Source organism: Manihot esculenta, chromosome 1 (assembly GCF_001659605.2).
Source record: "Manihot esculenta cultivar AM560-2 chromosome 1, M.esculenta_v8, whole genome shotgun sequence".
NCBI classification, from domain to species: Eukaryota; Viridiplantae; Streptophyta; class Magnoliopsida; order Malpighiales; family Euphorbiaceae; genus Manihot; species Manihot esculenta.
Genome location: NC_035161.2, coordinates 2301318 through 2373406, shown reverse-complemented (window position 1 = coordinate 2373406; position 72089 = coordinate 2301318). Strand labels below are relative to the sequence as shown.

General features: G+C 33.7%; 5 protein-coding genes and 1 pseudogene across 6 annotated transcripts in view; 3 read left to right on the top strand and 3 right to left on the bottom strand.

Moving 5' to 3' along the window:
• LOC110626072 overlaps positions 1 to 1321 on the top strand; it is a 3145-nt gene extending 1824 nt beyond the window's left edge. Inside the window, exon 2 of the mRNA XM_021771814.2 lies at positions 453 to 1321. The gene's annotated coding sequence lies outside the window, so the exon portion shown is untranslated. The remainder of the gene's footprint in view (positions 1 to 452) is intronic.
• On the top strand, positions 46 to 1201 carry LOC110624002. The gene is made up of 2 exons (XM_043950267.1): positions 46 to 65; positions 520 to 1201. Exons 1-2 carry the CDS (start codon positions 46 to 48, stop codon positions 1199 to 1201), a joined length of 702 nt encoding a protein of 233 aa, XP_043806202.1.
• A 4719-nt stretch (positions 1322 to 6040) lies between the features above and the next one.
• LOC122723421 lies at positions 6041 to 7354 on the bottom strand. Its single transcript, XM_043955544.1, has one exon. The coding sequence runs from the start codon at positions 7022 to 7024 to the stop codon at positions 6365 to 6367; it is 660 nt and encodes a 219-aa protein (XP_043811479.1). The 5' UTR covers positions 7025 to 7354; the 3' UTR covers positions 6041 to 6364.
• A 22086-nt stretch (positions 7355 to 29440) lies between these two features.
• Positions 29441 to 60207, top strand: LOC110623995 (proteasome activator subunit 4). Its single transcript, XM_043951747.1, has 35 exons — positions 29441 to 29739; positions 29920 to 30022; positions 30106 to 30221; positions 30411 to 30533; positions 32018 to 32119; positions 32208 to 32373; positions 34317 to 34433; positions 34531 to 34598; positions 34697 to 34798; positions 34879 to 35095; positions 35300 to 35530; positions 35619 to 35746; positions 35871 to 35988; positions 36076 to 36294; positions 36376 to 36531; positions 36652 to 36728; positions 36842 to 37050; positions 37452 to 37668; positions 37756 to 37835; positions 37940 to 38057; positions 38152 to 38322; positions 38623 to 38791; positions 38869 to 38912; positions 39018 to 39060; positions 39133 to 39278; positions 39523 to 39617; positions 39729 to 40624; positions 40853 to 41134; positions 41232 to 41327; positions 41694 to 41872; positions 42246 to 42327; positions 42557 to 42681; positions 42993 to 43085; positions 59619 to 59772; positions 59855 to 60207. Exons 1-35 carry the CDS (start codon positions 29579 to 29581, stop codon positions 59894 to 59896), a joined length of 5445 nt encoding a protein of 1814 aa, XP_043807682.1. The 5' UTR covers positions 29441 to 29578; the 3' UTR covers positions 59897 to 60207.
• Positions 60080 to 60721, bottom strand: LOC110623987 (annotated as a pseudogene).
• Positions 60722 to 62205: 1484 nt separating this feature from the next.
• Positions 62206 to 71721, bottom strand: LOC110624202 (probable amino acid permease 7). 2 transcript variants are annotated; one of them, XM_043954648.1, is made up of 8 exons: positions 71567 to 71721; positions 70799 to 71035; positions 69374 to 69467; positions 68797 to 68958; positions 68274 to 68326; positions 63100 to 63233; positions 62785 to 63012; positions 62206 to 62642 (listed from the first exon to the last, which is right to left on the bottom strand). In XM_043954648.1, the coding sequence occupies exons 1-8, from the start codon at positions 71646 to 71648 to the stop codon at positions 62241 to 62243; spliced, it is 1392 nt and encodes a 463-aa protein (XP_043810583.1). In that variant the 5' UTR covers positions 71649 to 71721; the 3' UTR covers positions 62206 to 62240. The 2 variants fall into 2 exon arrangements, with proteins under 2 accessions (XP_043810583.1, XP_043810585.1); XM_043954650.1 differs by lacking the exon at positions 70799 to 71035 and having other exon boundaries at positions 71567 to 71703.
• Positions 71722 to 72089: the final 368 nt, after the last annotated feature.

The window sequence follows — 72089 nt, the reverse complement described above, 5'->3', positions numbered from 1 at the left end:
ATTTCCTAACCTTTTTCTTAAGATGATAAAATGTTATGCGATAGGATGAAACTTGTGAATGCTAGGTATAAACCAGAAAATCAATGAAGATGCATTGACTGCAAAATCTTATTAAATACTCCACAGGTAAAAAATTTAACCTTATTTAAATATACATTAAAAAGGGAAACAAACATTTAAATATCTGAACATGGAAAAACTTAGAGGAATAGTTATTTGATAAGGATAATCCTTGGTATTCATTTATCTGCTATAAGAGTGTATGTTGATTTTAGATTGGATGGGTGTATACACCTAATGCGTACATGAATTTTCCATATACCTATAAGGGTTGAATACATACATATCAATGTTTTTGTGCCATTAACTTCTATTACATGGTAGCAAAGATATACAAAGGCCTGTTCAATTGTTGCTCGACCTTACTCTTGCCTTCTGTCCCCAATTTTTAGGTGCAAGTTAGACGGCAAAGTTGGATCCTTGTGTTGAAATCTTGCAGAAACATTTGTTGAATGATAGGAAGAATAAGGATTTGGTAACCGTTTTAATTAGATGCTACCGCATTGTTACCCGCAAAAACCCTCAGGCAAGATTGTTATCCAGCATAGCACACCTTGAGAGTTGCGGGATAGTTGGATCTCAGCTCTCATTTTTGTTAATTAATAAGCCTCGGCTTTTAGCGTGCCAAGAATCCGTATTTAGAAACATTGTTTCTCAAACTTTGAGTATGGGATTCTCAGCCAAATCGAGGATTTTGGTTTATGGTTTAATTGCTGTTTTTGGCTCAGGTGACAAGACAGTTGAGAGAAAATATGGACTTTTTGGGAGTTTTGGTTATTCAGAGTATGAATGCAGAGAAATATTTAGAAAGGCTCCATATTTGCTAACAAGGTCTGAGGAGAAGTTGAAGTTGGGAATAAGTGTCTTTCTGAACTCAGTGAAGTTTAAGGAGGCCTTAGTCTGTAGTGCTTCAATTTTGATTCAGAGTATGGAAAAAAGAGTGGTTCCTGGTTTCAGAGTTTGGGATATTTTGAAATCAAAGAAATTATATAAGGAACCAAGCTTTCGTAAAATGTTGTTTATGACAGAGGTGATGTTTGTAGATAAGTTTATCTCAAGCTTTCCAGATGAGGCTGAGGAATTATTGTTAGCTTACAAAGGTCATACTCTGGTTTCATCTTCCAAAGAGAAAAATTCTTGATGCGAGTTAGCTCTCAAAGGACCCTTTTTGTATTGGCTGCCTCCTTCAACACCCTAGAAAGTAACTTGGCTTGGGTCAGTCAATCATATTTTAATTCAAATGTCTTTTTCTTTTCTTTTCTTTTCTTTTCTCTTGTATTAGTTTCAGCAATCTCATTCCAGTTTAGGGTTCAATTATATGCATATTATCATTTATACTCAATTATTTGCATATGTTAAATATTAAAAGTTAAATAAAAAGGGCAAAATAAAACTACAACTATTACAAGGGATTAGGGTCCATGAACATCAAGTAAGGAATCTTGGAGTTTCTTTGTGGAGCGTTGTCCACTTTTGCTTCTTATACTCCTAGGGGAAACCTTTTTTGGGTTTTTAATGGGCGGCTTTAATTTCATTAGTTATTAAAAAGTGACTAAACTAAAAATTATATTTCCTAAATATTTAAAAATTATAACCAAATAAAATAAATAAAAAAATAGATTAGGTAAATAAATAAATATAAACAAACTAGGAACACCTAATTTTTCATGTATTTGAACTTCTTCTATCATTTTAGTTTAGGTAGTCCTCAATTTTTTTCCTATTTTTTTCTATCCAAAAGTCTAAATTAGGCAGCTTTCATATATAATGTAATTGGGGTGTGCAGTTCTAGAATGGTTCTTTTTAGAAATCGGCTGGATTTTTTAAATTTTTTCAAACTAAAATTGAAATTGAAATTTGGTATGGTTCATATATTTTCAGATTTGATTCAATTTTAGTATCTATTCTTATTTTGATTTTAATTCTCGTTTTTATAATAAAATTTAAATTTCATCGAAATAATTAAATACTTTAATATATTACTATGTACTATTTATATTGAATTAACAAATTTTATATTCTAATTTCAAAATAATATTAAATATTTAAATATCATATAATATTTACATTTAAAATATATCAAAATACTAAATAATCAAACATAATATAGTCTTATTTTTACAATTTTCAAACTCTTAAAGTGGTGAAAAAAAAGTTAAAAAAAAATCTTAATAGAATTTTCAAAAATTGTTGCAATTTTTTTAAAAAAATAAAGTTCAATTAAATAAGTTTTTATCATTTCTCTAATTTATTGTAAATTTGTTTAGTTTCGTTTGTCTTTTATACTAAAATTACGTAATTTAGTTGAAAATAATATAATTTTTTTTAAAAATAGTTACAGTTAATTTAACTTAATTTATTTCTAGTTTTATCAAATTATATTTTATTAATATATATAATAATAATAATAATAATAATAACAATTACAAGTATTGATGTGGCCGAAACTAAGCTGATCTGTGATTGGTTAATTTGCAAGAAAGAAAAAAATATAAGTTGATTTGCGCTTATAACAGTCATTACGATGGTCAAATCAGTAAACTGGAGAAATGAAATAGTATAATAAATTATTTAGAATTCAAGTATAGTTATGTAAGAATGCAACCTTGATATCTATGTTTATCAGCTTTTATACTGCTATTTTTATGAGTTTTTATACTGTAAGAAGATGAAGTTGTTTATCAAATCTCTAGAAAATTCGATTGGTGCTAGCTAATGGATAAGAGTTTCCACGATTATAAGTGTAATGGGGATCTACTAGATTGTGTATGCCAATGGTAGCTTTCCGTGAAACCTTGTCCTGCTCAGGATAAGGCGAGTTTTGATAAAGAATCGAGTGCAATGGTGTTTGCGATTATAGGTATAATAGAGATCTACTGGATTGTGTCTGCCAATGGTAGCTTTCCGTAAAACTTTGTCCTACTCAGGATAAAGCGAGCTTTGATGAAGAACCGAGTGCAATAGTATTTGGGTCTTCCTTTTCATCGGTGGGACTGCGTATTAGCTTATCAGACTATTATCATATGGTCTAGTCTTATGGCGTCAGCTCATAGCTTACTTTGTGCGCTTGTTATGTCGCATCAGAGGTGCTCTGCTAGTCTTCGATTGTTCAGATTCGAAGGTTAAAGTTGTTTTCACGATATTGGGTACGTGGCATGTCTGGATTGACTTTTTGTGCTCGCGTCCACATCGCCTACTCCTAATTATAACTGATGATTACCTTATTTCTCGAACCACATTCAAAACCTGCCGTCAAAATTATCATATAAAAATCTTTCTTTTTCTCTAATCTCTACTTTTTCTCACAATTGATCTCTGCACTTTAGCAAAGACTCGACTACTCATCTTCATTCCTACACTTCTTTACTCAAGGCAATTCATGCTTTCATAAAAAAGAATAGGATTTTTCTTCTTCTTCTTCCTCTAGTGGAAGTCCATCCTCAAGCTCCTTCTCCCGTCATCCTACTGAGGACGGTCCATGATAACGAAAGTGTCTTGGTAAACAACATTCCTTCTATGTTGATCGAGAAGGATGTAGAGCACCTTTATGATCACTATCAAATCTCTCGAGAGATTTTTCGAGTTTATGCTCTCACTGCACATGTTTAGATGGATGATCGAATTTATGCGGAGGACACGATCATCATCCATAAAGAGCAACTGAAAGCAGATCTTCGATTTTCAATGGATCCATTTTAGATTGAAATCCTTCATTTCCACAAGCTGACAGTCGCCCAAATGCATCCCAACAGTTGTAGGATTTTGGTGGATTTTGGTGGATTTTCGCTTTCTCTACTTTAACAACAAAATCAAGTTGAGTATTACAATGTTCTCCCAACTGTACTAGCTAGGAACCCAAAAGAACGAAGAGTTCTGGTTTTTCTGCTAAAAAAAACGTCAAACTCTTTTTGACCAGATGCCCTCTTCTCTCAAACGTTGGAAAAATAAAATTTTCATCCTACATCATAAGGTATTCGGAGGTTTTGGATGGCTCCAAACTGACTGGAACGTATACATGAGCTTCGAAAGAATATGGTTCAGCCACAACGGGACAAAGAGGAGTCTTTGGACTTCCTCTAGAGGATGGCCTCGATACAGAGGATCGATATTACTATAGCGGTGAGGAATGCCATTATTTCTTAGCGAAGCCACATTCAAGCTGACTAGACTCGGGCTCCTCACTCACCCAGCCTTCCGAACATTTGAGAAAGCACGTCTCATGCTAACAAGCAGGGCATTTTTCTTTCTAACTTCTTTATTTTTGAATTATCTTATTTACTCACCTTTTGTGTTGTGCATGTGTAGTCGAATCAAGAAACAAATTAATTGAGGCAGCACGTGTTACTCATAAGAGGAAAGCGGCTGCTGGAGCGACCGGTCTACTTTCCAAAGGAGCTCGTCGTACCGAGGAGATTATCATGCTTCATCTTCCTCCATCCCCTCTTGCAATTGAAGAATTAGCTCCTACTCAGCCTGAGTTTTCTACAAGGGGCGCTTCTGCAGCAGTCTCTGTCACTGTCGAGCCAGCATCTGAAAATGCTAGGGTTAAATCTTCGTGGCCTTGGAGTATCCAACACCTGGTGCTGGCGATGACTCGAACGATCTTTCTTCTCGAGGAATCCTGCATATCAATCCTCATAGCCAAAAATGCTTTGAGGCCCAAGAACAGTCATTGTTTAAACGAGGTCGAGATGGATGACCTCTACGACAACATAATACACTCCGCCATAGAGACTGTCCTTTGTGCATACATAGCCAAAAAGCGTAACTAGGTTTTGAGGCAAGAGTTCGAGGCTCAGGAGATGGACTAAAGTTTCCTGCAAGAGAAGTGTTCGAGGCTAAAGGCTCGGGTTGACAAAAATATAATGAATAATGAAATTCTCTAATTGTTTTAACGGATTTTTAATTTTGTCTTTTCCGATCCTTAATAGCACAATTTTTTTTAAGATACTAATACCACAAAAATCCCATGTTTTAGACGAATTTCGAATTGGTTGAGGTTGCGTGATTGGGCAATAGATGGACTTGAACTCTTGTGTTAATTCTGAGAATAAGGAATTTTTACAAAGTTTGGTCAGTTTATTATTGATTTAAAACACGTTATGTCAGTAGAATTAACTCCTAAATTGAATTCAGAAATGAGGGATGGGTAGTGTCGGTTTGGTGAAATGGGGAACGGTGGTCACTAGTGAAAGCAAAAATGGGTTTCAGCAGTGAACGTGGGTTTTTGGGTGAAAACGTGTGATTCGGCGGTGGATAGGAGCGCATGGAACGGGAGTTGAGAAAATGGGTCTCGGAGCTGAGGTAATTGTCGCGGGAGGAAGTGGGTTTTTGGGTGAGGGACAAAACGGCAGAAGGTTGGGCGTTTTGGAACTGGTTTTCCTATAAAATTTCAGATTGCTCCCCTCAATAGTAAAACTAAGGGTATAAAAAGGGTTTTAAAACTCTAAATTAAATGGCTACAAATTAAAGAAATAAAAGAAGGGTGATGCTAACTACAATCTACTATAAATTAAAGGCTAAGGTTGAAAAATACTAAAATAAAAATTAAAAATTAAAATTTGAAATTAATTTTTATCTTCTTCACTTTTCTCTTTTCTTAATTAATAATTAAAGTTAAAATCAAAATATTAATTTAATTAAATACTAATCATATCTCAATCACATAAATACTTTTATATAATTTCAAATATATTCAATTCATCCTCACTTGTTATTAATGGACTAAATAACATATAAAATGAATCATAATGTAAAAGTCATATATAATATTATTTATTGATTTTAAATTAAAAAATCACTTATATAACCAATGCATGCAAATTATTTTTTATATAAATTTTTTAAGGCTCAATTTCAATGCACTTATTCATAAAATAATATACATTTATGTAATATATTTCAACCTATGAGATTAATTGATTTGTTCGAATGGAAATATTATAATATATATTCATAGATTTTTTTTTTAATTCTGAAATTTAATTAAATTAATACTAAAAATTAATAATGGACTTAATAAAATTATATTTAAATGTTTAAAATACACTTAAAATAGTATCCAACTTTACGAGTCCTATGTATTGTCTTCCAAAAAGAAAAATTCTTGATAGGAGTTAGATCTCATAGGACCCTTCTTTTATTGGCTGCCGAACAATGAAATTTCAGACCCCAAGATTCAGCATTTCCAACAGTTTCTCCCGAGAAATGGCATGAACGAGAAGCTTCATTACTTTCACTTGATCAAAGTAAATCCGTTGCCTTTTGTATGATCTGAGTCTCATAAGCATCTCTCTGATTTGAATCAACAGACAATGAATTTTGAAGCAGGAAAGATCAATCCTGAGAGACAAACAATACAGATATTAACCAGATACTGTGAACACCAAGTGAGTGGTTTCCATTTGATCTCAACACTGGAGCTCTTCATTTTCTTCCCTCTCTGTGGCTCCTTCGACAAATCAAAACTCGCCCCTTTCATTCTCAGCTCTTGAACACACCTCGCCAGGGCTCTATTGTCGTCCCTTTCCCTCTGCAACTGCCTCCACACTTTCCAGTACCTAACAACTTTAACTTGAACCAAAAACACAAAAACAAGAGAAGCTGACAGAGACACAAAGGAGGGTATCCACCATTTTCTGCAACTATGCTCTCTGCTGTTAATGGAAGATGTAAACAGTATGGTTAAGAAGATCCCATGGAAGAATAGAAGGAAACAACAAAGCTCGAAGATTTCGCGCTTGATTGCTTCCATTCTAGACTCTTTTGCTCCAGTTCGGCGGCAGAAAAGATCTTCTTCTCTTTGCCACAGCTTGAGAAGCAGGAGATGGCCTGGACTATGGGAGATTTCTGCCAGTGGGTGGTTCTGAATAGCTGTGACTGTGTTCATGACACACAAAAGTTTCTGTTGCTGTTCTTCATTTACGGAGATCTCTAGGATATGAGCATCCTTCAATTCAGCCATTGTCGAACCAAAATTAAACAGAGGTTTAGCAAAAATGTGCAAGCAAACGAGAATGTGATGTTGATTATGAAAAAAAAAAAAAAAAGAGTTCAAAACGTTGGATGATAGAAACAGATATCGGTGACAGAGACTAACAGATATTTAAATTGCCGAAAAACGCCTGGGATTCTCAACGGTTACATTTCGTCGCCTCCAACGGTCAGATCTCATAAAATTTTTATGGGCTTACTTTAGGCCCAAAATAATTTCTTACGGGTATTTCTGAAGCCTTTCTTATGGGCTTCTTGGTATTCAAATTATATTGTATTGCCAAATTTCAGCCTTATTGATTCTATTTTTTTTCCCATTCTCAATTATTAGCCAATTTTTCTCCCAATCAATTATGCCAATTTTGGGGTAAATTTCAGCAAGGTACATGAACTTTGGGCTATTATCGATAACGTACACTAAATATTTATAACATAAAAATATATGAAGATTAATATGTATGAAAAAGTTTAAAATTTTAATGATCATACAGGGATTTATCAGGTACACAGAGTTCACAGTGGGCTTGCTACGGGTCTCCGCGGCCTTAAGCAGATTTGAATCCTAATGCCGATAGCGGTCCGATCCCCGAGCTGTTACAGATTGCTATTATATCCTCTGATAAAAGTACATGTAATCTATAACACTGGGTTAAAACTGATAAGTTCATGTACTTTTAGTAAAATTTAACCTCAAAATAGAGATGTAAAGGGATTTTATAATAGTTTTCACTGATTTTATATTCTCGAAATCTCAAATGCGAGGGAAAAAATTAAATATTTATGTTTATTCAGACCAATATTTTGGATTTTATTATAATTATAGCCTAACCAAATTTCAATTTCATGCACCTATCATGTCAGGTTTGCCAACATCATTGTCTTCTCAATCCTATTCTCAGGGCGCAATATGGCCCTTTTGCAAATCCCATCTAATAAAAATTGTAGGCAATAATGAATGCATTTATCTGACTAGTTGAACAAAATTGGAAATAAAAAATTTTCAAAATAGATATTCTCTTCATATGCATGGTTGAGAAATAGTTTTAACAAAATTATTTAGATTTCGTCAAAAATTTTAATTAATATTATTAAGATAAATATAAATAGGCTTTTATTAAACTGTCAAAAATTAAAAAATGTCACAAATAATTAAGAAAAATACTATTTATAATGATAAAAAAATTTAATGTGATAAATATAAAAAAATTAAAAAATAATTAAAATAAAAAATTGAGTTCTAAACAATGAAATTTGAATCTTAAACTTTATAAGAGATTTGTTGCTCTCGTCATATTTTTTAAAGTCATCCATACTGAAATTCATTTTTCAAAAAATTATTGTGGACTTCCAACGAATGTTATTAGAAATCAAACCCAATTTAAATCTTTTATGAAATCTAAAACTAATTGCTCAATATCAATGCAAATTGTTAATTTTTTAAATGTTTCATAAATATCTCTCAAATTATTTTTCATTTATTTATTAAGTAAAATTATACGTAAAAGTATCGGAATATAAAAAAATTATAAAACAAAAGTTACTAGTATTTTATGTGGTATTTTTAACCTTTTATTTTTACTTAACACTACCTTATATCAATTATCCTAGATAAATAAACAAAAATAACTTGAGGAATTTTTATATATTATGTTTTAAAATAGGGATTTTGATAATAAATTAAAAAAAATATCACGTGGTTTTATTTATTTTTTACACTGTAATTTATAATTTATTTTAAGTTTTTTAATTGAATTTTGTATCAAAATAGTACATTAGAAATTGAGGATATTTACTAATCACACAATACTTTAAATTATTATTTTAATAAAAAAATTAATAAAATTATAAAATATATTTTTTTAATTTTTCATAAATTAAAAATTAAAATTAAAATGTAACGACCAATAAAATTTAGGAATGATGAGTAAAAATTACCTTAGAGAGTTGAGACTTTTAGAAGGGGTAATTGAAAATATTGTAATGAATGCTTGATTGTGCTGCCCCTGCTAATGAAATTTTCGGCCATATAACTGGGAGCGATGCAGCTGCAGAGATGATTCATGGCATGGAATAGATTGTTGTGGTGGTGGAGCAAGATTTAGAAAAGCAATTGAGCTTCATTTAGTGGTTAGGAAGTAGAGGAAGAAGAGAAAAAGGAGAAGAGAATGGTGTGGTGTTGAGATATTCTCACTACTCTTGATTCTATAAAAGTTTGGTTTGCTTTAACTTATTAGATCTACAAACCTCAAATTGAAGGTTTTTTTTCTCCAAGATAAAAAATAAAAAAAAAGTAATATATAAATTAAAATTTGAATTTGATTTGTGTTGGAAAAGATTGTGAAAGGAAAACAAAAAGAGGGTTATCTTTATTCTATTTCCACCTTGACCATCTTGAGATGGAGGAGGCATCAATTGATCCAAGATTCCCTTTGGACACTATAACTATTCACAATTTTATGTAAAGCACTAAGTCTCTCTATCTACATCCAACACCAACTTATTGAAAGTATTATAAACAAATAAATAAGCAATGTAAAGAGGATATTTTAGCTACTTTAAGATCTTCTAAATTACCTTTTTCATTTATTGCAGTATAACTTCAGCATTGACAAAGCAAATCAAGAATTGATTCTCAATTTTTATTAGAAAAAATTTTATACAATGGCTGCAATAAATTACTCACAAAACAAAAAAAAATCATCAAAACATTTTAACAAACACTTAACATGCATAATGTATATAAAATCATTGAAACATTTTAACAAACACTCAACATGCATAATGTATACAAAGTAAATATTATATCGAGACACTCATTCAATCATAAATTTAAAGTAAAAATTTTAAAAAATCACAAATATTTTTTTAAATTTCTTTTTATATTATAAAAAGAAAATAATATTTTATATATTTAAATATTTTTCATAAACTCAATCCTATTTTGAATAATTATTAATCCTTGTAGATGTTAAACAGTTTTTTCAATTAATTTCTAAAAATAATTAATGGAGACATATATTCTTGATTCCTCAACAGCTTGGTCGGATCTTTACTTTATGATGATGTCTTTAGAACAATTACTATTTGTTGAAAAGGATATAAAATTTCATGCCCACTTTCCTTCTCCTCCCTGCAGACGACTCACGTCTCATCGTTCATTTCATGTGGCAAATTTCTCCTCAGAACAAAATTATTATGGGTTCTCAGTATTTTAAGTTTGGTAAACTTTACGGCTCGGCCTTTAAATCTAGTGCCGCATTATTTTAAATTTTAATTTGTAATATAAAATTTTTTAAATTTTAATATAAATAACATAAATTTTGTGTGATTTATTATAATTGATTTTTATGTTATAATTTCTATAACTTAAATATTTTAAAAATTAAAATTTATTGAAATAAAAGAAATTTTGTGTAAATTTATATTTATATTATAATATTGTTTTATTGGATAATAGAGTTAAAATTTTAAAATTAATCACAATATTAATAAATTACAATGCGCTTTTTAAAATTTTATTTGATTAATAAAATAATCCTTTAAAATAAATATTTTTATTTAAATATTTATGTCATTATTATCAAATTCAATAAGGTTTCCTTTAATTAAAGAATTGAGGAAATTAATTTTTAAATCAAATTTCACATATCTTATATTTTTATTAACAAATATTAGAATGAAAAAATAATATTTTTTTAATTTAATTTTAACAATATTTTTTTAGTTCTTTAGTTTCAAAGTTTTAATACTCTTATTTTAGTATGTTCTAATAAAACAAATTAAACATGTCAACTCTAATTTAAAGTTAATTTACATAATTCTTTAATTATTGAAAAAGGATAAATAATATAATTAATAAAAAGTATGGCTAATAGACTTGGTTAAAATAAAATATTTATTTCAAATGAATTTTTATTATTTAAATAAAATTTTAAAGATTATATTATAATTTACTATTAATTTTTTAAATTTAATTTTTTCTATTATTTAAAAGTAGATTAATAAGAAAGTTTTGGGTATAATTTGCCGGACTATAAAATTTAGAGGTTTTAACTCTTGTAACACGGACAATTTGAAAATAAAATACAAGTTCTCATCTTTGACTATATGGACCTAATAAAACAATGGATAAATAAAGGAACTCTTTGACTATATGGACTCCATTACGCTAATAAAACAATGGATAAAGAAAGGAACTCAATTTTTAATGGAATTGATGCGGTTGAAATGAGACTGTTTTGTGATAGGTCAATTTGTAAAAAAAAAAGAAAGTGTGAGGTGGTTGACATCTACGATAGCTACTCTAGTCACTCTAGCGCTCAAATCAGTAAATTAAACAAAATAGCGAGTGTAATGAGATACTTTGAATTTAAGAGTAGTTGTATAAAAATTGTGTATTTTAATTTTTGTATCCATATGCTTTTATATTGTAAAAAGATGAGGTTAAGTATCATATCTCTTGGACATCCAATTAATACCGACTAATGAATACAGGATCTCGCAATTGTAAGTGTAATGAGAATCTATTGGAGTACATTCTCTAACGGTAATTTCCCATGAAATCTCGTCCTATAGTTGAGAGGACAAGTTTTGACAAAGAGCTGAGACTTACAGTGTTCGAATTTTCTTTTCCATCAGTAGAACCGAGTATCATCTAATCAGATTCTTATCATATGGCACTGTCTTTAAGTACCAACTTATAGCCTACTTTTAGCGATTGTTGTGCTATTCAGTGTTTATTAATAGAAATAAATCTAACTACATCAATGTCTCTCTCAGTTAGCACGGATGGAATGTCATTCACTAGAAGGGTATCATTATCATGAACTGCCTTTAACAAAACTATGGGAGGTGGAGCATGGATGGGACCACTGGAGGAAGAGTTGGAGGTTGAACTACCACTAGAAGAAGAAGAAGAAGACGAAGAAAACCTATTTATTTCTAAAGTATGGAAAAACACAAAAGCAGGAGTTACATTCAAAAAATGCAGGAGTTAGAGACCGAGAGTATGAGTCTTTTCAGAGCATAAGGAAGCAATTGCGAGCAAAAGTGGTGATCGTAGGAGAAATGGAGATTTTATACTGTTGTTTCGATGACTGATTTAAATGCGGCTTGAGAAGTAAGGCAAAGCGTCATTTATGACCAGTATAGCCGAAGAGATGTGGGTATGAAAAATCAATTTGGGCATGCCATGATAGGATCCTGAATTATATTATTCTACTTAGGGTGAGAGTAAAATCTCAGAGTTTGATTCAAATTCAACTTCCCCTTTCATTCAATGACCCAACAACTTCTATACACATGTGGATAAAGTCAGTTATTTACCACTCACGCATTCAGCCACTAACTACAAAGATAATTGCAATAGAAAATAGAAGTAGAAGTTAATTGCAGTACAAAATATCCAGATTTCACATCTTGTATGTGTATGTGTCCACCAAGTACCCACTTCTGCATATGCCCACTTCTGCCTATTTCTAACTCACGATACCACGTAGTCATGGTATTTTGGGTGCATGGTAGGCTGCCGTAAAGACCATCAAACCTCATCATTTCCTTCCTCTGGGGCTAGAACCTTGTCCTCAAGGTTAAGGAATTGGTCATGAATGACAACAGCCTTTTCCCACATGGTGTTCTCCGCAGGTAAATGTCTCAATTTAGTTAATTTTTCTTCAAAGAATTTGGAGCCATGCTTGACCCAACGAGTATTCAAAATTGATTCTGGTTCCATCATAATAAACCCATCATCCTCCAAGGGTGGCAATTCTATACTGTTAAAAGCAGTTTCACCGACTTGCTTTTTTAGTAGCAAGATATGGAAGACATGATAAATCTTTGAATTCTCTAAAAGCAATAACTTGTAGGCCACCATCCCAATCCTCTCTATTACCTAGTATGGTCCATAATACCAACTGGCGAGTTTCTGATGTGCATGCTTGAAAAGTGAGTGTTGCCGGTATGGATGGAGTTTGAGGAAGACCTAGTCTCCTACTTGAAACTCAATGTCACATCGGTGTGCATCTGCCATTTGCTTCATTCGGTTGTTGGCATTCCGGAGATTGAGTTTAAGTTGTTGTAAGATGGCATCACAGGTGGCAAGTTGCTTGTCAACTTCACACGCAGGACTACTAACCACAACATAGTGAGGAATGACTAAAGGAGGTCTTTTGTATAATGCCTGAAAAGGTGTCATACCCGTGGATGCGTGGTATGTGGTGTTATACTAAAATTTAGCCCATGATGGAAATGGAAGCCATATTGTTGGCTGCTGGTGCACAAAGCATCGTAAGTACTATTTAATACATCTGTTAACAACTTCAGTCTGGCCGTCAGTCTATGGGTGATACGAAGAGCTCATCTTGAGTTGTGTTCTGAGATGTAGAAAGATAATATTTTGTTGTTGTATTTCACAATATAGATTACAATCTATTTATACATGAGAGACAGTATCTAAATAGGAAGGAAAATCAAGTCTATGATTATACAATCCTAAGATTAAATAATTGATCCATCTATCAATATTTACTTCCTATATTAACATATTTACTCCCTATAACTTATAACACTCCCCCCTCAAGTTGGAGTATAAATGTTAATCATGCCCAACTTGTTACATATATAATCAATTTCAGCCATAAGAACAACCAACCCAAAACAATAAAAATAAACAAAAGATCAGAAGAACAGAACCCGTGAACAGTAACTCGTGAACAGTAGCCGATGAACAATAGCCGTGAATAGTTCCCGATGAACAGTGCCCTATGTCTCCAAATGTTACCTTTTATGGGTAACCCAAATGCATAGAACCCTAAGTCTTTAAATGTTACCTTTATGAGTAATACCGATGAACAGAACCCTAAGTCTCCAAATGTTACTCTTTATGGATAACCCAAATGAACAGAGTTCTAAGTCTCCAAATATTACCCTTTATGGGTAACCCCGATGAATAGAGTCCTAAGTCTCTAAATGTTACCCTTTATGGATGACCCAAATGAATAGAGTCCCAAGTCTCCAAATGTTACCCTTTATGGGTAACTCCGATGAACATAGCCCTAAGTCTCCAAATGTTACTCTTTATGGGTAATCCCGATGAACAGAGTCCTAAGTCTCCAAATATTATCTTTTATGGGTAACCCAAAAGAACAGAGCCCTAAATCTCCTAATGTTACCCTGAATAACCCAAATGAATAGAGTTTTAAATCTCCAAATGTTACCTTTTTATGGGTAATCCTGATGAATAGAGTCCTAAGTTTCTAAATGTTACCCTTTATGGGTAACCCAATGAATAGAGCCCTAAGTCTTCAAATGTTACCCTTTTATGGGTAACCCAAAATCACGTTTTACCTGTCTCAGCCGCTACTGAAAATGTTGGGATGATTTTAATAACATGGATCTTACTGTCAAAAACCATTTCAACTAAAATTCTATACTCCTTTACCTTCAAACAAATTAAAGGAAGATAACTCAACACCCAAACGGCAAACAAATCACAGATCTAACATGCGGGTTGCAAGACAACTAAACGCCTCCACTCAACATCCAAACGGCAAACGAACCACAGATCTGATAAGCGGGTTGTAAGGCAACTTCGGCGTCCTCTCCCTACGATGAGAGATAAATATTACCCTAGATGGATAACATAAAAAAACATGAGTCCTAAGTCTCCAAAAATTTTAAAACTTGACGAGAGAAAAAAAATAAATCTCTACGAGAATGGTTCTGATACCATGTAGAAAGATAATATTTTGTTGTTGTATTTCACAATAGAGATTACAATTTATTTATACATGAGAGACGGTATCTAAATAGGAAGGAAAATCAAGTCTATGATTATACAATCCTAAGATTAAATAATTAATTCATCTATCAATATTTAATTCCTATATTAACATATTTACTCCCTATAACTTATAACAATTTTAAAGAATGCCTTCCAGAAGTGGCTAATGAATATGGGATCCCTGTCACTTATAATAGTTTGGGGCAGTCTGTGGAGCTTAATAACGCCATCAATGAATTTTTGGGCGACCATTTTGGCAGTGAAGGGATGGGAGAGTGCTATGAAATGGACATACTTGCTTAATCTGTCAACAACAATCAGAATAGTTATTTTGCCACCTGATGAGGGAAGCCCTTCAATGAAATCCATTGTAATATCATCCCAAACTTGACAAGAAATTGGTACCTGTAAGGTCAGACATTCACTAGTTTTGATCCTTCTTTCAGGTTGATGTTGTGTTTAATTTCTCATGTTGGTGGCAGTTGTTTTGGATCTTTGAACAGTTCTGCAAATTCACCGATTATCTTCTGCATGTCAGGGTGCAATTCCTCTAATGGTTCCCTTCGGTTAGGCTGCCAACAAATAGCCATGAAGGATGGATGAGCCTTAAACTCTTATACTAGAGACTTGAGAGCAACAACTTGAATTGGTTATGAGCCAATGCTTGATAGTTTCTGATGTTGTCCCTTCCACTGGAATTCCATGGTTAAATTTTTCCAATCGCACATTACTAGTCCTAGTTTTTCTAACTAATGAATTTCTAATACCAAATCCAGTCCCATTAATGGTAAAGTGAAAAGAGTGATGGAGAATAGAATACCTTGTGCACAGATTGGCACATTGTCAAATTTTCTTTGTTGGAGACACAGATTAGGAATTGTCATCGTTGTGGATGACGGTGAATGTTGTATCCATAGCCGACTGGTCTTCTTCTGATGGTTCAATTGCTCATCTTTCATTTTGGCTAATCCGATAGCCTCTTTAAGAGATTTGGGTTTGGACATCCTGATGCCATCTACGATTTCTGTAACGGTCAGCATTACACTCGGTCTCGCTAAATTTTGTGACGTTCTCGTCGCAACTGAATACATTACAATTGCTAACCAGGACCGGACCCTTGGGTATTGTGGTTCGCTAGTACCTCGGGTGGCTCCACCTCGTCTCTCACGGGTAGCCCTTTCCTCGCAGGCTCACTAGCTCCGCACAATTTTTCTGACCTAGGGTGGCTCTGATACCAATTGAAACAGCCGGGCCCGAACTGGCCCAAATAACTTTTAGACCCACTTTCCACTTGGTCCAAAATGGTTAACCCAAGTTATTTAGTAGTTTCGTGCTAGCTATTATATACAAATTCAATTTCTCATTCTCTGCCGATGTGTGACAGATTTGCGCCGCAAATCTAGCGCTGCTAGCTTGGCGGATTTGCGGCGCAAATCTGTCACACATCGGCAGAGAATGAGAAATTGAATTTGTATATAATAGCTAGCACGAAACTACTAAATAACTTGGGTTAACCATTTTGGACCAAGTGGAAAGTGGGTCTAAAAGTTATTTGGGCCAGTTCGGGCCCGGCTGTTTCAATTTCGCTTTCAATCTGCCCATAAATGTCCCCACCAAAGCCTTCTGAGGCCATCCCTGGACCTTGTTGCCCAACCTCTCAAATTCTTTTTGGTAGTCACGGAGTGATCCCGTTTGTCTGATTTTTGACAATGTTTCATCGAAATCCTCATAATCATTAGGATCGAAACGAGCCCATAATTCCTCAACAAAATTTGCCCATGTCACTCCAACCTCTTCTTCAGCAAAGGTCCTCCGTAACCATTGCCACCACGTATTTGCCTCTCCTTCCAGGTGATAAGAGGCCAATGACATCTTCTGCAACTCTTGGGTTCCTTGATAATCAAAGAACTGCTCTACTCGGGTAAGCCATTCACTCAAGTCATCCCCAGAGTAGCGTAGAAACTCAAGTTTCGCTAATCGAGATGAGAATAGCATATGTCCCCCTTCAGTCCCTTTTCGAGTAACTTCTTTTGTGCTTCGTGGATGTATCCCAGTAAGTGTACTTCCTTCACTGGAAGACAGTTGTTGCTTATTGAGAAGCATTTCTGCAGTCTTGGTGATGGTGAGTTCAAGTTGTCGTAGCTTTTCAGTCAAGCCTTGTTCAAGCTTGTTGAAATTTTTCTGGAGTCCACCCAAGGCAGCCTCCATGTTCTCAATCCTCTCTTTATTGGTGGCTATTGCGACTTTGATACCAATTGATAGGATCCTGAATTATATTATTCTACTTAGGGTGAGAATAAAACCTCAGAGTTTGATTCAAATTCAACTTCCCCTTTCATTCGATGACCCAACAACTTATATATACATGTGGATAAAGTCAGTTATCTACCACTCATGCACTTAGCCACTAACTACTAGGATAATTGCAATAGAAAACAAAAATAGAAATTAATTGCAGTATAGAACATCCACATTTCACGTCTTGCATGTGTATGTGTCCACTAAGTACCCACTTCTGCATATGCCCACGTTACGCCTGTTCCTAATTCACGATACCATGTAGTCTTGGTATTGTAGGCTGCTGTAAAGACCGTCAAAACTCATCATGCCACGTGTCCAAAGCCATGGAGAATAGATGTAATCTTTGAATATGAAGAGTTGAAGACCGGTGGGAGACTTCTGATATGATACAATATGCATCCAAAGTATGTCATGCGTTGTCACCATACAATGGAGTCACATGGCAATGCTCTAATAACTCATGACACTCGATCATACAAGTCTCACCCATAAGAAAGGAGACCCAATCATCATGATGGTCAACATTCGAAACGGTAGAAGACTCACCCTCTTGTATTTGGTCAAACCTCTCATGACATCTAAATTACCGTTAAAGGATATTATACAGCAAATCCCCATTACATCTAAAATCGCAAGATCTCTTATCCACTAGCCGGTACTAGTCAGATTTCCAGAAAAATCACTAACTAACCCTATCTTTTTACAGTATAAAAGCAAAATATCTTTAGAGTTCAATGTACGCATTCTTACACACTCTTCTTTTTAATCTCGAGTAATTTATTTACGCTCGCTATCTTTGATAATTTATTGACTTAAGCGTCGGAGTGGCTGTCCAAAAGCGCCAATTACCTCATTTTCTCTCCTTTGCAGGGTGACAGATTATTTTCAACTCCTTTTTAGTCACATTAGTAATTTTATAATATTTTTAATAAATTAAATTTTAATTAATAAAAAAATATTTTTTAATTTTTTATTAAAAAAGATTTAAATCGAATAGTTTAAAAAAAATTATTTTTCAAGTTTTTTTATACTTTATCATCTTGATTTTTTTAAGAGATTTTTATTCCAGTGAGTTTTCTATTCATTTTCGGTGAAGAAGCATGAAAGAGAGAGTTCATTATAAATTATCTAAATGAAAAATATTTTTTTATTTATGTGATAAATAAATATTTTTATTATTATTTTAAATCATATAAATTAAACTATATTTATATTTCATGAAAAATTTATTAAAATTTTAATTGAATTATTATTTTATATAAATACTTAAATATTAATAATTTTTTTAAATAAAATTAAAATTTAGTGACTATAAAGTATTAGCCATTAAATTTCAATCATCATACTTAAAAATTACCCTGAATTTATGTGAGCGGTGACATCATAGCCGAAAAAGTGGATTGGGAATTTGAATGGCCAAGTAGACACCACGTGTAAAGCTTACAAGTGAACAACCAATTTCCATAATATTTCCTCTTTTAACATCTTTTAATTCAGGCGTTGACACCACTTTTCGTTCTATTTTGTTTTTCGTGTGTTAATAGCATTTTCAAACTTTAGAGTGTGATTCTTTTTTTAAAAAAAATCATCAAATTTTATTTTAATTAGAAAATATTTTTAAATTTATTAATTTTCAAAATATTTTATTTTTTTTAAAAAATAATTTTGTTATAAAATATTTTTGATGAAATAAACGAATACTTGGATTTCATTTATTTTGCATAAAATTATTTTTTTATAAAAAAATATGTTTAATGAAATAATTTACTTTCTGCTATTTAATAATATTAAATATAAGCAATAATATAAATTTATATATAAAAAATATGATTGTTCTATAAGATTTTTAAAATAAAGAAAATAATTTAATTTTTTAATTAATAAAATATTTTTTATTGATCAATTTTTAAAATACTCTAAATATTAGAAAATAGAGGAAAGTATTTTTTTTATAAAATAAATGAAATCTTAGGCTATTTATTTCATGAGAGATATTTTCTGGAAGATATTTTTTTATATTTTAATATTTGTATTATTTTTAAAATTAAGTAATAGAAAATATTTTTATTAAAAAAATACTTTTTAAGAAAAAACTAATTAAAAGTATTTTTAAAATTTTGAAAGTTTGATTAATTTATTAAACTTTCTATAAATGAGTTTTATTAACAATTGTAACTAGATAATAAAAATATTTTTTAGAAAAAAATTCGTTTATAAAAACATTTTCCATCTATGAATTATTCTCTGCAGAACAAACTTGCAAGGAATAACAGTCACTGTCTGTCTCCTTCATATTCTCTTTTTCAAAGATCCAAATTGTACAGAGATCATCCCATTTTCTTCTGCGCTTTCTTTCTCCATTACCATCCAAATTCAAGAAACAATATTCAAATATCAAATTCAAGAAACAAATTCAAATGATCAGATGCACGATTGGGAGTTCGTTGGTGGTGAAGAGAAGCAATTGGTTGAATTTAGCAAATGATTCATGGTTATCCTCTACCTATTGAATAAAAAAACAAATGACATGAAACACTAGCAGCTGATACTAAAAGTTTGAAAACAATATACATAACCAGATAGAAGCTAGTCGGATTCTCACTTGTATTGGTTATCCTCATTACCTTTAATTTTGTTCTTAAATTCTTCTTTTATTTATTTTTGGTTCGTATTTATTAGATCTAGAAACTATGTTTAAATACATTATCATGGAATTAAATAATTCTAATGTTCTTTCTACTTCTCTACAATCACAATATTCATTATGGTTGGTAGTATGGTAATCGCTAATAAATCTTCCTTGTTCAATTATATTTCTTTTAAATGTTTCTACTTCTCTTTTATTTGTCAGATCTATCAAACTTAAATTTTCTAATGCTGATTTTATAAATCTCATTGTTTTAATAATTGGTGTAATAGGGTAGTCTTTCATACACAAAATATTGAATAATATATTCATGTTCCATTTCAATTATATAGAATATAATGACATACATGTTGATCAAACACAATTTAATTTATATTAAGATTATAATAATTTGTACATCCATTACAATTACATTCATCTAGATCTATTGTATAAAAATCCTTACAATCATAACAGTAATACAAAATATAAAATTTGTTACAAATAGTACAATAAAATATTCCTATTTCAATTTCCATGGTTTTCTGATGTGCCAGATCAGTGTGAACTGCAAGCACAGAGCATACTTATGTTGGTCAAGGTTCCTGCAATGTTATCCTGGATTTCCCAGAAATAACTCAGAGTGATGATCGGAGAGAGAAAGAGAAAGAGGTGCCGTCAACACGGACTTATACAGTAGCAGTTGGTAAAATATAATTGTATTAAAAACCAAATACAATGTACTACCTTTTGTACTATTTATACAATCACTGGTACTACTGCTACTACCGAGTTGTCATAAACTTCGGTATCCTTACATGAGAAAGATAAACTGGAATACATTTGAAAAGAGAGAAATTTTCTTGCTTGAGATTTTTCGGTGTGTCTTCAAATGGTCTGGACTCTTCCTTTTATAGACGTCGGACGCCAAATTTTATTAAATGGAATTCAGCGGTCATCTTCTGGTAAGTGCTATGTGGGCTCCACCATTTAGTTTTGTCGGCCACCTTTGTCTGCCATTTTGTCAGTTAAGTGCTCTGTGGGTCCCAATGTTTTTTGTCTTTGTCTGCCACTTATCCGGATGACGTCATTGCTTTCGTCATTGTTTTTGTTGTCTTCTGGGTGACGTCATTGCTTGCGTCATTGTTTTTGTTGTCTTAGATTTCTGCCTGGGTGAAAAAATCATCATTGTCGTTGTCCAGGCTAATTGGTGATGGGGATGCTGCTGAACTTCTCACTTCATTTAGTTCATTGATTAATTGGTCATATTCTTCCTCTGACGTACATGCAGCCATTTGAGACATAATTTGTTGTTTTCTGGCTAAGAAAGTTTCTTGTCTGGTGATGATAGAAATACTGGGTTTTCTACAGAATTGTGGGTGGTCTTGAAAGAATTGTTCAATGGCTTTAGTATCACAGCCATGTAAATTAGTTTTGTTCCACCATTTTGTTTTGAATTTTCGGACCAGAGTGGGTACCTGAAAAATGCCTATGGTTTGGTCTTTTATCTGATATTCTATCATGAGTATCCATGGGATATGAAAATGGTGACTATATATTAGCCAAGAGGGGGCTATGGTAACAGTTTCTGGTAACTGTTGTCTTTCAAAGAATTGTTCTTTTGCTATAACGATTTGGTTTGGGACATTGGTTTCACAAAGACCAAATTTGTTCCACCATTGGTAGAACCAATAAGGTAAAGGATAAGAAAAATTGTCATCAAAAAAGAAAAAGAATGACACAGATAATTGTTCATTTTGCTTGAAAAAAGTTCTTTCCCAAGCATCTGATAATCATAATAATTATACTTGATATTCTGTTTCATTTGTCCAATGGTCATAATCATTTCTCTCATTTTGTGAGGTTCAAGACCCCAATCTGTCAGAGTCCATATTTTCAGAATTCTGACTTTACAATACCTTAATTTGTTGGGATTTTGTGGATCATAGTTATTATGCATAACTATAGAACAGGTATTGATGAGAATTGTTTCATAAAATTGTTGGGATTTCTGGAAATTGTCTGGTATGTAGTAATGATTTCTTGGAAAAATCGTACTACATAATTGGTAAATATTCAAATTGGGATTTTGAGCCCAATATTCTGGTTCAATGGTCAAGATGTATTCATCTATGGATTTATAACTGTATTCTGGTTGAGCTGGTTCTTGGATAAGTAAAGGATTGGAAGATGATGGGCCAATGGTAGTTGGGCCAGTAACAGCTTGTTTAAAGGTAGATGGAGGGATTGGTGTTGATTGTAATGGGCTGAATCTATTTGTGGAAGCAAAATTGGGCCTTAAATTTGTTGAAATCAAGGCACTGGATATTGGGTTCATTGGTCGGGTGATTATGGAAGAGGTACTGGTATAAATTGGTCTAGGACTATGTTGCCCTGATGGTAATAGGCTTATATTACATGGTTTGATTATTGGTGATCTTAAAGAAATTTTCTTTTCAACTTCTTTTCCTTTGTCTGTCATCTTCCCTGCAAGAATTCTCTTGTTAGAAAATCAGCAATAGAATTATCAGTCCCTTTTATATGCTCAATAGAAAATTCAAATATGGATAAAAATGCTTGCCATCGTGCAAAAATATGTTTAGCAGCTAAATTTTTTACATCTTTAGTTAAAACATCTTTGGCTGCTTTGCAGTCAACTCTAATAATAAATTTTTGGTTTAAAAGATCACTTTGGAATTTTGTTACACATAAAACAATTGATAAGATTTCCTTTTTTATAGTAGAATAGTTTTCTTGGGTAGAATTCCAAACTCCTGAATGGTATCTAATAATATAATCTTTATTATTAATATTTTGTTTTAATATTCCACCATAACCTTGGTCTGATGCATCTGTTTCAACAATTTTAGAAATCTGTGGATTACAAATATTGAGACACGGTAAAGTCTTTACATGTTTTTTGATTTCTTGTATTAATTTTGTATGTTCGTCTGTCCATGGTTTAGGATTCTTTTTTAGTCTATTATATAGAGGTTTACATAAAATTCTTAAATTTGGTAAAAAATCAGCAATATAATTTAGCGAGCCTAAAAACCTTTGTAATTGGTTCTTATCTTTAATTACATCTGGAAATTTATCAGCAAATTCTATGCTTCGTTGAATTGGTATTATAGTATTTTGATGAATTTCATGACCTAAAAACCTTATTTTGGTTTGAAACAATTTCATTTTTGGTTTGGATAATACTAACCCATTTCTTTTTACTGCTTTGTAAAAAATATTTAAATGTTTTATATGTTGATCTATATGTTGGCTAAAGATTAAAACATCATCAATATAAGTAATTATGAATTCATAAGGGTTGAAGATATCATTCATTATTTTTTGAAATTCGCTTGGTGCATTTTTAAGTCCAAAGGGCATGATATTCCATTCATATTGTCCGAATGGTACTGTGAAGGCTGTTTTGTATTTGTCTTGTTCAGCTATTTGAATTTGCCAAAATCCTGACTTCATATCAAATTTAGAAAATATTTGTGCTTTGTATAGTCTATTTAATAAATCTTGCTTATTTGGTATAGGGTATCTAATCCATTGTAAAGCTTTATTTAATGGTTTATAATTTATAACTAGCCTAGGAGCTCCTCTTTCTAATTCAGCATTTTTGTTTACGTAAAAAGCAGCACACGACCATGGTGACTTGCTTGGTCTAATTAATTTTTTTGTTAATAAGTCTTGTATTTCTTTTTTACAGAATTCTAACATTTATTGGTTCATTTGTATGGGTCTAGCTTTTGTTGGAATATTTTGTTCTCTAAAATCTGGTTCATATGGAAGGGTGACAATATGTTGTTTTATATCCCAAAAGGCTGTTGGTAAATCTGAACATAAATCTTTTTCAAATTTTTCCTGAATTTCTTGTATGTGTTGTTGTATACTTGGTTTTTCTAATTGTTCTTCTATTTTTATAGAATACAAATCTTTCTTTAAAAATTTTATTTGGTTTTCGAGATTATTAATTTTGCTTACATTTGTTTGTTGAAATAAATTGACATCATGGTAATTTATTGGTGTTATGAATTGAAATATAATATCCTGTCCTAATACATTGGTTTCTAATCCTAATTGTGTGACTTTAAAAGGATATAACATTTGTAAAAATGGATTTCCTAATATAATTTGTGTATTAAGATTTTTTATTAACATAAAAGTAGTTTTAAAACAAATTCCATTATTACATATATGTGCACTGGGTATTTTGTAATCTATTTTTACCTTTGTAGAATTTGCTGCTGATAGAGTCTGTTTTGTTTTATGAAAATATTTACTAGGTATGATACCTTGGTCTATACAATTCATATCTGCACCTGAGTCTAACATTGCTATGGTTTCTAGTGTAAAATCTTTTATTACCAAATTTATTTTTACATACCATTTCTGGTATCTTATTCTTGTAATGTCATTAAATTTTAATGCTGTTTCTCCTTCACTTTCTGACGTTATTTCTGTTGGTTTCTGTTCTATGTTTAATTTATCTTTTCCTGAGCTTTGTCCTATTTCTATATTTTGCGTTAATTTTTGATTTTGTTCTAAATAATCACATCTTAATTTTAATTGTCTTACTTCTACTTTTAATTGTCTTATTTCAGATTGTAAATCCATAGAGGAAATTGTTGTTACTGATTTTTTATTTTTAAATAATTGTTCAATATCTTCAAATTTGGTTGGTGGTACAGTGTCTTGTTTTATTTCTTCATTCATTAATTTTGTTAATTTTTTAAACATTTTTCGTTTAATATTTGAATCTTGTACTTGTTCTATTTGTTCTAATACTTGTTTGTAGTCTGTTAAAACATTTATTTTATTGTTGCAATTACAAAGTTCTCCTTGACAATAATGGTTACTTTCTGAACTACTTATTGTGTCTATTGAAGTGTCACTATTATAATCATCATCTAATTCTGAGGAGGATAATTTACTTTGGTCAATTTTTTCTAGTAATTGTTCTATATTATCTAGTTTTAATTCTAAGCCTAATTCATGTATTTTTCTTCGTGCAGGACACTCTTTTGCATAATGTCCTTTTTGATTACATAAATAACAAGTTATATTAGTTTTGTCATTAGATCTTTTAAAATTGTTTTTCTTATAATTATTTCTTTTAAAAGGTCGTCTTGTAAAAGGTTTTTTAGTTATCTGTCGATTATATGTATTTGACTTTCTAGGGTACTTATATTGTTTATATTGTTTATACATTTTATTTTTAAAAGGTTTATATCTTTTATGCTTTTGTTTCTTCATGGTTCCAAATCCAAATTGTTCACACCAATTTCCTAATTCTTTTCGAGATTGTCTATTTTCCATTTTTAATTTTTGTTGTAGTTTCATATCTCTACATAGTCTAATGCCTGTTAAATTTACACAGGTTATTAGGTCGCCATATGTTAAATCATCATAAGAAATGTGTCCAAATTTTTGTTCAATTGTTTCTTTTACTTTGGTTGCAAATAATCTAGGTAGTCCTGTAAGAAATTTTTCTTTCCAATGGTATGCGTTTGGATCAGCTAATGCATAAACTCGTTTTAAAAAATTGTCTTTATACCATCTAAAATTTTCTAACTTCCTACATTTAAGATTTTGTAAGATTTCACTATTTCTTTCAGTATATAGATCTAAATCTCCTATAAAATGAGATATAAGATTGTAGACTAAATAAGCTAGTACAAAAGCTTGTGGTTGTCCTGTTGTTGGGTCAATTACGGGTTCTCCAGTAGTACTATCTATTCTTCTGGCATTTAATATGTTTGTTTTTATTTCATTGCTTAATAATTTATCCCACCATGTTCTTAACTCTCCTGTAAATCCTAGTATGATATTTTCAGCGGCATCCTTTTCCGTAATGCCAACTCTTTGTTTATAAATATTACCGACTATAACCATTTCTTTGGTTATTTGTATTATTTCTATTTCTGATAGATCATCTATATTCCATTCATAAATACTTTTTGCATTATAATGTTTTTGTTTTCTATCTAATATTTTTAAATCATCTGGTCTTTTATCATAATTTCTTCCTATAGTATTTACAGGGATATTGTCTTCTTGGTCAGAGTCTGAATCTTCCAAGGGATTATCTATCATGTCATCTTCTGATGAAGAAGTTTCATTATATTCGGTTAAAATTGTTATTTTATTTTTATCTTTACTAGTACTCTCACTTGATATCTTACTTTGTGTAGGTTCTTTGATTTTAATGCCTCCTATAGGGTTTTGGGCAGTATTTTGTTCACTTATAATTTTTTGTAAGAATTTTGACATATCTTGTAATTCTGTTTTTGGACTTATTGTTACTATTTTTATGGGGTTTTGTGATGGAGGTATCATTTTTGTGAAAGGTTTCTTAATGGGTTTTATAGCTGGATCTATTAGATCATAAGATTTTGGATTACTAAGGCGTTGGGATACATATGTTGTGTTTGGTTTTGGTATCAAAGGAGATGGTGCCTGTGGTATTTCTATATGTTCTATATTTGTAATTTCTTCATGATTTCTATCTATTTTTTCTTCTATCCTGTCTAATTGTTGGCCTATGATATGTAATGATACATTGGTCCAATTGTTTTGTAGGCTGATTTCTCTTAAGGGGAGTTGTTCAATATTATCAGTTTTTACAATTGGTTGCATTCCATGGGATATTTGGTTTTTTTTAAAAAATACTCTGTCTAATGGTGGTCTTTCACATTCATGAGCTAGATCACTAACTCCTCCTTCATTATTTACTTTGTGCCATTTATGTATTTTCTTTTCTAATACGTTTATGCTCTGTGCTTGCAGTTCACACTGATCTGGCACATCAGAAAACCATGGAAATTGAAATAGGAATATTTTATTGTACTATTTGTAACAAATTTTATATTTTGTATTACTGTTATGATTGTAAGGATTTTTATACAATAGATCTAGATGAATGTAATTGTAATGGATGTACAAATTATTATAATCTTAATATAAATTAAATTGTGTTTGATCAACATGTATGTCATTATATTCTATATAAAATATTAAAAAATCTATTACTCAGTCTTCCACCAACTTTAAATATTAAGGATTTTATTATTTAAATAAAATTTATTAATAAATTCATTAATTTTATAAAAATTACATTAATTAATTTTTTAAAAAATAAAATAATAAAAAATTAATTAATAGGTTTTTTAATACCTAAAAATGTAAACATATGTTTGAAAATAAAAAATTAACTAGTAATTATCACTAAACCTTAAAAACTAGAGAGTAATTCTCCTAAGATAAAAGGTTTTGGATAATATTATAAATGTTGAGTTGACCTATATTGACTTTAATTTACCAACATTCATGGGTTCATGGTTATTTTGGACAAGAAAATTATAAATAAATTATTTCACTCTTGACTTAGTGGCATATTTTAATTTTTTTTTTCATTTAAAAATAGAAAGATAAATGTAATAATTATGACATAATTTAAAGACCAGAACTTAATTTATTTAAAAATTTAATTTGATAAATAAAAAAATCTAAAATTTTTCAATTTAATTGAAATTTTTAAAGTTCAAATTTTCAATTTTTATTATAATTGTATTTAATTTTAAAATTTGAATTCAGAAAGGTATTAGTGTCTTATGTGGGAGTGGATAATATTACTAATAAAAAATAAAATAAAATAAAATAAAATAAAATAAAATAAAAGAAAATAAAATAAAAGGTTTTGGATAATATTATAAATGTTGAGTTGACCTATATTGACTTTAATTTACCAACATTCATGGGTTCATGGTTATTTTGGACAAGAAAATTATAAATAAATTATTTCACTCTTGACTTAGTGGCATATTTTAATTTTTTTTTTCATTTAAAAATAGAAAGATAAATGTAATAATTATGACATAATTTAAAGACCAGAACTTAATTTATTTAAAAATTTAATTTGATAAATAAAAAAATCTAAAATTTTTCAATTTAATTGAAATTTTTAAAGTTCAAATTTTCAATTTTTATTATAATTGTATTTAATTTTAAAATTTGAATTCAGAAAGGTATTAGTGTCTTATGTGGGAGTGGATAATATTACTAATAAAAAATAAAATAAAATAAAATAAAATAAAATAAAATAAAATAAAATAAAATAAAAGGTTTTGGATAATATTATAAATGTTGAGTTGACCTATATTGACTTTAATTTACCAACATTCATGGGTTCATGGTTATTTTGGACAAGAAAATTATAAATAAATTATTTCACTCTTGACTTAGTGGCATATTTTAATTTTTTTTTCATTTAAAAATAGAAAGATAAATGTAATAATTATGACATAATTTAAAGACCATAACTTAATTTATTTAAAAATTTAATTTGATAAATAAAAAAATCTAAAATTTTTCATTATTTTATGATTTAATTGAAATTTTTAAAGTTCAAATTTTCAATTTTTATTATAATTGTATTTAATTTTAAAATTTGAATTCAGAAAGGTATTGAATTGAGAAAAGTATTTCTCACTAACGTGACAAGGACATAGTGACTTATTTTATTATTATTTTATTTAACTTATAGAATATATATTTATATATAAAAATCTAAAATTTTTAAATATTTTGCAATTTAATTTCATATTTAAAAATTTAAAAATTAGTATAATTCAATTTAAAATTTTTAAATTTATCTCGATTATTATTCTTATTTTTATCTAATCAATTACAAGATAATATCATAACTCATTCTTATTTTTTAATTATGAATCACTTAATTTATTTAAATTTTAACTATGCATGCTCTTGATGAAGAAGTGTTTGTATTTGTATTTGTGTCCGATAAAATTTACAATACTAATAACACAACTGCAAATAAAGACGTTATAATTTTTATTTTTAATAATATTAAAATGATTTTTTATAATAAAAATAATAAAAATTATAGCAAAAATCATGATAAATATTTTTAAAAGAAAATAAAAGTAAATATGATACTTATTATAATTTCTTTTGAAATTATTAATATATAGGAAGAGCCAAAGTTATGATTTTTGATATCATATTATAAAAGTGATAAAGAAAAATATTGAAAATTTTTAAAATTTAAGGATAGATGAATATAAATTTAAAGATTTTAAATTAAATTGTCAACTTTTAAAAATTTAAATTAAATTAAAAATTTTAAATTTTTTATGTAAATAAACATTACAATAGTCGAATAAATCCATTTCAAAAAAATAGTCGAATAAAAAAAGCAATGTGAACGTATCATGTACGTAAAACACACTTACTTTAATTCAAAAATTTGAAATTAGAAATAATTATAGAAATGTAGTAAATTTAGACAATTATACAAGCGTGTAAATATTTAGATTAAATTAGAAAATAATAAAATTAAATTTTTTAATCAACGGTCCAAAAATTTAATATCAGTTTAACTTCGAACTAAGACAAACATTGATTCTAGTATAAATTATTACAATAAAAAAAACATTTTAATAAAAAAGTAATATAAGAACAATAATATATATATATATTTAAAAAAAACCCACTGCAAACCATCAGTTCATGATTGCTGATATGATTGAAAATTGCAACAGGAAAAAAAGAAAAAGAAAAAGAAAAGTTAAAAAAAAAAAACAGCAGCGCCGGTAGCCAGTCAACCCCTTCCAAAAATCTGCATTCTTGTTTAAAAAGAAAACCAGAAGCCCAACGCACAAGAAATCTCTCTCTGGACTTACTATAAATACGCTGCAGCCCCTCACCACTCACCTTCAATTCATTTTCATTCCGTTTCGATCCCCAGCGAACGCATACCGAAGAAGAAGACCAAGTAGAAGAAGAAGGAAATGCATCTCTACAATGCATGGCTGCCACCGCCGGTGGCCGAGGAGACCAAGAAAGAGACTGAATCTTTCTCTCGAGTGATCAACTCCGTTAAGGCCTCTTATAAGCCCGACGATCCTGAATCTGTCTATGCCACTCTTAAATGGATTTCTGTTATCGACCTGTTAGTATTTTATCTTTGTATTGCTTTTCGATTTACGAGTTCAATTTTGCAATTGAGGTTTTCGAATTTGAGGTTTTATGATGATTGTTCTGTTTTTGTGGAATTTTACTGTTTCTTGGATGCCAATGGAGTTGAGAAATGACTTCTATTCTTTTAATGTTTATTTAATTGGATATGCAGCTTCATAAAGGCGAAAAGTGAAGTGGCTTTGGAAGATGTGAATCAGCTTGTGGAAATTGGAATTCATTTGTTCAATATATCTCAGAATAAGCTTTATGCCCAGGTTTTTCATTCTTTAAAGAATTCCCCTCTTTGTTGTTTTTCTTGTGTTTTTTTATTCTATATCTAAGTAAATGGGTGAATTAGGTTCGATGGGGAAGTGTCTTGGTTAGAGTGCTTAATAAATTCAGAAAGAAGTTGCATTCTTTAAAAGTGCAATGGCGGCCGTTGTATGATACTCTGGTTCATACTCATTTCTCAAGGTGAGTTACTGAGTGATCGAGTTTGATGTTATATTATGCATTTACTCTATTGCATTTTTTATTCATATGTAGATTGATGAAATTAGTAGTGCAAGATTTTTCTAATGCTGACAGTGCATCCTTTTTCTTTGTCCTCCGTTTCTTCTCTCAATTACCTACGGCTGCTCAAAAACTTACTGTTCATCACAGGAATACAGGTCCAGAAGGATGGAGGTTGAGACAACGGCACTTTGAGACTGTTACATCACTTGTTAGATCCTGCAGGAGATTCTTTCCTGCAGGTTCTGCCTCGGATATATGGTCTGAGTTTAGGTAAGCATAATTGGACAGTCTTTAATTTTGTCAAAAGCTTGTGGTTTGCATAACCATGATGTTAGAGTTCCAACATAATCTGAAAGAGAAATTTTATGTTTTTGGCTTGTTTCAACTTAATTTTGGGTTACATTTAAAGTTAAATCAGGTACTAAATTCTAGTAGATGCATAGTTATTAAAGGCACAAGGCATAATAAGTTACAAAGGGGTCTTGAGGTCTAGGCATAGGGTGCAGGCATGTGCCAGAATGAGATGAGGCTCATAAATATAAAATTCAATAAAAATAAAATAGTAATAGATGTGACCAATCTACAAAGCATTAATAAGCATAAAAGAATATAAACTGAATATAGAAGTTACATTAGGTCATTTTTTAGAACTCTGTTTGAAAATAAAATAAATCCAAAATTTGGACATTAAAAAACAACGCCCTTTTTTATATTCACAAATAAATCCAAATAGCACTGTAAATGTTTTTGGAAAAAAAAAAGAGAAAGCAATTTTAGATAACCTAAAAATAGAGTATCTAAAGTAATTAACAATTTAATGTTACTTTTCTTTAGAAATAGATAGCAAATAATCAAGAAATAGTTACTAAATAGTATGTTGTGTCTTTTTTTTTTTAAAGAAGCAATATTAGCAAAGTATTGAAATAAAGGACCCACATAGAATTGTTAACGTTATTTTAAGGAGGACAATTCAGATGTATTAGAAAATGGAGGAGTCCAAAAGGTAGTTAAGATGAGAAGGATAATAAGAGAATATTTAAAACAACGTATGAGGAGAGGGAGTAAAAGGACCATGAGTGTTGGAAATGGAAATATGGGAGGTTTGCAATCATCAGTGTTTGATGAGATTTTGGCGACTAGTTATCACCTGTGATTACAATACTAATTTTGAAAACTTAATAGCATGTCATTATTTGATTCTGGTGGATTGCAAAATTTTGAGTAGAATGGTGATATTTGTTGTCCTAAGTTCGAAACGAATAAGACACCTTTTTTGAGCATTACTCAAGGAAGAAGGCGCAGCCCTAGGTGAACAAGCCGAGTTCCTGGTGTCGCCTGCTTTCTCATGTAGAGGCATTGGGATTGGAGCCTGGTGAAACTTGAGTTTGAGGCATTCCTAAGGTGTACCTTTAATAACTATGAGTAGGTGTTGATTTATTGTTCAGGCTTGATATTTAGCATTTATTCAGAATATTCTGCAATATAACAATATTCGTTAGCCTATATGATGTTGGAAAGCCTGATGTGCGCCTTTATTGACTATGAGTAGGTACTTGTTTTGTTCTTTTAGGCTTGATATTTAATATGCATTTAGAATAATCTGCAATATAACAATATTAGTTGACCTATTTGATGTTCAAGCAACTGAGACAAAAATCCTGCACACACAAAAAAAATTGAAGTGCTCAATTTGCACATCATTAACTACCTGAAGTTCACCAAACTTACACAATTTCTTTATTCAATATTTACAGTTCCCTATTGGAAAATCCATGGCATAATTCATCATTTGAAGGATCTGGGTTTGTGAGACTTTTTCTACCCACCAACTTGGACAACCAGGACTTCTATACAGAGTAGGGAGCACCATGTTTTTGGAACTCTTATATTCATGATTTCTTGATTTATTATTGAAGCATTTACATCATATCTATGTCCTGTCAGGGATTGGGTTGAAAAGAGTTTGGAACTGTGGGACTCAATACCAAATTGCCAATTTTGGAACAGCCAGTGGGCAGCTGTCATAGCACGTGTTATAAAAAACTGTAGCTTTGTCAACTGGGAAGGCTTCTTGCCAACACTTTTCACCAGATACCTAAATATGTTTGAGGTGAGTTTATGCATGTGTGTAGCTAGGTTAATAGCTTATCCCTGGTCTGCATCATGTGGTTGAACTTGAACATCATTTGCTTGATGTGTAGGATACTGGACTAAAGTGGATGTAGGATTATACCTGACCAAAATGGATGTACGATTATACCTGACCATCTGTTTTTATAGTCTGTGATGATGGTAGGGATGGAGACTGAGTTCAATAAAATTCTTTGCTAACTAGAATGATGGTATATCGAACAGGTTGGACTATTTGGTTACGATTTCTGCTTTTGGGTTGGGAAAACTGTAATTATTCGTGGATTTTAGGGGGTTACATTTATATAGCTTGTGAAGGGGCTGAGGTTTGAGGGAAAAGAAGGTTGGTTTTGTAGTATTCTGTTGCCTGCATTTAGCAGAGACTAAATATAGAAATAAAGATCAAGAAAAATAAGAGTTATGCAGCTAACAAGATAGGTAATGGCAGAAAGAAGAGGAATCTCAGGCTAGGTAAATATGCCTTCTATTAAGCATTTATGGTAAACTCATATTTCAATAAAAAACTTATGGAAATGAAATTAAGCTTCATAGGCCTTTACCCATTAAGGTAAAGCACTTCCCTTGTTCAACAAAGATTGTGAACCCTAATTGGAAAATTCCATATGATTATTAGATGGGAAGCAAATAGGTTTCTAATAATGAGTTTCTCTACTAAGCTAAAACAGATGATGGTACAGTTCCGTGTTTCCTAAATATGAAGGTCCTAAATCAATTTTCATAAAAATATATAAGCATAATTTGCAAATTTCTCTTTCTTTGTCCATATGATTCTCCTTCGATTGAGAAAACTGGACTTTGAGTTTTGTAATGCCAAAAGACGAGAATCTTTAACTTGTAGACATTGAAATATGCCTTAGAATTTTTCTTTTTCTTTTTAAAATTTTCTAATTTATAGATTTAGCTGTCTTTATTATGTTGAAAATCCTTATGGTGCATAATTGCTGCCATTCTTCTTGAATTTTAACTTCTTCATGAGTTGTCATATTTTGGGACAAGCCCTTTCTTTTAAATTACTATTTTAGAAGCAACTAAAATTCTTAATAAAATCAATATTCCTAAGAAGGTTTGATATTCCTAGTAGTAATATGTCTTGATGCTTCCAAAAAAAATTGGGAAGTTTTGCAAAAGTTATAGAAAAATTCTCAAAATTAAATATATCATAGATTATCAGAAGTAATTGCAAATTTTCTTGTTTCTAGTTCACAGATGAAGTGTGTGTTTGGCTGAGTTTTTGGCCTTGTAATTGCCAACATAAGGTGTTTGGAGCATCTTTTAAAATCCAGTGGTTCAAAATATGACTGTAATGCTAATAGCTGGAGCCTAAAAGCTTGGCTACCAGTTGCTAAAATTTGACTGCTATACACTAATATCTGACTGCAACAATGGACCAAACAGGTCCAGTCCATTATTTTTCAATCCCTAGCATTTAAAAGGTGCTGTGAATTGTGATACCTAAGAGTTGAATTCAATTTAAACGTTGGCATCCTTGAAATAGACATTAACTAGTATCTGGTATCATTAATGCTTGTTAAGGTAATGAATGTGCAATCAAAATTGCATTTTGAAGCATTGAGAGTCAGGTGGCTTGCATGCTTCATTATGGAGTATACACTAATATAACATTAAAAGAGGGAAGTAGGGAATATTTGGGATAAACTTGGGTTTCTAACTCACTGCTACATCTCTCAAATTTTGAAAGTGTGACAGCTGAAGAGAATATTAGTAACATACTAAAATGTTATGACCTGTGATTGTAACTATTAAAAGTTACTGAATTCTTTCTTTTTCTCTCTAGATAAGATTTTCGATCGGAATTTTCTTTTCTGGATTTTCTCCTGTATCCATCTATTGTATAAAACAATTTGGTATGCTTGGTTTAATGCTTTGATCTGGCAATTACAGGTTCCTGTGGCAAATGGAAGTGGGTCATATCCCTTTTCTGTTGATGTTCCCCGGAATACGAGATTTTTATTCTCCAACAAAACGAGTACCCCAGCAAAGGCTATTTCAAAATCAATTGTAAGATCAATATACAGGTTGCATTTCACAGAATTTATGGATAATAACGTGTCAATGATTCTTGGATTTTGAATTTTCTTCCTAATTGCAACTGCAGGTATATTTACTAAGACCTGGAAGTTCAGCACAGGAACACTTTGAGAAATTGGTCAACCTCTTGGAACAGTTTGTTCACTGATTCTAATACCCAAGTTATTGTGTATGAAGCATGTGAATAGTTAGTAAAATCTAATTATTGGTTATTAACTGGTCTGATGTTCCAGATATTACCATCCCTCTAATGGTGGTCGCTGGACCTATTCCTTGGAGCGGTTTTTGCTTTATTTAGTAATTACATTCCAGAAGCGCTTACAGCATGAGCAACAGTAAGAATATACCAACATATATATTATGTATTTGCTTTAACTTGTTTTAGACTGGTCCTATTCAAATTTTTGTTCTACAGGACCACAGATAATGATGGACAAGCTGAATTGTTTCTAGGAAAATTGGAGAGGAGTTCTTTTGTTACTGTGCTGCTGAAGTTAATAGACCGTGGGCAATATAGCAAGAATGAGCATCTATCTGAGACAGTTGCTGCGGCAACTTCTATTTTATCATATGTGGAGCCCTCTTTGGTTCTTCCATTTTTAGCATCTCGGTTCCGTCTGGCCTTGGAGACGGTTAGTAATGTTTTATGGGTTTTTTTTTTTACTGCTAAAAACATTGAGATATTAATTGATGAGTGGTTGTTTAAACTTGCAAAAGGTTATTTGTCAAGGAAGTATTCCTGTTTGATTGAATGATTAGTACTACTCTTCACTTTTCTGAATTCTGCTCCTTTCATCACATTAACTTCTCTGCTGCCCACTTTTACATCTAGTCAGATGACTGCCACCCACCAGTTGAAAACGGCTGTCATGTCTGTGGCATTTGCGGGACGCTCGTTGTTCCTCACATCCTTATCAACTTCAAAACTGGTTGATTTTGGTGGTAATGATGATACTTTCCTTGATCTTTTGATGATTTCATTATCCAATGCATTACTTGGCATGGATGCCAATGATCCTCCCAAAACCTTGGCAACCTTGCAGTTAATTGGTTCAATATTCTCGAATGTAAGTTCCAAATGGCCTAGACAATTGTAGCAATCATACTTCTTTGTTAATAATTTGTGAACATGGTGCCATATACCTGTAAACACAGATTGCAACTTTGGATGATGAAAAGAATGATCTGTCATTCATGCCAACAAGCCGCCTTTCTGAATGGTTGGATGAATTCTTTTGTCGCCTATTTTCATTACTTCAACATTTGGAACCCAGTACTGTTCTGTAAGTAATGGCGTTCAATTGCAGCTCTCTTTTTAATTGCCCTCCTTTCTAATACCTATAAATACTTAGGTTCCTATTGGTTTCTGACTCTCCCCTCAAGGTTGACTGGTTATTTGTTTGACAGGAATGAAGGCTTACATTCATCAGGAACATCTGGGACATTTCTGGTTGAGGATGGTCCTTACTATTATTGCATGCTTGAAATCTTGCTTGGCAGGCTCTCGAAATCACTATACAATCAGGTTTCATTTTGCCTTTAAATAGAAAGTTAAGAAGACCCTCCTATTATTTGTAAGAGATAATTTTATAAATATTCTTTTTGTTAACAGGCTTTGAAGAAAATTTCAAAGTTTGTCAGGACAAATATTCTACCTGGAGCAGTAGCAGAGGTTGGACTGCTTTGTTGTGCATGTGTTCATTCAAATCCAGATGAGGCAGTTGGTTCTCTTGTTGAGCCAATTTTGTCATCTGTTATATCATCTTTGCAAGGAACTCCTACTACAGGCTTTGGAGGAAGAGGAATCCCTGATTCATCTGTTTCAGCCAAGGTTTTCTATTTGTTGAATGGTTTGTTTTATTAGCTTTTATCTTGCACTTTCTTGATATGGAAGTTGATTGATTCTTCCCAGGCAAAACCAGCACTCTCTCCGGCTCTTGAAACAGCAATTGATTATCAATTGAAAATATTGTCGGTTGCCATCAGCTATGGAGGTCCTGCACTTCTTCGCTGCAAGGAACAGATTAAAGAAGTTATTGAGTCTGCTTTTGAATCTCCCTCGTGGAAGGTTTCATTTTTTCTCTAGTTGGCTTGTTTTAGCTTTATGTTTGGAGGAGGATGTCATATCTTTTTGTAGATATATTATGATTCTTTTCTATTTTCTCTGCTGAAATCGCACACATGACAGGTTAATGGAGCTGGTGATCATCTTCTTCGATCTGTCCTTGGAAGTGTGGTTGTTTATTATCCTATTGATCAGTATAAGTAAGCTTATATCTTTTTATACGTACATGTAATTTCAGTGAATTATTTTTATTAGCTTCTTCCAGCATTGATACTATTGATAAATTAAAAAGCTGCAAATTTTTGTTTCCAAGGTGCATGTTGTGCCATCCTGCTGCTGCAGCATTAGAAGAATGGATTAGCACAAAAGATTATAGTAGGGATGAAAAATTGATTGGCCCCAAGTGGCATGTTCCAAATGATGAAGAAATTCAGTTTGCAAATGAACTTTTGAACCTTCATTTTGAATCAGCTTTAGATGAACTTTTGAGAATATGCCAAAACAAAATCCACTCTGATCCAGGTAACACTGAGTCATTCTTTTCGTTCTTTTATTTTCTGATGGTGACCATTAGTACCGTGTCTATTTTGGAGAGCTTAGATTCTTGTTGAGTTGGGGAAATGACAGTGTTTAAGAATAATGGGTGTTTATTGTTTAGAAAAATCTGTATAGTGTTGTCCCCTTATCCTGAGTTTATCTGTTGACATATCAAATATTTTTATTTAAGTAATATCTGGCTACAGATATCAATTTTGCTAGTTTCATGGTATATGCTTAGAAGTTAATGAGTGGTTGAGATCATGAAACTTCTTACATAGAATTACATTAATATGAAATTTATGCTAAGATTGTTTTATTGCTTTTATTATGATAATATTAACAATAATTATTATTATTTGCTAATTGTATGCAATTGTCGGCAGGAAATGAAAAAGAGCACTTGAAAGTCACTCTTTTACGTATTGATTCTTCATTGCAAGGTGTTTTATCTTGCTTACCTGATTTCAGCCCATCCTCCAGGAATGGGATTGTTGAAGACCCAAGTCATACTTCTTTCTTGATAGCTGGAGCAACAGGTTCAACTGTTGGAAGCATTGAATTGCGTGTAAAAGCTGCTAAGATTATTCACACAGCTTGCAAGTAATATTTAAATTAGAAGTACTTTATATTTCACTTTGCCAATTACAGAGGCTCTGATTTTCTAAATATTATTTTGTGCATTGGCAGGTACCTGTTGGAGGAAAAATCAGATGACAGCATCCTGTTGATACTTATTATTCGTATCATGGATGCACTGGGAAATTATGGTACAGTGATTATATCTGAATGAATTGAATTCTTGGAACTTTGTTAGTGTTGCTTAGAGGAGTATTTGCTTAGAGCCTACTTTTGACATCCTTTTTTCAAGCAGGAAGTTTGGAGTATGATGAATGGTCAAATCACAGGCAGGCTTGGAAGTTGGAATCTGCTGCCATTATAGAGCCTCCAATAAATTTCATTGTGTCATCTCATTCTAAAGGAAAGAAAAGGCAAGAAATTTTATTATGAGATTGCTGGAGTTACTGTTAGTGCTTTGTATTAAATTCCTTGAATTTAGATATAGGATCTTTTCTTGGTTTTCAGGCCGAGGTGGGCTCTTATTGACAAAGCATACATGCATAGCACATGGAGGTCGTCACAAGCATCATATCATCTGTTTCGGACGAGTGGGAACTTTTCTCCTTCAGAAGATGCAATTCTTCTAATGGAAGATCTACTGAACCTCTCTTTGCATAGCTATGAGACTGTTCGCGCGTAAGTTATCCAGTGTTCTATGTTATATGATCAAAATGGTCTGCGTTGTGACCTTTTTCTCTCAGGAGAAATTAGTTTTGGTTAAAAGGGGGGGGGGATTAGAGTTGCTCAACTGTTATCTGTACATTTTCTGTCTTAGTGTGTTTTAATATATATATATATATATATATTCTGGCACTCTCTCAGGTCTTTCCTGTTTTCTTGTTACAGTTGATATACTTTCATTTGTTTGAATTACCTATCATCCATAAGTGTTTATCAGTATATGCTATCTGGTTTACAAGCTGATTTGGTGTCCAGACTTGCTGGAAAATCACTGCTGAAGATGATTAAGAGATGGCCATCTATGATCTCAGAGTGTGTGCTCTCTCTTACTGAAAACTTGCGGAACCCTAAAGCACCTGAGAATGCAGTGCTAGGTTCTTGTGCAGTCCTTTCTACACAGACAGTTCTTAAGCATTTGACAACGGTAGTCATTCAGCGCAAACTGATTTGAAACAAGAATTTGGAAGTTTTTACTTCTGATACACATTACTTTCATTTCAGGATCCAAAAGCATTATCATCCTTTCTTCTTGGAATTCTTTCTAGGTGACCTTGAAACCCCACTGTTTATTTGGCCATACTTGCTTGTTTTTGCAGTTGTTTGTTACTTGTTTGTGATATAAATTACCACCTCTTTTCTCTATCTTGTAGTTCCCACCATGAATCACTGAAAGCCCTGAAAGCAATTAATGAGGTAAGATTTCCTATATCTATTGTTTTTATGTGTTGTATTTCTGATTCTCTAATATTTTTTGAGAGTCAACAGCTTTTTGTCAAGTACAACATCCACTTCTCTGGAGTATCTAGAGCCGTTTTCAGGGCATCGGACAATCACACAGATGGTTCAGATTTTGCAGATTTGGTTTCTCAGATTATATCTATGAGTTTTGACTCTACTGGATTGCATTGGCGGTATATATCTATTGTTTGGTATATTCTGAGCATTTAGGGATGTCTTAATGCTAAATGTGAACTGTTTTGGCCTGTTGGTGAAGCCTTGAAGGCCAACAAATTGTTGGACCTTCAGAAATTATTGATCACATAAACTCTTGAATTTCAAAGTTATTTTGATATGACATTGTTATTTTTAGACATATATTTTTCTTCTTTGGATATTGGCTCAATTTCATGCCTTTTTTTTTCTCTCTCTTGTAAGGTATAACCTGATGGCTAATAGGGTTCTGCTTTTGTTGGCCATGACATCTAGAAATGAGCCAAGCTTCTCTTCAAAAATACTGAGTGAAACTGCTGGTTAGCAATTTTCTTGTTGGCTTATGGATTGCCACTGTTTTTCTTACCAGCACTTTCTCTGTTAATGAAAAGGGAGTAGCATTATCAACAATGTCGTTTCCTACCTTTCAGGTCACTTCCTAAAAAGTTTAAAGAGTCAACTTCCTCAGACAAGAATACTTGCAATCTCAGCTCTGAATACTCTTCTAAAAGAATCGCCATATAAGTTGTCAGCTGAGAATCTAGGCGCGTCTTCTGGGAATCATATGAATACCAAGTCATCTCTTGAAGGGGCATTAAGCAAAATTTTTCAGGAAGATGGATTTTTTAATGAGACTTTGAATAGTCTTTCACATGTTCATATAATCACCGATACAGATGGCATGTCTAGAGGAAATCATGGAAATTCTTCTTTCCAAAGTTTGGCAGACAAATCAATCACCCGTTTTTATTTCGACTTTTCTGCTTCCTGGCCACGTACTCCTAGTTGGATTTCTTTGCTAGGAAATGATACTTTTTACTCAAATTTTGCACGGATCTTTAAGCGGCTGATACAAGAATGTGGCATGCCTGTTTTGCTGTCACTTAAAAGTACATTGGAAGAGTTTGCAAATGCTAAAGAAAGGTCTAAGCAATGTGTTGCTTCTGAGGCATTAGCTGGAGCGCTACATTCTGATATTGATGGTCTTTTAACAGCATGGGATGGTTGGATGATGGGTCAGTTACAGAATGTCATTCTTTCTCAGTCGGTGGAATCTGTACCTGAGTGGGCGGCTTGTATACGCTACGCAGTTACCGGAAAAGGAAAATATGGTACCGGAGTTCCTATTCTGAGACAACAAATTTTGGACTGCTTGATGATGTCTTTACCTCCAGCTGTGACCACTACCATTGTTGCAAAACGCTACACTTTTCTTTCAGCTGCACTTATAGAAATTTCCCCACAAAAAATGCTTTTGCCTGAGATAGAGCTCCACAGTAAACTTCTTAATGAGTTATTGGGTAATATGTGCCATTCATCAGCCCAAGTAAGCATGCTATTTTGATATATTATGGATTTATTTATTAATATTATGTCTTGTCTTGAAGAAGAAGAAAAACAAATGAGAGAAAAAGAAAAAAAAAATGAAGAATAAGGAAGCAAAAGACGGTGAAAAATTCTATCATAGTAAATGATATTAGGGGTCCAACCATAATTTTTATAAGTTGAAGTTATTTTATGGTTATATTTTGATGTGAATTTTCCCATGGGGCAGGTAAGGGAAGCTATAGGGGTCACCCTGTCCATATTGTGCTCCAATATTCGCCTTCATTTATCAATTGCTCATAATCATTCAAGTGAAGATGCAAATGCTGACTTTGATAAACTACTAAAAGAGGAAAATTGGGTTCTGTTTCTGACAGAACGAGCTTCTGATGTGGTCACAAATATTCAGAAAACTAGCCCTTTGGACAATTTAGAGATACCAACACGGACAGTTCCTCAAAATGGGTCCTTGAATGGAGATGCACAGGATGATGTTAAGTGGATGGAAACGGTACTAATTTTTAAAGCAATTAGATTTTTTTTAACTTGATGTATTTATTTATTTTCATTTTAATTTTAACTTTTTTTTTTGTTTTGTTTTGCTGTAGCTCTTTCATTTTGTCATATCAACACTGAAATCTGGAAGATCATCTTATTTGCTGGATGTCATTGTGCAGTTTCTCTATCCTGTAATTTCCTTGCAGGTGCGTGAGTTATATTTTTCTGCTAGTATGGCTTGAGAATATTTATCATTCCCTTTAGGTGGTGACTGCAGTACCAATACATATATTATTTGATGCAAATTTGCAAATTGAGAACTTTTGTGTTCATCTTAAATATATTTACTCTGTTGCCATGTTCAAATCAGACACCAGTATAAAAGCTCGTTTCTCAGATTTTACACTTCAAAATAAGCAGTCTTTTTTGGATGCTAATGACATGGCACTCCTCAAAGCTAAACTCTTCACCTCCATGCCAAATTGAATATTGTTGTTATGGAATATATTGCAATTGCTTTAAACAATTTCATGTAGAAACTGTATCTGATAAATACTATTGACCTGTTGAAGGAAACATCAAATAAAGACTTATCAACCCTGGCCAAGGCTGCTTTCGAATTGCTAAAATGGAGGATTTTCTGGGAACCTCATCTTCAAAGTGTTGTTTCAGTTATCCTTACTTCAGCCAATGATCCTAACTGGCGGACCAGATCAGCTACTCTGACATATCTACGTACTTTCATGTATAGGTATAATACTTATTCAAAAAGTTCTGTTTATGCATCAGATTGTTCATATGTGCGAGGCTAAATTGGAGATTCTGGTTCTCTATTTAAGTAATTCTTACAGTATGTCAATATTTTAATGTGCTGTATTTGGTTCTCTAAATTCTTGCGAACAGAAAAATTTCAGTTTCCATGTTATCATGTGAGACTATGCTTAATACCATCTGCTACAGAGTGGCAATTAACTGACTGGTCCCAATTCACCCTTTTGATGCCCATTTCATAGATGGGATATCAGGCTGGTTGACTAATTTGTAGCCTGTCAAAAAGACGGTCTATGTTATGATGCAGAGTCTAATGAATTTGTGTACCTTTTTTTTTCTCCCTCTTGTAACAGGCATACTTCTATTCTCTCGAGGATTGAGAAACAACAAATTTGGAGTACTGTTGAGAATTTACTGAGGGACAATCAAGTAGAGGCAAGTTGCTGGTTGAATCTTGAATTGAAGAGTAGTGTAGATTAGAAGATGTAGATGTGGATGAAGAATAATCCTTGTCCTTATCAATAGTTTGATAATAAATGTTGATCTCAATGACTCGCACATGTGATAAAGAAGTTTGAGATTTCTGTGATGGAGAAGTCCTTGACTAGAGTTAGAGATATATTTTCTTCTAGTCCCTTTTCTAAATAGTTGATACCTTGCTTAGGTGAGAGAGCATGCTGCGGCGGTTCTAGCAGGTCTAATGAAGGGCGGGGATGAAGATCTTGCTAAAGACTTCCGTGATAGAGCTTTCATAGTGGCCAGTACCATTCAAAGGAAGAGAAAGATGAGGTTAGTGGTCTTTGTTAGTTAAATTTAGTTATTTACCTTCTCATCATGGTTACAACAATATGGTCTTGTACTCTTTATATGGGGCCTACATGTCTGGAACGGATTATGCATAAAAGTTACTTTTAAATTTTCTTTTCCATGGCTGAAAGTCACTAATATAATGTGCTTTTGTGATTCTCATTTTCATGATATGTGCATAGGATTTATTCCACATTTTTTCTTTTAACATGCTTTTAGTAATTGCATAACCATTGTTGGTTTGGGATTTCATGCTCTATATTTTGATCCATAAGTTTTATGTATGAATGCAGGAATTCAAAATCTGGACAATCAATAGCATCTATTCATGGTGCTGTGCTTGCTTTGGCTGCTTCTGTATTATCCGTCCCATATGATATGCCCGGGTATGTTTAGCCCAGACCTATCCTGAATTGAAAATTTGGTTCTGTTTGATTTGTTTGTTGTGAATGATTTTGGCTGTCAGTTGATTTTCATCTGATTAATATCTCAAATAAGCTCAGTCAGTTCAGTTTCATCTGATTAGATGTGAAATAGGCTCTGTGGACCATGTCCCCCTCACCTCTTGCCATTGCCGACACCTCCATCATCATTCAACCTCATACAGTCAACTTATCATCTAGGGTTTTTCATAGGTCACTATTGTCTATCTTATCGTTTAAATTGTCTGTCAAAATTACCAGTTAATTCCAAAACCATCACCCACTGAAAAATCAAGGATGAAATTGCATATAAGAAAACGTACCTCAGCAAAAATGTCTTCCATGCAGCAATAAACTTAGTGCCTTAGTAGATATAATTGCCACAAGTACTACAAAGGAGGATTGGAAGCCCCGTCTTATTTAAGTTCCACTTTTTGGAAGAGTGAAATTAATGAATCCTTCCGAAATTCATTTGCTTAGATGGGTTTTCTGGGACTCTGAAGATTGTGAACGGTTTTCTAAGAAGAGAGCAAGGGAGAGTGTGAAAGGTTTAAGTAGTTGTTTAGTAGGGATGGTAAAACCCAATCTGCTTGCCCTGCCAATGGTGACAGCAGCTGGATGAGATTAAGCCTCCCTGCTCTGATAGCTATCTCAATTTCATGTTATTTTTTTAAAAATATTTCTATATTATAATTTTAAGTTCATAAATATTATTGTTTTGCTTTTAAACAAATACCATTTATTAAATTTACTTTAATTACAGCTTAATAATGTATACAATTTAATGTGTGTGCATATTATTTTATGATAATATATGAAAATATATATTTTTAATTGTTATAAAAGTTAAAATGCGGAACGTGCTCTAGAGGCCAAAATATTTTTTCCTTGCCTTGCCTCAACTATTAAAAATCGAACAATCACACAATTTAAAAAATAAGTATGAAAAGAAATTAACATACAGATTTAACGTGATTTTTTGGAACTAAATACACTAGGAGAATATTACATATTTACATGCTCAGAGAAAATATGAAAAGACAAAATAGCCCTAAAAAAATTTGCCTCGGGAGCTTCTGCCCCCCACACCCTAGCCAACTCAGCGCGAAGTTGGATCCGCGATAGTGGGGCCCGCGATAGTGGGGCATGGAGTAATATATTATAAGGCTCCATATCTTAACAATTCTCCACTTGGAGACTAATCCAGTCAATTCAATCATTTTCATTCTCCATGCTAATGTATCCAACAAAAAAATCTAGCCGTAAAATATCTTACATACTACTGTAGAAGATCAAATGAGGTCTTGCACAACTCCAGCTTTCCAACATCAACACCTTTAGTCAATATGTCTGCTGGATTCTTAGTACCTTCAATTTTCTTCAAACACATCTCGCCTCTTTCCACCAGACTACGAGTGAAATGGTACCTACATCAAATGTGTTTTGTTTTGAAGTGATACACTGGGTTTTTCACCAACTGTATGGCATTCTGACTATCAGTGAAAAGGACTTTGTATAGTTGCTTCTTGCCCAACTCTTCCAAGTAATCAGTCAACCATATTATCTCCTTACCAGTTTCAGCAATTGCAACATATTCAGTATTTGTAGATGACATAGAGACACACTTCTGAAGTTTAGACATCCAACTCACTGTTGTCCCATCTATAGTGTAGACATACCCAGATGTGCTTTTGCTTGTATCCACATCTCTACTAAGATCGGCATCAACAAAACCTTCTAATACTATCTTGCCATTTCCATAACAAAGTGATGTACTAGTTATTCCTTTCAAGTATCTCAGAAGCTACTTTACAGCTTTCCAATGCTCTTTCCCTGGATCTGACATATATCTGCTCATAGCTCCCATTGCATGTGCTATATCAGGTCTAGTGCAGACCATAGCATACATCAAACTCCCAATTGCAGAAGTATAAGATACTTTTGCCATGTGATCACGCTCCATAATTGTCTTGGGTGATTACTCCTTTGACAATTTGAGATGGTTAGCCAAAGGCATGCTCTTGGGTTTAGCATCATCAACTCTGAACCTGGACAACACCTCAATGTATTGCTCCTGGAACAAATTTAGAATTCCAGCAAACCTGTCTCGGAAAATCCTCATCCCTAGAATCTGCTTTGCTGCACCCAAATTTTTCATATCAAACTCTAACGACAGTCTCCCTTAAGATTATTGATCTCCTCCATACTTGACTTTGCAATTAACATATCATCCACATACAAGAGTAAAATAACAAAGAAGTCGGTAGACTTCTTAATATAATAACACTGATCCTTTTCACTCCTGTGAAAATCGTTTCTGCACATGAAAGGGTCAAACTTTTTATACCACTGTCTTGGAGCCTGCTTCAACCATACAAACTCCTCTTGAGCTTGCACACTATGTGTTCCTTACCAAGAACCTCATATCCCTGTGGTTGCTGCATGTAGATATCTTCCTCCAGATCTCCATGTAAAAATGTTGTTTTTACATCCATCTGTTCAAGGTGCAAGTTTTCTACTGCAATAATACTCGGCAAAATTCTGATTGTGGTTAGCTTCACAACAGGAGACAATATTTCAGTGTAATCAATATCTTTTCTTTGTGAATACTCCTTGACCACCAATCGAGTCTTGAACCTAATTTTACCATCAGCTTCACTCTTGATTCTGTAAACCCACTTGTTTCAACAAAGCTATCTTCCCTGCAGGCAACTCAGTTAATTTCCAAGTATCATTTTTCTCAAGTGACCATATCTCATCATTCATGGCTTACTCCCACTTGATTGAATCCTTCACTTGCAAAGCTTCATCAAAAGATTCTGGTTTCCTCCATCAGTCAACAACAAATAATACAGTGAAGGTGAATACCTTTCTGGTGACTTGGTAGTCCTGGTAGATATTCTCAACACTAGTGCAGGTGCGATCGGCTGCTGTTCTGGTTCTGCAACAGCGTTTTCTAGATTCTCTTGTGGTCTTACTGCAACATCACTAGGTGAAATTTCCTGCAACTCAACCTCAGCTCCCACTTCTTTTGCATCTTCAGATCGCACCCCAGATTTGTCCTTATACAGGACATTCTCATCAAATGTCACATCATAGTGTTTCAAGATTTTCCTATTTTTGTCATCCCAAGATCTGTATCCAAACTGATTCGAACCATACCCAATGAAATAACACTTCAAAACCTTTGCATCAAGCTTGTATCTCTTTTCTTGATCAATGTGAACATAAACAACACACCCTAAAGCAGATGAATAAATTTGACCTTTTTGCCCGACCAAACTTCTTCTGGAATCTTGAAACTCAAAGGAATTGAAGGTCCTCTATTTATCAAATATGTTGCTGTGCTTATTGCATCTGCCCAAAACAGTTTTGGCAGCCCAGCATGTAGCCTCGTGCTTCTTGCTCGCTCATTCAACGTTCTATTCATCCTTTCAGCAATCCCATTCTATCTTGCCTTGCTAGGAACTGTCCTGGTGCGCCTGATCAGCATAGAACTTCTTGAATTTTGTAGAACCATACTTTCCTCCATTATGAGACTTTAGACATTTGATCTTCAACCCAGTCTGATTCAACTTCAGCCTTCTATTTCTTAAAAGTAGCCTTCTATTTCTTAAAAGTGGCAAACACATCTGATTTGTGCTTCAGAAAGTAAACACATACCCTCCTACTGAAGTCATCAGTGAAGGTAAAATAGTATCTCAAACTACCAAGAGAGGAAACTGGGGATGGCCCCCACACGTTTGTATTTACTAGTTCTAACCGTTCTGCCTTTGGTTCTGTGATAGCCTTTGTGAAATTGACCCGTTTCTACTTTCCCAGAACACAACTCTCACGTAAACCCATATCAATAGATTTCAACCCTTGCAGATACTCTTTCGAAACTAGCATCTGCATTCCCTTCTCGCTCATGTGTCCAAGCCTATTATGCCACATACTTAAGCTCGATGTATTGTCAATCGCAACAACCATATCTAAACACCATGCAATAGTGTATAAAGCTATCACCATAACTCCTTCCACAATTTTCCAGGAACTCTTCTCAAATACTGTTCTGGAACCCGTACTGTCCAGCTGGCCAATAGAGATCAGATTCTTCTTCAAGTCAGGAATATATATGACATCCTGCAGCTTCCACTTACTCCCACCTAAGGTTTGGATACATACATCCCCCTTTCCAGCAATATCCAAGGCTTTATTATCAGCAAGATACACCTTCCTATATTTTCAGACTTGAAATTATAGAATAACTGTCTACTCAGAGAAGAATAAAATGATGTACCCGAATCAAGTATCCATGAGTCAATCGGACTATCCACGCTAAGAATTAAAGCATCACCAATGTCATCTGCAGAATATACAAAATCATCATCTTCATGAGACTTTATTCTTTTAGTCTTTCTTCTTCTTAGGTTTAAAACAGTCCTTTTCAAAGTGTCCCTTTTCACCACAGCCCCAACAGACAACCTCGTTTCTGCTATGAGATTTCCTCCGCCCCTTTGACTTCGATCGACCATGTTTACTACGGCCTCCTTTCACCTTGCTCCTGCCTCTACCCTTGACACTGAGTGCGTTACCAGATGAATCCCCGATTTCCCTTTTGCAAATGCTCTCGCTCATGACAACATCTCGGACTTTCTAAAACTTTAACTTTTTCAGACCCATGTAAATTGCTAATTGCGGAAATAACAGTATCCCACAACTCAAGTAGAGAGGATAACAAAATTAGGGCTTTTATCTCATCATCAAAATTAATCTTGACAGAGCTTAATTGACTGATGATCATATTAAATTCGTTAATATGATCCATGATGGATCCACTTTCAGAAATCTCCAAATTAAACAAACGACGCATCAGATATACCTTATTAATGGTCGATGGTTTTTCATACATGTTCGCCAGAGCTGTCAACAATTCTGCAGTCGTTGCCTCGTTAATGATATTGAAGGCAACGTTTTTCGCCAATGTCAAACGGATCAACCCTAGTGCATTCTGATCCTTCAAATCCTAAACTTCTTGTTTCATAGTTTCTGGCTTCTCCCCTTACAGGGATTCATAGAGGTTATATTATTAGACTCTATATTTTAACATCAACACTTAATGGTGACAAAGACATGGATGGCAAAACTTGGTCTTTCCCTTTTGCCATTCCTACTATTTAGGTTTTGCTTATGCATTGACCCAAAACAATCCACTTTTAAGATTGGTTGGGTTATATCACAAACCCCTTGATAACTTTAGGTTTGTGTCAGGTGGAAAGTACGCCGTGCCTGGTCCATTAACAACAATAATTTCCTTAAAAGTTCAATGTTTGAATTTTGATGATATAGCTTTTGTTATTAGCTCATCAAGACTTATGGACTGAGTTTTTGGAGAGCAGATCATCTACTAAGGATGGCTTTAGGTGAAGCAGCAAAAGTAGTAGACTACTCTTAGATATAACAAGTAATTTACACAAACAATACACCAATTTAGGATCTGTAACAAGGATCTATAACAATAGGGTGTGTAGACTTTATTTTGTAACATAAAACCCCTTCAACATCTATTTAAGTAATATAAAATACTATTTCACCTATAGTAGCAGGAGCTAGGTTATTTTGCTGATGTGGTACTTATTAAATTAAGTATATGTATTAAAAGAATACTCAAGCACACTTTATGCCTTGTGTGATTGTTCTTTAAATAGTAGATTCTTTAAATAGCAGATTACAGATAAGTATAAACCTATAAAGTAGGGATTGATGTGAGATCCCATGATACAAGTAATTTAAAAATACAATCAGTATATTTGAAATACAAACAATAACACAGCTGTCAGGCATGCTTATCATCCCCTCGCAAACGGATGGGAGGAGCTACCATCAGTTTGTTCTTCAAAAGAAGAAACCGCTGCCTCGATAACGGTTTTGTCAGAACATCTGCCAACTGATCAACTGTAGGAATATAGGAAACTTGAATATGCTTTTGTCGAACCTGATCCCTGACAAAGTGGAAATCAAGCTCTAAGTGTTTCGAGCGGGAATGAAAAACTGGATTTGTTGCCAAACACGTTGCTGCAACATTGTCACACCATAACTTAGGAGTTGCAACAAGAGGCTATCGTAATTCACGAAGTAAGCAAGTCAACCAATAAAGCTCAGATGCAGCAATGGCAAGTGCTTGGTATTGAGAATCGGTACTGGACTGAGCCACCATTTTTTGCTTCTTAGAACACCAAGATATCAAGTTTGAACCGTGATAAACAACATATGCAATAGTGCTCTTCCGATCCGTTTTATCACCACCCCAATCAACGTCCGAAAAACCAACAAGATTAAATTTGTTAGTGGATTGAAAAACCAAACCATGATCCATAGGGTGCCTTTTAAATAACGCATGATTCGTTTCACTGCCTGCCAATGGGCTATAGATGGAGAATGCATGAACTGTGCTACTTTATTAACTGCCATAGTTATATCAGGCCTTGTGAGGGCTAAATACCGTAAAGCCCCAACAGTTTGCCGAAACATTGTTGGATATGCAAAATGATGTGGTCTTTGGTTGTAACAACAATTGTGGTGTTGATTGAGTTGAAACAGTTGCGGATTCATGCATTTGAAAATATTGCAACAAATTTGATATGTACTTTGACTGCGAAAGGTGAACCCTGTCAATATAAGATCATCAACATAAATAAGGCAATAAGCAACATCCGAACCATGATGATAAAAAACAGAGAGCTATCCGCCTTTGAATTTTTGAAACCAAGTTTCTGCAAAGCTTGCACAAGGCAAAAATACCTTGTTCGGGGAGCCTGTCGTAATCCATATAATGATTTTTTTAGAAAACACACACGATAAGGCTTTGAATGATCCAAGAACCCTTGAGGTTGTTCCATATACACTGGTTCTTCAAGCGTTCCATGTAGAAACGCATTGGAGACATCAAGTTGTCTTGTTGGCCATTTAGAGTTAACAACAATTGACAAAACTAAATGGATCGTCACCGGTTTGACAACAGGGCTGAATGTCTCAATAAAATCCACATTGGTTGAACCCCTTGGCCACTAACTTGGCCTTGTAACGATCAATAGTACCATCTGATTTGGTTTTAATTCTGTAAATCCACTTGCAACCTATTGTATTTGTAGCTTGAGCTCGTGAAATAAGATCCCAAGTGCCATTTGCCATTAAGGCATCTATTTCTTCAGACATAGCCTTACGCCAAGTAGAATCCTTAGCAGTCTCAGTATAGCATGTGGGAGCAAAAGGCAAATTGGCAACAATGGTGAATGTTCAAGGTTTGAGACTACCAGTTTTGGATCGTGTGACCATGGGATGAACATTTTGACCTTGGGTTTGGCTGGATTGTGTTGTAGAAGGGGGTGGCAATAGAGGTAAGGCTACTGCTGGACTGTGATGAATGGGCTCTGGCGAGGACTCTAGAATTGAAGGTAACGATGTGGTTGAAGGGGGCAATAAAGGCAATAACACAGCTGGAGAGTCTTGGGAAGGTGGAGATATAGGATCTTGTTCAAATGTCTTGCTAAGGGAAATAGTGGGTAACGGTGGTGAACTAAGAACAGAGGGCCTTCCATCACGCTCTTTGAATGGAAAAGCCTGTTCATCAAAAAGCACATGGCATGAGTAAAAAATTTTATGACTAGACAGAGACAAACACTTATATCTTTTATGAAGAATGCTATACCCCAAAAAAACACATTTACTCGATCTTGGTTCAAGCTTAGACTTTGCATATGGCCAAAGCCACGGATAACAACAACAACCAAACACGCGAAGAAAATTATAGTCTAGACTACGTTGAAAAATTAATTGAAAGGGAGATTTATTCTGAAGTTTTAGTGTAGGCAAGCGATTAATAGTATACACAGCAGCTGCAAAAGCATGGTCCCAAAATTGATGAGGTACAACAGAGTGATATAAAAAAGCATGGTCAGTTTCAGTAATATGTCAGTGTTTCTGTTCAGCACAACCATTTTGTTTCGGGGGTATGTGGACAATGCCATTTTTTGCTAAATATGATTGAAGTGCTTGGTATTCACTCCCCCCCCCCCCTAGTCACTTTGAAATTGTTGGATTGATTTGTTAAAAAAATTTTCAGTTGTAGTCCAGAATGTGACAAACATATTAAACACATCAGATTTTTTTACGAAGAAAATATATCCATGTGTACTTTATGAAATGATCAAAAAAGATATTGGGGCAGGCCCCCATAAGTCAGAACAAACTAATTTTGAAGGAGCAGCAACAGAAAAACTAGAAGTCGTAATTTATGTGACTTGCTGACACAAGTTTCACACAGATCTAGGAGATTGCAACGAAACAGAAGACAATTTATTGAACGACAAGACTTTATTCACTGTTGGAAAAGAAGCATGTCCTAAACGAGCATGCCAAGTAGACAAAGACACCGAATGACAAACAGGAGATGCCGCAGTTGGTAATTGATAAAGACCATCTTTAGTGATTCCCTTCAATTCCCTTGTGAAGTTCCTGCTTCGTGTGAAGATCCTTGATAATAAAAAATTTGGAAAGAGATCGACAGAGACATCATTAGAATTTGTAAACTGTAAGACAAGATAATAAATTAGAACTAGAAGCAGGACCATGAAGAATATTATCTAACTTGTACTTGTTAGAATCAACAGAAATAATATTAGAATCAATACGAGAAATAGGAATGCTTTTACCATCTCTAAGAGTGACTTCTTCTGGACCAGTATACTCAGAATGGATCCCCAGATTTTCCATTTTAGAAGTCAAGTGATGGGTATACCTGCTATCCATGACCCATGGCTGAGGTGAGGCTAAAGGAGAGCAGTAAAATTGGCTGTTGGTTTAACATTGTTAGCACTGAATTTTGGGCCGGGACATTATCGTGAGATATGCCCTTGACCTCGACAATTCTAACAGGTGAGAGTTGAAGAATCAGAAGCACTATGGTGAGAGGATCTGCCATGGCCAGAACCATAACCACAGCCCCTACCAGGCCCTCTAGAAATAGAACCCATTGTTGATTGACTAGATGTGTAATGAGCAACCGCTGATGGTTGAATAACAGCATAAAATGTTTGAAGCTGCAATTCTTCAGACAACAAGAGTCCAAACAGATCATCAAAGGAGGTTGGGGATAATTTTGCCTCAATATTGCCTGTAAAGGCCTGTAATCTGCACCAAGGCCACGCAGAATATGATCAACAAGATCATCCTCACAATTAGGAGATCCAAGCGCAGCAAGTTGATCGTAAAACCGTTTTGTGCGATCCATATATGTAGCAATGGCATCATTGCCATGAGACAAAGAATGCAAGGAGTTCTTGAGTGTGGGAATTTGAGTTCGTGATCCAGAAGCATATGTGGACTGTAGTTTTGTCCAGGCTCAGTAAGCCATAGTAGCACCAATGACTTGAGACAACACCGTTTCAGATAAGGAACTCAGAATCCATCCCAAACTATTTGATCATTGACAAACCAATCGACATAAACAGGATTGGGGGCACCATTGATTTCCTTAGGAGGAACAGAACTTGACCCATCAACATGATGCATTAATTGATGGCCCACAAGAAGCGGAGTGATTTGTGTTTTCCACAACAGATAATTGGTGGAGGTAAGTTTAATTGTCACTTGATGATAGGCACAAAGTGGTGTAATTTGTTGGGCAGAGAATGAAGTAACAGGCATAGAAGTGGTGGAAGAGGAGGATTCAGTACTCATGATTCCGAAGGGAAAAAAAACAGAACAGAATGAAGAGCAAAAAACTTATGAACCAGGTTGCTCTGATACCATAAAAGAATACTCAAGCACACTTTATGCCTTGTGTGATTGTTCTTTAAATAGCAGATTATAGATAAGTATAAACCTATAAAGTAGGGATTGATGTGAGATCCCATGATACAAGTAATTTGAAAATACAATCAGTATATTTGAAATACAAACAATAACACAGCTGTCAAGTATGCTTATCATATATATATATATTCTTTCTCATTGCATAATATTTAATTAATTTTTTTTTAAAAATCAAATAATTTGTTTATTTTTTGTTTAAAATATTAAAAAATTAATTAAATATTAGAGATGAGAGAGAAATATATGTATATTTTTAATTTAACAAATACCACATCACTAAAATAACCTAGAAGTTGAATGGATTCTATATTAATAAAATGAAATTTATGAACTTTACTGCTACAACCTGTTATAGATACGTTCGTGGGTAAGCACTACAACAAGCACTCCAAACAGAATTAGAAGTCCATCAGCAGTAGTAGTTTATCTTTTCAGATTAAGAGATTTATCTCTATCTGAATTTATTAAGTAGTTAGATTAGATTTTATCTTTATCTTGTCAGCCAGATAATTGACCATGTTCAAATTATACTCTGCATGTATTTGATTAGTTATTTGCATTGTAAACCTCACTATAAAAAGGTTTTATTACTAATGAATAAACCAAGCAGGAACTATTTACCAAATTCTTTCAAGATCTGGAGCTCTCTTCTAATGAGCTGTGAGGTACCAGAGCTCCCTCCATTGAGCTCTCATACTCCATCATCATAGGTTCCACCCAAAGAGGAGGGAATCGCAATAAAAGCAAGGTCACAACTACCCAGAGACCCATGACATGATTCTTAACTAGAAAACTTAACAGATTGGTATAAGAGCCAGTTATTTTGGGAGACCAAAAAGAGGAGTTGCAATCAATGCTACAAGAATCCCAAGCTTTAAATGAAGCCAGATTCGCTCAAATGGAAGCCCAGTTCCTCAACTTGTTCGAACAATTATAGGAATTCTTGACAGTATCTAATAGGAGTCGAGGCAAGGAGCCAGCAACTAGCAGCAACAATCAATCAACTTTTGTTAGCAAACCTGACGAAGAAGGATTTGGAGGTACAAGGGCAGGGCTGATTCCCAAATATACAAAGCTTGATTTTCCTCAATATGATGGAAACGATGATCCATTAATTTGGTTACATAGATGTAATCACTTTTTTCAAAATCAAAACACACCTGAAGAAAATAAGGTCAAGCTGGCAGCTTTCCCCATGTTAAGGGAAGTGCAGTTATGGGTATACAGGCTAGAACAGGAAGGGCCAACTCTCTTGGAAATCATTCCAAGAGTTTTGCAACATGCATTTCGACCCTCCCCTCTGAAACAATTCGTTAGGGGAATTAGTCAACTTAAAGCAGTTTGGATCCATGGAGGATTACCAATGACAGTTTTTGAACTTGTTGGCCCAAGCAAAAACAGTGAGAATGGACCAACAAGTAGGCTTAACTGAAAGTATCCTCCTTGAGGTGGAAATGCAACGCCCTCCAAACTTAGCTACAGCCATGAATTGGGCCCGGGTATTTGAGAGAAAACCACAATTGAGCAAAGCAGAATCTTACAAACCTCGTTCTTGGCTCAGTCCGAAATCCCCCACCATAGCGACATCAGTCGAGCAACTTTTAGTTCCGGGTAATTCCATGCAACAATCTAGCACAAGCAGTGTCATGACACTTTTCATATGCAAGAAGCTGTTTTGGGTTGAGTTGAAAGAGGATGCGGCAGGCAAGTCTCCAGAATTAGTATCGGATGAGCCCGCTATTTCCTTGCATGCTATTTCTAGATTAAAAAATTCACAAACGATGCAGTTAATAGTTGAGATTAGAGGTTGTCCGATTACAGTACCAGTCGACTTGGGCAGCACACATAATTTCATAAGTCAGGTTGCTGCCTAATGACTTAACCTGTTGGTTCAATCCCATGCTGGATTGCAGATAGCGGTAGCCAATGGAGAAAAAGTTCTGAGTACTAGACTATGTGTTGAACAGTTGCAAGCCGAAGGTGAACAATTTTCCATTGAATTTTATTTATTACCATTAGATGGTTTTGCTGTGGTTTTTTTATTACAGTGGCTCAAAACTTTGGGACCCATTGTATGAGAGTTCGAGGCCTTAACCACGGATTTTCTTAGAGAAGGGAAGTAGGTTACGCTACATAGCCGGCAACAAGAGCTCAAACCACAAGTCCATTCTATAAGAGATACAGGTGACTCCTCTTTAGAGTCAGTGTTGATAGAATTTTTTGACTTATTTCATGAGCCGAATGGGTTGCCGCCATAAGATTGTATAATCATTGGATTTGTCTGTTCCCCAAATCCTCATCTATAGTAGTCCGACCATACCGCTACTCACATATGCAAAAGGTTGAAATTGAAAAACAATGTGCATCCATACTTCAACAAGGTATAATCCATCCAAGCCGCTCTCATTTCTCATCTCCTGTGTTACTTGTTAAAAAACAGGCTGGTTTGTGGAGATTTTGTCAAAGACAAATTCCCAATCCCCGTGGTAGATGACTGCTCGATGAGTTGTACGGGGCTCAATATTTTACCAAACTGGATTTGCGCTCCGGTTACCACCAAATTCGAATGGATACTGGAGATATGGAAAAAATAGCTTTTTGCACACATCATGGCCATTTTGAATTCTTAGTTATGCCATTTGGCTTTATTAATGCGTTTTCTACTTTTCAGCTACTTATGAACAATGTGTTTTCTTCTTATTTGAGAAAGTTTGTACTCGTCTTTTTTTATGACATTCTAATCTACAACAATCATGGGACGAGCATATAAGCCACATTGGGGTGGTTTTCTCTTTGTTACGTTCACATCATTTATTCTTAAGCACTCTAAATGCTCTTTTGGTGCTAAATAAGTGTCCTATTTAGGTTATGTCATAAGTGGCACAGGGGTGATAGCGGATGTGAACAAAATTTCAGCAATAATTGAATGACCAGAACCACATTCTATTAAAGCCCTTCGCAGTTTCCTTGGCCTTGCAGGCTACTACTGGAAGTTTATTAAAGACTATGGTAGTATTGCAAGTTCTCTTACAAACTTATTGAAAAATGTTAAATTTGGGTCAGGCTTAACTCACCCCAAAAGCTAGCTCGAGGGGGAGGATTGCTTATGGCTCATATAAGGGGCACATTACCCCTTTCCACAACCGATGTAGGATTCAACACACCCTCTCACGCCCATAATTTTTACGTGTGACATTTATCGGAGGCCCAACATCGAATGGGGAGGCTCTGATACCATGTTAAATTTGGGTCAGGCCTAACTCACCCCAAAAGTTAGCTCGAGGGGGAGGACTGCCTATGGCTCGTATAAGGGGCACATTACCCCTTTCCACAATCGATGTGGGATTCAACAAAAAAAAAAAAATAATTCAATGGTCTGCTGCAGCTAGAGAAGCATTTCAACAATTAAAGGCAGCACTCGCAAATTCTCTGGTTCTTCAATTGCCAGATTTTGATTATGAATTTGTGGTTGAATGCGATGCATCTGGGGGAGGTAGAGGGGCTATTCTTCAACAGCATGGTCATCCAATTGCCTTGTTCAGGCAGAAATTGGCCGCAAGACACTTCAAACTAGCGGTGTATAATCGCGAGCTCATTGGGCTGGCTAAAGCAGTCCAATACTGGCATCCTTATTTATGTGGTAGGAAATTCCTTATTTGGAATGGCCATTATAGCCTTCAATATTTGCTTGGACAACGTCTGACCACTTCTCCTTAACAACATTGGATCAGTAAGTTGTTGGGTTTTGATTTTCGAGTGGAATACAAGGCAGGTTCTTTAAACAAAGTGGCCGATGCTCTTTCTCGTTGAGATGAACAAGATGACCACGATGGTGCTCTGTTTGCCATTTCGCAATCAACACCTCTGTTATTTGCTGACGTGAAGGCAGAAAATGAAAACACACTAGCATTGTTGCAGTTGCGGGATAAGATACACAATGGTGAATTGGATGATAGTTGGGCATTTCGAGGTGGGCTGCTTTATTTTCCGAATAAGGTTTACTTGCTGCCTACTTCTTTAATTCATGTTATCGTAGTAGCAATTCATAATTCCACACATGAGGGGTTCAAAAGGCCCTTCAACAAGTTCAGGTAGATTTCTATTGGCAAGGGATGGGTTTCACAATTTGAGATTTTGTGACCTCATGTACTGCCAACGACAAAAACTGAAAATTTACACCCTGCCGGACTGTTGCAACCTTTGCAGCTTCTATCACAGGTGTGGTCCGATATTTCAATAGATTTCATTGAGGGTCTTCCTAAAGTTAATGGCAAATTTGTGTTGTTTGTGGTGGTTGATCGATTTTTTGAATTTGGCCATTTTATCCCTTTATCTCATCCCTATATAGCTATTATTGTGGCTCAAGCTTTTTTCTCTACTGTTTTTTGGTTGCACGGTGTTCCAGAATCCGTTGTTAGTGACAGAGATGTCATTTTACTAGCAATTTTTGGAAGGAATTATTTTGGTTGTGGCACCAAACTATCATTTTCCTCCGCTTATTACCCTCAATCTGATGGGCAAACAATGGTGGTCAATCACACCATTGAGATGTATCCCAGGTGCTTTGTTGGCGATAAACCAAAAGATTGGGTGCAATGGTTGTTGTGGGTACTATTATAATACTTTCTTCCATACATCTCTTAAGACCTCCTCATTCAAAGCTGTTTATGGGCGTGATCCTCCGCGACTACTCTCTTATGTTTCGGCCTCCACCAGAGTAGACACTTTGGATCAAGTATTACAAGAAAGGGATTTAGTGTTAGCCGAAATTTAGATCGGCTCCAGCAAGCTCAAGTTCACATGAAAGAAACATATGACAAAATGGTTCTATTTAACAAAGGTACCTATGTTTCCATCCCTATAGATGTCTTTCTGTTACCAAACAACATCATTATAAATTAGCTACTAAAATTTTTCAATCCCTTTCAAGTACTAGAAAGGATTGGATAAGTTGCTTATAAACTAGCATTATCGGCGGACAGCATAATTCATAACATGTTCCATGTCTCTCTACTCAAGCCATTTAAAGGAGAATTTCCAGTTGACATTCCTCCCTTGCCTCCCATACTAGATGGCCAAATTGTTCCAACTTCAGCTCTCGTGGTTCATGGGAATATCTTAGTTGCTTGTACCGACACTGATGCCACTTGGGAATCCTTATCTCATTTCCAAGACGCTTATTCTTCCTTTCCGTTGGAGGACAAGCTATTTTACCAGGGAGACTGATGTTATGAATGCCTTCGTGAGTAAGCACTACAACAAGAGTTCCAAAGAGAATTAGAAGTCTATCAGCAGTAGAAGTTTATCTTTTCATATTAAGAGATTTGTCTCTGTCTGAATATATTAAGTAGTTAGATTAGATTTTATCTTTATTTTGTCAGCTAAATAAGTGACCATGTTCAAATTAAACTCTGCATGTATCTGATTAGTTATTTGCATTGTAAGCTTCACTATAGGAAGGGGTTATTGCTAATGAAAAAAACAAGTAGAAACTTATTTACCAAATTGTTCCAAGATCTGGAGCTCTCTTCTAAGGAGCTCTGAGGTATCCGAGCTCCCTTCATTGGACTCTCAGACTCCTTCATCATAGGTTCCTCGAAGAGGAGGGAATTGGAATAAAGGCAAGGTCACAGTTGATGGCAGTTCTCCTACCCGCGGACCCATGACACGATTCTTAACTAGAGAACTTAACACAACCCTAAATTGGTGTACCATTTGTGTAAATTATCTTACATATAATCTAAAGCATTCGGAATGGGATAGGACAATCTATATTTTATGGATTTCATTAAAATGTCTTGTTTGTTTGGAGAGGGAATTAGGTATTTTGGTTATGGGGCTTAGGTTGTTACTGTATCCATAATTTCCTTTATGTGCCTAGATCTCAAACTTTTCTAGGTACTTTTAGCAAATTTGTCTTTTCTAATTATTTTAAGTTATGGAAATTCAAAAGTGAGTTGCAGGTGCTAGACATATGAAAGCTTGAGTATGAGATGGGGCATGAACTAGATCATTCATTTACTTGGTATTTATGGACATAATGTTCTTCACAGTTTTTTACATATCACAGCTTCAAGATAAATGAATTTCCAGCTCAAACATGCTACATTACATGGACTTTGATGCTACTTATATAAAGGATGATAATAAATTCTCACAAATAGTTTGGTGATGCCATATGGTTTCATTTCAATTTGTTTCACTTTGACTCATATTTGTGCTTAATTTGCATATTTTTAGTCTATATAACATGGCTATAGTACTCAAAACTCCCAGCACTAGAGTCCCGCATAAACTGAAATTGAATTATGTGATCAGGCAAGAAAACTAATCTAGTTTGTGGAATTCTAGAGTGGCTGGATCTCTCTTTCTCATACAAAAGAGAGAAATTTTTCATTTATTGTTTTAGTGGCTGAGGCACAGCATTTCTTTAAATAAAATATGTTTACAAAATTAAACTTTTATTGTAGCTGTCCAATTTTTGGTTATTGATCAGATCTGAACCCGTGCTCTGATGTTATAACTTAGCCTGTTGCTCTTTTAAAGTGATGAGATTAAGAGCTTTTTGTTGATAGAACTATTAGATAATTGATATATTTTGTTTTCTTGTTAATTACTTAATATTTGATTATTTCCTTTCAGGTGGTTGCCCGAGCATGTTACTTTATTGGCTCGTTTTGGAGGAGAGCCATCACCTGTGAAGTCTACAGTTACAAAGGCAGTTGCTGAGTTCCGTCGGACTCATGCAGATACATGGAATGTCCAGAAAGATTCATTTACAGAAGAGCAACTTGAGGTAGCTTTCAGTCTCTAGATTGCATTTGAAATTGTGATAGGTTTCTTTTTTCTGTGAAACTTAACTTATTCAACGCTTGCAGGTTTTGGCTGATACATCTTCTTCATCATCATATTTTGCTTGATATATACCGTAAACTTCTAGCAAGGAAAAATATATTATAGGAACTCAATGTCAGAACTGCAAGCTCAATGATTGGAAGATTAGAAGGAATCATATATTTTTCGGTAGATATTGTATAATTTAGAAATGGAGTTCTATTTACAATATGTTTCATTTGTCATGGGCCTTACAAGTTTATTGTTGCTCATTTAGTATCCTCGTCTTTGCTTCTTTTGTAATGTAAACTTCCTTGAAGTATTGGATTCATTATATCATCTGATGGTAAATCCCGTAATATAGTCTCTCTATCGAATATACTGGAGCCTTGCCTGATATCTTTTCTTCCTTTAGAATCTCCATTTTCATCCTCTAGTTTTCATGCAACTGACCTTGTTGGTCCCCTGCTGTAGCCTGTCCATGTGCTTCCACTGCAAGTACTCTGGCTCCATGGTGATACAGCCCCTTCTTCGTGACAATGGGCCACGTTGAAATCCAGTGATTGAAATTGGGAAACCGGAGCATTCGCCTGTGAAATTTTCTGAGGTTGCAGCAGTCGAGTCCCAGGTCTTGTTAGGTGGTATGGTGTCAGGTTCTTGCATAGCCCTTGATAAACCAAGCTTGATTTTCTCAATGGGTATTATCATTCTCATCATGTTTGCTAACAATGTGAGGTGATGAGGTATTCCCTGGTGCTATATTCAAATTTCAATTTTGTCTGTTTTAGCTGGAAGTCGATGCGCTTTTTAGTGCGCAGGTGAAGCATTTCATCCTTGAAGCACCCTAGAGTTGCCTCTGCTAGGTGGGCCACCTGTGGCAGTGCCAATGCGGTGGTGATTCCAGCCACGAGGTGCGACAAGGTAGCCAAAAATAAAAGTGAAAGAAATCATAGCAGTTTTAAATTGCACAAATAAGCAGTAGACATTTATGTGTACCGGTTGGCAACTAGAGAGTGAAGCTTGACAATAGTTTCTCCTTCAGGAGTCCATTCCCCTCTTTTCACAGTGTCCTACTCACAAGGAATTCAGCCCATTTGTATATAGGTTTTCTGTTTTCTTAATAAATATTTTTGTCATTGAGAAATGCTACTATTTAGGCTTTAGAGGAACTAACAGAAATCTATAGCTAAATGTTTTATACTTTCCCAATCTCTAAATCTTCTCTTTGTGGATCTAACAGCAAGGCTTGCATGTGTATTGCAACATCCAAACTGAAATTGACAAAGATATCAGTAGAATTTCCATTGAAGAGGTTGAGAAGCTTAAGAGGGATGTAAGATGGACATGAAGCTGGGTATATTGACAGAGTGTGAGATTAATTTGAAAGAAAGTTAGGTTTCATTGTTTTGATTTTTTAGATTTTCTTCGAGTTCACTAAGATGGAGATATGATCTATCATTGGCATATTTCCTTTGATTTATTTCTCAATTATCAGGTCTTTGATTTGGGATTTGCCATTCAAAGTTTTCTTCCTTTTTCCGGAAATATTTGTTTTCATAAATTCACCCAAATATAATTTCTCAGTATTTCAATCTCATAAAATGACACAATTCAAATAAAAACTCCCAACTTTTAAATCCCAAATTAAGCACAAAAGCCTGCATTTCAATCTCAAAAATAACCCAATTAAATTCCAAAATTTACCAAAAAAAAATCTGATAAAAATTACAAGTTGAAATCTCATAAGTTTGCATATTAAGTTGAATCTTGTTACGTGCATGGTAAATCTCCAGCAGAATAAGTTGAATCAGTGAGCATCGGCAGCGAAACGATCCATCGATTATTGGAAATGAGTCATCGGGAAATTCTTTGTTTCTATGTATTGAAGAGTGAGGAAATGGACAGGGCCAGTGTAGTTGGGGTTAAGATTGAAGGTGGTCAACCTTCTGTGCTTTTGGGAGGGAGTGATTGAGCCACTTTGTCTTCTTTAGTATGAGAAGATGGTGGAAATATAGAAGAACAATCTGGTTCTAATGGAAAGGTTGAGGGAGAGAGAAAACACACAAGTTCCCAACTGTGACTTTAAAGCTCCATGAAAATTTTGGATTTTCAATTTTTCTTCATTGATATATGAAAAATTTAAGCCTCTGTCTTTTGAATTTTAAAACGCGGCACTTCGTAAAAAATCTCTACTATCATATCATATCTCACCTCTTGAGAATAGTGATAATGATAAACAAATTAGTACTCTAAAAGTTTTAAATTTTTTTTATCTTTTAAAATATTGTAAAACTCATATGTAGAAGTTAATTATTAAAGAATAACTTTCAAAATTACAATATATTTTAATATACGTAAATATGAACATAAGCGAGGCTTCATACTATGCTAATAATTGATAAATTGAATCATTTATGAAATTTTCTATTTTTAGCTTAGCTTGGCACTTATAAGCTCTTCAACAGATCCGATTAAAGCAAACAATGCCAGAAAAAATACCAGAAAGCTAAATGCTCGAAGCATTATCCACTTGGTTGTCCAAGCTTCAACATTTCTTTGCCTCAAGTACATCTCCACAGGAAAATATATTGTCAAGGGCCAGAAGTTTAAGGCTCCTAACACTCCAATCACTTGGTTGAAGTATGGAAATATGATTGAAATCACTGTGATTGACACTACATATGCTGTTCTGAAGCACACCCTGAAGAGGTTTAATCCAAAAGCCGGCAAAAATGGGAGTTTGATGCTGAAATTATGGTTTATAAATTCGCTGTTTGGATACTTATCAGCAAACCATTTCTCGATAGTTGCAAATACTGGCTGACTATAAACCTGCCCATATTAGAAAATTCCAAATATATATAGCTTTTATTATTACTGTCATAGCAAAAAAAAAAAAAAAAAATTTACAGTGAGACATTGAACTTGTTGAAGAATAGATGAAGGTAATAGTTGTTCAAATCAAAATATATACCTGATAGCCTCCAAGTAGATGAAGCACAACGCAAGCATTAGCAAAATCAATAAGCCAATATGGTTCATAAAATCCAAATCCTGTCAAGAGATTCCCAGGTGTATTTTCTCCAAAAGCTGCATACCCAAAACCTCCACAGCATATATAGAAAAATGTAGTCACAACGAGTGCTATTGTGGATGCCTTCTTCATTGTCTCATTCTCTGGTGGAGGTGATTTTAAAGTATCCTTCAGGATTTACAAATTAATTCAATGTCCATAATGAATAATAATAAAATAAAAGTTTCTAATCCAAAATCAGAAATTACACAAAACCTGTATTTCCAGAAGAATTAAGGAATATGGAAATGCAAATGCTATATCTCCAAGTGCTTGAGATATATTCCATACTTTATCTATTGCACTAGAGGCTGAGACTCCTGTAATGCTACCCATCACATATCCATTTTCTGTCAATTAGAGATAGAGAAAACAAATGGGTATTCAAAAGGAATCTATAACATGAGTTTCCTAAGGCAAATCAATCAAATAAATAGATCTTCAATTAGTAAACTATACCTGTCGTTAGGGTTAGAATGATCTGATTTAAATCGAAAAAATTCAATGAATTGAATTAATTTAGAAATTCAGTTTGATTTTTTATTTCTTTTAGTTCAGTTAAGTTTTTATTTTTAAAAATTTCAGTTATCTCGGTTCGGTTCGATTTTAATAAAAAAAATCAGTAAAATCAAACTCAACTGATTAGGAAGCAATATTATATTACTTTTATAATATAAAAAAAAATTAGGTCATAAAGAAGGTTGAAATACTTTAATTAAATTTTAAAACACTAAAAATAAAATATAAGTAATAAAAAGTTTATTAAAAAATTTAATAGACCAAATTGAATTGAATTAGATCAGTTTAATTCAAATAAATTTCTATTTAAAATCAGTCCAGTTCAATTTTTATATATACTAAAATTTTAATTTTCAATTTATTCGATTCAATTCAATTTTAAATCAAATCGATTCGATACTCATCCCTCAATTTACTATGTATTTTTTTTTTTATTTTTCTGGCAGAACTTATATATGACAGCCCACTGTAAAAAATTAAAATAAAAATTAAAATTAATCACAAATTTTCTGTCATCTTATAGAACTGATAAAGGACTATTTAGACTCCGTCAGGAGTTTTTACCAATATCGTTTGGCTAAGACGAAATAAGAGAAAAGATAAGATGAAATACTAAAAGTCTTATTGAAATTCCTCGAAAATTGAAAAAGTGTCTTTCTAATAGCCAAGGGAGGCTATTTATAATAGAAACAAAACCCTAATGTGCAAAATTATGAAAATACTCAAAATATCCAAAAATAATAATTAAAATACAAAAGTTAGCCACAGTCCAAGTCTGCTGTAAAATCCAAGGCTAGTTGCTCCATATCATTCCCTTTCACTTGTAAAGAACTCGACCTCGAGTTGTCTTCAGCAGGATAGTACTGAAATAGATCTGCCACGTTAAATGTCTTGGAAATTTTCATCTCATGTGGAAGGTCAAGAACATAGGCATTGTCATTAATCTTCTGAATGATCCGGAATGGACCAATTTTCTTGGCGTCCAGCTTTTTCTGTCATCCACCACGTTCTTTGCGTAAATACACCATAACTTGATCACCGACATTGAAGGATTTGAAACGCCTATGTTTATCAGCTGTAGCTTTATATTTATCATTGGCTTCCGTAAGGCATTGTTGTACTTGCTTGAAAATATCCACGTGCTGCTTTGCCAGGTTGCTTGCCGCAAGACTGTTGTGATAACCTGTGGGAAGTACGATAAGATCAACTGTATGCGCTGGGACTTTCCTGTACACAATAGCAAACAGTGACATCTTTGTGGAGCTGTGAATCGCACTGTTGTAAGCAAATTCTGCTTGGGCAAGAGCAAGATCCCAAGCAGTTTTCTTGTTACTGCAGATGCAGCGTAGAAGATTGCCAAGCGTTCGGTTCACGACTTCAGTTTGTCCATCAGTTTGGGGATGGGCAGCACTGTTGTATCGAAGTTCAGTCCCAAAATGTTTCCATAAAATCACCCAGAAGTGAGCTAGAAACTTCACATCTCTGTCAAAAGTAATGGTCTTGGGGACACCATGTAAGCGAACAATCTCCTGGAAAAACAGTTTTGCTACATGAGAAGCATCATTAGTTTTCTTACAGGGAATGAAATGCGCCATTTTAGAGAACCTGTCAACAACAACAAAAATGGAATTAGATCCACGTTGAGTACGTGGAAGACCAAGAACAAAATCCATAGACAAGTCCTCCCAAGGATGGGCTGGAATAGGCAGTGGAGTGTATAAGCCTGTATTCTGCGAATGTCCCTTCTGAGTTTGACACACTGGGCACTTCTGAACCATCCGACCTGTATCATTTTTTAATTGAGGCCAGTAAAAATGCTCCTCCAATCCAGCAATAGTCTTGTCACGCCCCAAATGACCACTCAAACCTCCTCCATGGATCTCGCGAATCAACTTTTCCCGCAAGGAAGATCGAGGGATGCATAACCTGTTCTCCTTAAAAAGAAAGTCATCATGTATCAAGAACCCATCAGTAGGCTGGTGAGTCTGGACTCTAGCCCATATATCAGCAAAATCATCATCTTTAGCATACAAATCCTTTAGGAATTCAAAACCTACAACCTCCTGATTAACTGTAATCAACAGAGCAGCCCTCCTACTCAAAGCATCTGCCACCGTATTACTATGGCCAGCCTTATGTTTGATGACATAATGAAAGGCTCCAAAGTAAGCTGCCCATCGGGCATGCATCTTATTCACATGTTTTTGAGTTTTAAAATGGATCAGAGACTGATGATCTGTGTGAATAATAAATTCTCGTCCCATCAAATACTGCTCCCAAGTTTTAAAAGCCCGGAATACTGCATATAGTTCCTGCTCATAAGTAGACCACTTCTTTCTAGCTTCATTCAGTTTCTCACTAAAGAAGGCAATAGGCCTTTTAGACTATGACAATACTCCTCCAATCCCAACTCCACAAGCATCACATTCAATCTCAAACAGTTTATCAAAATTAGGTAGAGCAAGAATAGGGGCAGAAGTAAGCTTATTTTTAATCTCTTCAAAGCTCTTGTTGGCAGCTTCAGTCCATGCAAATTTCTGCACTCTCTCTTTCTTCAAGCAATCTGTGATAGGGGCAACGATGTTACTGAAATTTCTGATAAACCGTCGGTAGAAAGTGGCAAGGCCATGAAAGCTGCGAACTTCAGAAATAGTTTTGGGGATGGGCCAATTCCGTATTGCTTCTACCTTCGTCTCATCAACATGTATCCCTTCTGCACTAACAATGAATCTCATGAACTCTTCCTCACTGCGACTAAATATCAAAATGTCATCAAAATAAACAACCACAAATTTGCGTAAGAAAAGACGCAAAACCTGGTTCATGAGTCGCATAAAAGTGCTAGGTGCATTTGTTAAACCAAAGGGCATAACCAGCCACTCATACAAGCCTTTCTTAGTCTTGAAGGCAGTCTTCCATTCATCTCCCTCCTTGATCCGAACTTGGTGATAGCCACTTTTGAGGTCGATTTTAGAAAAGACTTTAGCCCCGGATAGCTGATCTAGCATGTCATCCAATCGTGGGATAGGAAATCGATATTAAACTGTAATTTTGTTGATGGCCCTGCTATCCACGCACATTCTCCAAGTCCAATCTTTCTTTGGAACTAATAGGGCAGGTACTCCGCAGAGGCTAATGCTCCCCCGAATATGCCCATTCTTCAGTAATTCTTCCACCTGTTCTTGGAGGATTTCACTCTCCTTTGGACTCATCTTGTAATGAGGCAGATTCGGTAATTTTGATCCAGGAATGAGATCAATCTGATGTTGGATATCCCGCAGGAGTGGAAGCTTGGATGATTCCTCCACTATCTTAGAAAACTCCTTCAACAACTCTTTGACGAGTGGTGGTAAAGATGGTGCATCCTCCATTGTACCTTTTGCTCTCACCAATAAAGCTAGTGTGCCTCCAGATTTCTCAACTGTGCCTGATAGCTTCTGCACTCCCATAGAAACAGCAACAGTATGCTTCCCTTCCACCTTAGAATGTTTCGCAGAACCGGAAGGCAAGATAGTAATCTTCTTTTGATTCCAAGTGAACATGTATGAATTCTCATTCCCTTTATGTAAAGCATCAACGTCGAATTGCCACGGACGACCTAGCAAAATGCCACAGCAATCCATATCCACAACATCACAATTAACAGGTTCAGTATAAGATTTACTGAACGAGATAGGCACGCTGCAGATTCTGTTGACCTCAATTGTCGGTCCTTCCTTAATCCATCCGACTTTGTATGGTGAGAGGTGAGCCTGTATAGGCAACTGTAATTTTTCCACCAATTGCTTAGCTATCAGATTCTCACAACTGCAGCTATCTATGATTAGCCTGCAAATTGCCTCTCCTACTCAATACTTTGCTTGGAAAATCTTCCTCCTTTGCGTCTCATCCTCCTGTTTTGTTGAACATAAGATTTTCTTCACCACATAGGTGACCTCAGGATTGGCGACTGGCTGGGGGTGTGCGGCGGCGGCGGGTTGGTGGATTCCCTGCTGTAGGGTCAATTGTCCGATCATCTCCCTCAATTCTGCCAAAGATGCCTCAATCGCAGCAAGTCGCGCCTCTTGGTTATCTGCCATGGTCGAACTTTGCTCTGATATCAATCTGATAAAGGACTATTTAGACTCCGTCAGGAGTTTTAACCAATATCGTTTGGCTAAGACGAAATAAGAGAAAAGATAGGATGAAAGACTAAAAGTCTTATTGAAATTCCTCGAAGATTGAAAAAGTGTCTTTCTAATAGCCAAGGGAGACTATTTATAATAGAAACAAAACCCTAATGTGCAAAATTATGAAAATACCCAAAATATCCAAAAATAATAATTAAAATATAAAAGTTAACCCCGGTCCAAGTCTGCCGTAAAATCTAAGACTAGTTGCTCCATATCAATTGTCCGCTTTGGGTCAAGGGATTGAAACCCTGTCTTCCCTCACGGGTTTGTTTCTGGATCAAGGGATTTACTACCCTGTCTTCCCAAAACGCGTCCACTGGGGTCTCTTGGGCATAGGCTTATAAGGCCCTCTCCCTTTTAACCTCTTTCCGATGTGGGATACGTTTAATCCATCTACATGGGGTTCAAACAGGGTAGTAAATCCCTTGACCCAGAAACAAACCCGTGAGGGAAGACAGGGTTTCAATCCCTTGATCCAAAGCGGACAATATTCACTGGTGTGGGGCCAGAGGATGTTACAATTTAATTGGCATGTATTAATTATTTGAATCAAATGAACAAAAAATTATCCAAGTGGCTTCTATATAATATTTTTAAAGATAAAGATTTTAGAGTAATAAATTGAATATTAGTAACCATAGTGTAAGAACCTTTAAAATTGTGTGACGACTAATATAAATTATGAGCTACTATACATACCTATGACTTGTGCAAAACCAAGTGCAAATCCAATAGAGGAGTATGCAAAAGACATGACTAGGGGTGAGCATTCGGTCGGTTCGGTTCAAAACCGAACCGAACCGAATAAACCGAAAACCGAAATTTTAGTTTTTATGAAAACCGAACCGAACCGATTTTGGTCAGAAACCGAATCGAACCGAACCGGTCTGATTCGGTTCGGTTTGATCGGTTTCGATTTTTAATATTTTTTTAATTTTTTACACTTTATTTTTAGTATTTTAAAATTTAATTAAAATATTTTAATTTTAATATAATTTAATTTCTCTATATTATTGAAAAAATATATTATTATCCCTAATCGGTTCGGTTCGGTTTTTTCGGTTTTTTTCTGATCAAAACCGAACCGAACCGAAATAACCAAAATTTCTGAAATTTAAAACCGAACCGAACCGAAATATATAAAAAACCGAACCAAATTTTCAAATCGGTTCGGTTCGGTCGGTTTTTTTCGGTTTGAACCGGATTCTGCTCAGCCCTAGACATGACTGCAGCAATTATTGACAGCCATTGTACGTTGTGGAAATCTGGTATTTGAGACAAAATAATTTGAACAGCCCCAAATATTAGCATATAGGAAGTATCTCCATATTCACACTTAGCTTCATGCCCTTCTTTGTGGTAACAGTTTGATTTCTGAATTGCCCTTCATTCACAGAAAAAAAAAATTTCTGTTCAAAATAATTTCTGAAAAATTCTCCTACCCGATATTAATTATGAGAATGTGTAAAAAAATGTTGATCTATTTGGCATAATTATTGAAATTTCTGTAGACAAAAATATTTTTTTAAATATACAAATATTGAAGATTAATTTAAATTAAATTTAGTATGTCTTTGTTATAATAATAACATTAAAATAACAGAACAAACACAGTTTTTTCTCGGTTCAATTGTATTAAAAATTGATTTAAAAATTTAATATATTTTAATTATAAAAATATCAAAATAATAAAAACTGCTTTTTTAAAAATACACAGTTTTCTCAAAAAAAAAAAAAATTCTCTTAAAACTCAATGGCAAATGGAGATTAAGAGTTTAGTAGTTGACAAATATATATACCTCATGCTTATAGCAGAAGTAATGGTATAAGCAATTCCTACACCATATAAGCTTATTTCTACAAAGGTTCCACATATCCAAGCTGCCTTTTTTCCTGAAAATCCATTTCAAGCATTAGCTTTCAAAACTCAAACCTATTTATTCTATTCAAAAATCAACATAAAATAAAACTGTTAAATCTCATATCGGTTTAAAATAAGCATTATGTACTTTTTATAAAAGTTTTGAACATTTTTCTCTTTTAAATTAATTTTTAAAATAAATTAAATTTAATCTAAATTTTAAAAAAAAATCTCAAATTTTATAATTATCAATAAATTAAATTTCTTTTTTTCAAGAGAAAGTGAAAGAAAAATTTTCACTCTAAACTATTCGCTTCAACTAAATTTATAAACCACGAAAATAATATTAACTCAAATTTATTTACAAATTCATGATAAATAAACCAATTAAATAAGAAAAACATTTCATTTCGAGTTTTAAAAGTGATAAATACACATAAATTAGATCTTAGTGATAAATATACAGAAATTCAAACGTAAGATCTGGTTGAAATTTTAATATAACTTTATTATGTTGGCTTTTAAATCCAAAATTAGTGAGTAGCATCGATGATTCATGTCTTGTAGTATAAAATTGTTAGGTGCAACCGACATTCAAAATTTCTAATGCTGTCCATCCAATTCAATTCAATTCATGGACGTCTTATACCGTCCCTTCTCGAATAAAACTTTTTATAAAAATTTAACCTTTCTTTTATAAATTTTTATTTAAAATAAAAAATTTTAAATAACTTAAAAAATTTTCATTATGCATAGGAATAAAATCATGAATAATTTTATAAAAATTTATTTAAATTTTTTTATTATAAAATTATTTATGTCAAGGGATGAGATAAAAATTTCTTAAATTTTTCATTTGAAATCAATAATTTTAAAATAATTCAGTTGAATTAATTTATTTTCTAAATAGTCATATAAATAAATAAAAGATATATAATGAATATTTTCTAAATAGTTAAAAGAAATAAATTGTAGAGAATATAATTCAATAATCAAATATAAATAATTTTTATAATAATTTCAATAATAAATGATTTTCTAATAACATATAGAAAATAATTGCTTATATATTCCTAACCCAAAACAGAATTTTTCAACCAACTCATTGTAGATTGCTGCTTCAATGTGCATCTACCATTCTCTTTCAACTACCATTTTCTAAACTCTGCGCTTCTCACTAATATCTACTAGTAAAAGTTTGGCACCATCTTAGGAATAAAGGTCTTATTCACCAATTTCTTTTTAATTTTTTTAAAATTTATTATTTAATTTTTATATTATAAGAAAATTCATTAATTGATCATTTGATTTTGAATGAAAAAATATAATATTAATATTTAAAAGTAAGAATTGAAGAGAATACCTAAACTGGCATCAACAGCTTCAAGGTAAGATGGATTTCTTTGAGGACCATATTCAGGATCAGGAAATCGATAGCAATCGCTGAGAAGGTAAGTAGAATAAAGGGTGATGAAAGCGAAACACAGCATGGTTAATGGACCTGCGATCCACCCTAACTGAGCCATACTCCATGCTAATGATAGCACTCCTGATCCTATCACTCCTGTTATTACGTGTGCCACTGCCGTCCATTTTGTCCCTTCACAAATACATTTCTTTTAATTAACCTCAATTTTTAAATATAAATAATATTTTATTTTAAAAAAAGAAAATCCTTAATTAGCTCAATTTATAAATATGGTGTAAAATATTCTTCTTATTTAATTTTTAAATTTCATTTTTATTTTTTATTTTTTTATGATTAGTGATTTTTTAAAAAATTTTTGAATGTGATTTAATATTATTAAATTATTATCTTTTAATTATTTTAATAATTTATTGACCCTTCTGGATTGCATAGTATTAAGATCATCTAAGCAGATACAGTTTGACCTTAATTAGATTGAAAATTAATCTTTTTTTTTTTTTAATCTTGGTTGGTCGATTATACATATTTTAATTTCTGCATAATCTATATGAATGAAATTGAGAAACTGAGATGATTGCGTCTTACTCTTAATAATTCAAAAGTATAGCTAGAGAAATTGAATCTTGAAGCTATTTTCAATGGAAACGAAGAGTATCCAGATTATTCAAGAAGGAAAGAAATTGAAGAGTGGAGAAGACAAACCAGTTCTTTTGAGGCTAGTTTCTGCAGGCTGCGTGCGCAACAATGGCGTCTCTTGTGGCTCTTCTTCCTCTCCCATGGCCATGAAGCAATTTGGAGCTTTCACAGAGAGAGAGAGAGAGAGAGAGAGAGAGATGGATTCCAATTATGGTTTCTTGTTGTAGGTTTTTAACTTGATTTTTCAACTTGAGATTATGTCACTGATAACGACGTTTTAGTTAGTTATGGGTAGGTAGCTTAATTTTCTTTTAGGGGTGTGTTTGTTTGCTAGAAAAGGAGGGAACCTTTAGCTGACTTGCTTATATGAATCTTACTATAAAAGTATTAATCAAATTAAATATAACAGATTTATAAATCTATTTATTTTAAATGCCAAAAAAAAAAAGGAAATTCGAAATGAAAAGAGAAAAAAATTTTCAATTGAAAATTTTAGTTAAAATAAAAAATTTAAGATAAAAAATAATAAATAATGATGAAATAGTGAAATAAATAATTAATATTAAGAATAAAAAAATTTTAAAAAAAT

Coding starts and splice junctions, on each gene's coding strand:
- LOC110623995 (XM_043951747.1), top strand. CDS start 29,579: ATGCATCTCTACAATGCATGGCTGCCACCGCCGGTGGCCGAGGAGACC. Junction 36,729..36,841: donor TATCCTATTGATCAGTATAA/GTAAGCTTATAT, acceptor TTTGTTTCCAAG/GTGCATGTTGTGCCATCCTG. Junction 41,135..41,231: donor ATGTTAAGTGGATGGAAACG/GTACTAATTTTT, acceptor GTTTTGCTGTAG/CTCTTTCATTTTGTCATATC.
- LOC110624202 (XM_043954648.1), bottom strand. CDS start 71,648: ATGGCCATGGGAGAGGAAGAAGAGCCACAAGAGACGCCATTGTTGCGC. Junction 71,036..71,566: donor AACTAGCCTCAAAAGAACTG/GTTTGTCTTCTC, acceptor GTATTTGTGAAG/GGACAAAATGGACGGCAGTG. Junction 63,013..63,099: donor TAATTCTTCTGGAAATACAG/GTTTTGTGTAAT, acceptor TAAATCCTGAAG/GATACTTTAAAATCACCTCC.
- LOC122723421 (XM_043955544.1), bottom strand. CDS start 7,024: ATGGCTGAATTGAAGGATGCTCATATCCTAGAGATCTCCGTAAATGAA.
- LOC110624002 (XM_043950267.1), top strand. CDS start 46: ATGAAACTTGTGAATGCTAG. Junction 66..519: donor ATGAAACTTGTGAATGCTAG/GTATAAACCAGA, acceptor GTTGAATGATAG/GAAGAATAAGGATTTGGTAA.